Source organism: Candoia aspera, chromosome 2, assembly GCF_035149785.1.
Source record: "Candoia aspera isolate rCanAsp1 chromosome 2, rCanAsp1.hap2, whole genome shotgun sequence".
Taxonomy (NCBI): domain Eukaryota; kingdom Metazoa; phylum Chordata; class Lepidosauria; order Squamata; family Boidae; genus Candoia; species Candoia aspera.
In genome coordinates, this window is record NC_086154.1 from 146953947 (window position 1) to 147025844 (window position 71898).

Consider the following 71898-nt stretch of genomic DNA (forward strand, 5'->3'; position numbering starts at 1 on the left):
GATGGGACATTAAGACTCTGTACCGATTTCTGGGGGCTGAATGCAGTCTCAATTTCCAATAAATATCCTTTGCCTTTGATCAAAGACATGTTGTCTCATCTGGCCAAAGGAAAAATCTTCTCCAAACTGGACTTGAGAGAAGCCTATTACCGTGTAAGAATCAAGGCGGGTGATGAGTGGAAAACGGCATTCAATTGCCCATTGGGGGCATTTCAGTATAAGGTTTTGCCTTTTGGTCTGGCTGGGGCCCCTGGGGTATTTATGCAATTGATCCATGAGGTACTCCATGAACATCTGTTTAAAGGGGTATTGGTGTATTTGGATGATGTATTGATTTATACTGAAACTATGGAGGAACATGTATCCTTGGTTAAACAAGTGCTTTGCAAGCTCAGGAAAGCTGAATTGTATGCCAAACTGTCCAAGTGTGCCTTTCACCAGACACAAATTGATTATTTGGGGTATAGAATTTCAGATAAGGGCATTGAAATGGATCCTGCCAAGGTCCAGGCTGTCGTGGATTGGGAAAGGCCCCGCACCCGCAGGCAACTTCAAAGTTTCCTGGGGTTCAGTAATTACTACAGATTATTTATAAGGGGGTTCGCTGAAATTGCCCTACCATTAACGGAATTACTTCAAACCAAAGGACTGGGGAATACTCGACGAGTGAAAAATCCAGGGGTGCTGCTGCAATGGACGCCGGCTTGTCAGGTGGCGTTCGAGCAGTTAAAGGCATCTTTTACCAAAGAGCCAATATTACAACACCCTGACCCCTCCAAACCTTTTGTGGTTCAGGCTGACGCCTCGGATTATTCCATTGGGGCATTATTGATGCAAGCTGATGGGGCAGGGTGCCTCAAACCATGTGCTTACCTGTCCCGCAAGTTCTCAGAGACGGAGAGGCGTTGGCATGTGTGGGAGAAGGAGGCATTCGCAGTAAAAGCTGCTTTGGAATCTTGGCGGCATTTATTAGAGGGGGCGAATCACCCTTTTGAGGTGTGGACTGACCATAAGAACTTAGAAGCCCTCAGCACCCCCCGCAAATTGAGCCCGAAACAAGTCTGTTGGGCTCAGTTCTTCAATCGATTTAATTTTCAATTGAAGTTTATTCCGGGGAAAAAGAATTTCCTGGCTGATGCGTTGTCACGGCAACCCCAGGACTTGTGCGCAGTGCCCGAAGTGGTCAGCACTCTGTGGACAACGCCACAACTGGGTATGCAGGCTGTGACGCATAGCCAAACATGAGCGCAGCAGCCAGCTGCTGCGGACTCCGGACCACCGAGCGCTTTGTCAATCCCTTCCCAGTTGCAACAAAAGTTTCTAAAGGAGTTAAAAACTGATACTTGGTTGCTGGCAAACAAAGACACTGTTACAGTTGACCAGGGTTTTGCTTGGAAATCTAACCGTCTCTATGTCCCTGAGAAGTTGCGAAAAGACGTGTTGCTCCGTGCACATGATGACAAGGTGGCGGGACACTTTGGGTTCGTAAAAACTTTGCACCTTGTCCGACGGCAGTTCTGGTGGCCCACCTTGCGCAAGGATGTAAAGGAGTATATCACCTCCTGTTCTGTCTGCGCTATGTCAAAGCGCAAAGGAGGTAAACCTCAGGGACTCCTGCAACCCGTGGCTAGCCCAGCTTGCCCTTGGGATGAGATTTCCATGGACTTTATTGTAGAGTTACCACCCAGCCAGTGCAAAACAGTGATTTGGGTTGTCAAAGACTATTTCTCAAAACAAGCCCATTTCATCCCATGCGTGTCAGTTCCTTCCGCATGCCAGTTGGCCTGCCTTTTCTTAGTACACGTGTACCAGCTACACGGATGTCCGTCACGCTTGATTTCGGACAGGGGCACACAGTTCACTTCGCAATTCTGGCGGGCGTTCCTCAAACTTTTGGGAACTAAACAAGCCCTGTCCACAGCGTGGCATCCACAGACGGACAGGGCCACGGAGGCTTTAAACTCAACGCTGGAGCAATATCTTCGGGCTTTTGTGAACTATCAGCAGGACAACTGGGTGGACCTTCTCCCTTTTTCTGAAGTTGCCTACAACAATGCCGTTCATCAAAGCACCGGACAAACCCCATTCCGTATTGCACATGGCAAGGAGTTTGTACCCATCCCGGATCTACCGCAACCCTCTGTCGGACCGACCTTGCCTGGGGATTGGTCCACACAACTAGCGGAGTCCTGGCCGGTGATTCAACAGGTGTTGGTTGACGCACAATCGGATTACAAACACTATGCTGACCAGAAACGTGCCTCTCATCCTGCTTTTCAAGTCGGTGACCTGGTCTATTTATCAACAAGGTTCATTAAGTCCTCACAACCTTCTAAAAAGTTGGCACCTAAGTTTGTGGGTCCTTTCCCCATTACTGCTCAAATTAACCCTGTGACTTTTAAGCTTGATTTGCCTCATAGCCTTAAACGCTTACATCCTGTTTTTCATTGCAGCTTGCTCAAACCAAGTATTCGTTCTGACCAATGGCATGATCAGCCTCCACCTCCAACCCCCATCATGATTGACGGTCAACAACACTTTGAAGTTAAAGAAATTTTAGACTCTAGACGCCTTCGCAATACTCTACAGTATTTAGTTCGTTGGAAGCATTTCCCTCATCCCGAATGGGTCGCGGCTTATGACGTGGCTTCACCTACCCTGGTTGCCCGTTTCCATTCTGCCTACCCCTCTAAACCAGGTCCTTAAGGTTGTGTTTGGGGAGGCGGTATGTCATGTTCACTGTTTCAATGTGTTTGATACATCGTAACGTTTCGCATGTCATTAGCTGGATGTGTGTTTCATCTTTCACGGGAGGATGGTTCCTGTTGGAAGGGATTTATCTCTTGGCTGTGCTTTTGGAATGTATTTGGGTTATCTCCTGTGTTCAAGGTTACTTTCCCAGGCTAGAAGATCTGACAGTTGCCAGCACCTGGGACGGGCGGCTCTGCTGGTAGGGAGGCAGGGTTACGTGTGCAATGAAGGGTTTAAGTTTGTATTTGGCGCGCTTTCTGTCATTCTCAGCTTTCTCTGTATTTGTCCTAAGTTCCCTAATAAATCAGATTTCATTTAGCAACCTCTTGTGAGTCTGAGTATTTGGGCTGGGCAACCATTACAACCGCCGTCTCTCATTCGGGTGTGCCTCCAAGCTGCTGCCGCTGCGGGGTCCCTGCGCTGCCGTCAGCTGTTGTAGCATCAGCCATATCACCTGCACCCCCTCCTCCAGCGCGTCGAGCCTCGCCGCCATTTGCGGACTCCCGCTGGTGCGCTCGCCATTCTGCTCGCCCTCGCCGTTGGCCGTCGTGGAGGACGGACCTTCCCTTGGTCCCTCCGGGGTGCCAGGCATTCCCTCGGCTCCGTGCGCCCTGGGTGGCGGTTTGTCTCACGCTTCCTCCAGGGTTGCCTGCGAGCCTGGAGAGGGTCCCCTCATCTCGCCCCCGGTGGCCCGCGGGCTCCGGGGCGCCGGGGTAGTTCCCTCCCCCTCCGCTTCCCCCAAGCTGGGTCCCATACTTACCAGGGCGTTACACCGCCCGGACCTCAGCCACATCCCGCCCGAGGGGAGCGGGGCTTCGTCGCCAGGTGCCGAGGGGTTGCGCTGCCTCGCTTCGTGGGTTTCCATACCTAGCTGGGTCCCTCACAAGCTTGTTGGATAGGTGCTAGGTAAAAAATTTTTTGCGGTTCCCGTTTTTATGTCAGGGTCAGTCTCGCTTTGCAATAAGACACAGACTCACTTAATGGGTATTAAGGATTTCTGGTTTATTGGAATGGTGGCTGACAGAACGAAAAACGGGAACGGGGTGTGTGGTGTGGAGGTGCCCATTTTATACCCTCTTGTAGGGCCCCGGGCTCCTCCACCCTTTATTGTCCCAATCCCTCTTGATGGGATCCTTGATGGCTGCATGGGTGTTTTCCCGGTGTCTTCCCTTGTCCTCTCGATTCTGGTGTGTCCTCCAGGGCACCAGGTGCGGCTTATCTCTGCTCATCCGATGTCCTTCTTTTCAGCTGCATATGGGTCCATGGGTGTGGGTGCTTTGGGTGCTTGTTTTAATCCCTGGTTTAATTATCTTCTTCCTCTATTCCTTGATGATCATGATCTACGTTGTGAGGCTCTTTGTGCCTTGCAACGAGGTCATGACACTGAATTCCAGTTGCAAATTACAAGGCAGGTTCCTATCAACTGAAAAATCCCTGCTAAAAGTTGACGATAGGACTGGTACAGTGAGCAAAGCCTTTTCTGTGGTGACACACAATCATCTCAAGAATATGTCTGTGTGGGGGGGGGGGGTTTAAATGTTTTGTCTTGATGGTTTTTACAGAAAATAATACAAAATATTCAAATACAAAAAAGAAATGAAATACATAAAAACTACCAAAAGGGGGAAAAAACAGAAAAGAGGAAAACAATGTATGTCACTTATTAATCAAATGTTAAACACATTTCTAAATATACTGGGGGGGGATTAATTATTCTCTAACATTACAAAATATCATAAAATCTGTGCCACGAGAAATCATATTGAGTCATTTTTTTAGTACTGGATAAAAATGCCTTTTAAAAATAGATCACACATCTCTTGAATACAATCCTTAATATCAGGATATTACTACTTTTCCAATTTCTCAAAATAATTATTTTAGCAACACCCCAGGCCTGATACAACCATAACTCCTCAAGAATACTTGGATTCCAAAGTTTCATGACAAAATTTAACATAACATTAACAACTTCCAATCCCCATAAATCTATTTACTGTATGTACTTAAAAATATTATTTCCAAAATATATCAGTGATTCACAGGAGAAATCATATGAGTCAATGACCCCTCAAATTTTTTGCATTGCCAGTAGGGAGAATTTGATGTCCAACCTTTCAAATGTATCCTTTGGGGAATCCTGTAAACTTGAAATAAGATCTTTTGATGAGCCAGTTTTAATTTAAAATCTACTGAAGTAAATTTAATATTTTTAAAGATCTGTAACTATTGATGTTCCATTATTGGATGTTCCAGTTCTTCATTCCATGTGCCATTAATGTCCTTAATGTTGACTTTAAAAATGTTCTTTAGTTTTTGATACAAAAAGGATGTGGGTTTAGTTTCAAACATCGATTCCATCAGATGTATTAGCAGCTTAGGTTTCTCTAATGCAGCCAAAGCATCTGGTCCATACTACATTGAAACATGCTTGAGTTGTTGTGTATTAGGTAGGTATTTGTTGTTGTGTATTAGGTATGTATTAGTATTGCCACTCCTGTGTTATTAGAGACAATATTCTACTTGAAGGGGACAAAACTCTTTAAAATTGTTATGAAACAACTGACCTATAGTATGCATACCAGAATGAATCAGAGATGTGCAATCATAGCAATGTACAGCCTTCAGTTTTTTATTAAGTTAGTACAATGCAAAATGCATGTGCCCTGGACATAAGGACAGAAAGCAAGATAACAAAATCCCTGCCTGTTCAATCCAAACATCTGTCAAGGTCAGATTCCTGTTCCTGACAGCTGCCACTCAGATGCTTTTTGATAGCCCAAAAACAGATTGAGAAGGGAAAAGGGAATATCACTCCCCATTGTCCAGCGTGCAGTGTTCAACTTCCTCAAGGAGATGCTACTCAGAGACATATTTTAAAACAATGACATGCTATTCTCTCTATTTTGCAAGGAATGTTGCCATTGCTGCAGAAGATTAATCTATCATTCTAGAATTTGTCAATCTGTTTTCCACTGGACTGCAGTATCTTTTTAGCCTCACTACATACACCCCAGGATAAAAAGTTTTGTCTACATATTTTGATGCACTGTTGTATGTTCTTTGAATGTACACTTTTTGCTTATTTCCAAATATGTGCAGATTTTAGAACAATTTTCATTGGAAACACATTTTCTGTGCACACTTTTTCTAAGATAATAGTTCCATGGCTATTTTCTTCACATGTATGCATTTTTACACATGTGTGTGTGTGTCTGTGAAGTGCATCTCAACATTTGAAGGCAGAGCTTGTAGTGCATACAGTATGTATTCCAAGTCCACCTATGACTTCAGCATATCCATCCCAAATTGGCATATTCCATTAAAATGCCAACCATCTCTATTTGAAAATCCCTCAGGGCTTGTTGCCATCAATATATCTAGTAATGGTAAAACTCATAAATGAATTACCCCTTGGGTGGATAAGTTTTTTCTTTCATCTATCCGTAATGGATTGCATCTCAACTTTATTAAGTTAGACCAGCCTAATAAACTTGCAGTCTGTCAGAAAATTTCCCTTGTGACTCCGGTATGTCCAAGAATAATCATAATAGATCCCAAATTGTTCTATAAGTAAATACATTTTTAAAAAAATCAGTACATTTTAAAAAAAAACACTGGAAAGCTGTGTGGCTCTGCCTGTTTTTGATTTTGGAATCCAAGTAATCATCTCCATTCACAATAGCAATCAAATCTATTTGTATAATTCATTTTATTGCATTATTTGCATATTTTTTTTCAAGAAGACACCATTTGCAAAATTACTCTACTTGTAAAAATGGGGAGGTCCACATTCTCCAGTTAGCTCAGTGGGCATGGTTTACAGACAATCTTACTTTGCAAATAAAAGAACAGGAATATTGTTATCATTTTTTGTAAATGGAAAGATAGAATTCTTAGGAAACTAAATTCTATAGTCAATACCAATTTTTGCCAGTTTTGTAGAGTAAATGTGAAGGAATAGTTTTGGGCATGACCTTTCAACTTTTATTCAACAGAGAAGTTACTGGAAATTTTACCTACTAATAGCAAACTCATTTCTGAATGCTGAAACTTTAAATAGCAAACACTGCACCATCCATACATGTTAGGAAAGTATCAGCAGCCCAGGAGCACACCAAGGTTTGGAGAAGTACAAAAAGACCTTTATGGAATAGTTGCATGTTTAGTGGCCACAGGATGCTTGCCAACTGATGGATTGGGAGGATGGAAAACAGAAGGAGGGAGAATAGAATCAGGCTTGACTAGCTGGCTGGAATCCTGAACAGGATAGTTCCAGGTGATATCTGTGACAGATCCCATTTCCATCAGTCATCTAGGAAATATGTGAATACTGACAAAAGGAAAATCTTTGTTTAGACAATCTTTTTCTCACAACTGTTCAACTCACAAGCATATCTATAGACACTATCCACAGCCACTGCATCTTGAGCCCAGATTACACCAAAAAGGGGGTATGATTACAATTTTGATATATGCTTAGTTTCAAAATAATGCCATGTGATTGCAAACACTTATCTTCTACAGATGAGGAAACAGAGGATTCATTTATCAGAGATGACAGCCTTTCACACAGTGGTGGTTTCAATTCATGCCTTCAAGATTCAAATCTAGTTCTCTATATACTTTTTTTTTTAATCTGTTCAATCGTGTCTGATTCTCAGAGACTGCCTGGACAAGTCCCTGCAGTTTTCTTGGCAAGGTTTTTCAGAGGTGGTTTGCCACTGCCACCTTCCTAGGGCTGAGGGAGAATGACTGGCCCAAGGTCACCCAGCTGGCTTTGTGCCTAAGTCAGGACTGGAACTCCCGGTTTCTAGCCTGATGCCTTAACCACTAGACCACACTGGCTGTCTGTATACTAATCCACTTTAATTCTCAGGGACTGTTGTTTACCATGTACCATTAACTATAACCACCAAATGATCCCCCCTTTAGTTTTGTTCTCTTTATGGTTTCTATAGGTATTCAGCCAATAAGCATTTAACATTTTATGTGATTTCTGCAACAGGATATTCCATGTTTATGAATGAAATTATAATTCTTAGGGTAATATCCATGATACAAACTCAGACTGGGACTTATCCATGATTCAGGCTGCTGAGATTTCCATCCCCTCCTTCAGAAATACAGATTTTGAAAAACAGAGAAAGAATCAATTTAAGCCTGCAGTTTTCGTCCTTCCAATAATACTTTTCAAAGCAGCCTTTATCTCTGTATTTCTAAGAGTGTAAATGAATGGGTTGAGCATGGGAGTCACCATTGTGTACATGAAAGAAGAAATCATGTTCTGCTCTGAATTCCTGGAGTTTGGCTGCAAATAGACCCAACAGAGGGTGCCATAGAAGAGGGTCACCACACCCAGGTGAGAACCACATGTGGAAATCGCCTTATGCTTCCTCTTTGTGGATGGGACAGTAAGGATGGTGCAGAAAATGCATACATAAGAGATCACAATGAGGAAAAATGGGCCAAGTACATCCACATAGCTCTCAATTAGAGAAATGGTTTCTATAATGCTTGTGTCTGAGCATGCAAGTCGTAGCAAAGGGAAGAATTCACAGAAGAACTGGGGGATCTCCTGAGAGGAGCAGAAAGAGAGAGGGGACATCATCAATGTGTACAGCACAGAATTGAGAGATGCCAGGAGCCAACAGCTTGCCACAAGTAAGAGGCAGCGCTTCTGGCTCATTCGTGTGGCATAATGCAGGGGGTGGCAGATGGCCATATAGCGGTCATAGGCCATCACAGCCAAAAGATAGTTATCTGTGTTGGCAAACATCATGTAGAAAAACATTTGCATCAAGCACCCGCTATAGGAAATAGTCCTGACCTTGAAGAGAAGGTTTTGCAGCATCTTGGGGACAGTCACAGAGGCAAAGCCCACATCTGCCAAAGAAAGGTGGCTGAGGAAGAAATACATGGGGGTCTGGAGAAGGTGAGCATCTGAGCAAATCAGCAGAACAATCAGTAAATTTCCCAGGACTGTCAGGAGATACATGGATAGGAAGAGCAAGCCAAGAAGCTGCTGATTCTCTGGCTGGACAGAGAAATCCATAAGAATGAAGCCTGATGGGTCCGTTTGGTTCTGTTTTGCCATTATTCCACTGTGGAAGAGAATAAAAAAATTGTAGATATAAGCAGCTGTTCAGTTCACTTAGAAAGATGCCAGGCTGAATGTGACAAAAGGTAGGAAGCGAGGAAAGAAGGAAGGCATCTGACATGGAGCAAGAGAGGCCATAACATGGGCTGGACCCCCTCCTGCCTCCTTTCAATAGGTAGGGTAAAGGGATTTGAAATGAAGAGCAAACCCAGGCACAGCTGATGGCGCATGGTGCAGCCACCTTGCTGAAACAAGACAAATTTGGATTTGGCTGGCACTTGGAAACCTGCTTCAGACTTTTCTGAAGATTGCAGAAGGCTGCTTTTGAATCAGAAAAGGGTTTTTTTTACTCTAAAATAAAAATTAAAAACTACATTAAAGTCATCTTCACATGTTTCATTCTGCTTTGAGGTACATGATGAAGAAAGATGGGTCATAAAAGCCCTAAAGAAAACAATTCAGAGCTGAGTTTAAATGCCTGTTCCTGTAAATATTCAAAACTATATGACAGGAGTATACTTTAAGAACATTTGTTCTTGTTATTACGTATTGACACCTACTTAACACCGAAGAGTAATTTCATGTGATCTGGAAGTTCCATATGTGTGCAGCTGTACACATTTCAGTGGTGTCACACTTGAGTCTTCTAAACTACAAAATTCTTGCTTTGGGGAGGAATTTACTTCTGGTTTAACATTTACATTTAGGAATGAAACCATGGGAAGCTTTTAAGGCGAGAGGGAGGGAGAAAGGTGGGGGGACTTTAAAAAAAAAGCTGTGTTAAGCTCTGTGTGATTATCAAACAGAAGATGATCTTACCTCATTCATTCCTGCTCGATCTGAGGATATGTTTCTTTGAACCTTCTTTCCACAAATTACATCCACAATGTTAGGGCCCCCACCTATCCAAGATGTTTCTAAATGTAACTTTCAACGTTTATATGTCACCTGGAAGGGAGAGATATGAAAGTAAATACATTTAATAATAAATAAACTTGGGTATTTTCTACCTAATTGATTTCTTTCCCTCCTTTTGGAGACAGCTTGATTTCTGTGTTATAGTTGATCTGTGCTGAGCTAATCTATAGTTGCCCTCAGCAATGACACTTCCCCAAAAGTCATATTAGAACATCAAACTGGTTGAATAATTCAGTCTCTCTGATGGAATATATGAAAGGCAGGAGACCAAGAGAGCAGATCAAGCCTATAAACCAGTCGTTTGTGATAAAGTCAAGGCAGCCACATTAAAAAAGGTCATAAATCTCACATAATAATGTAGCTATTTATCATATCACAAAAAGCAAGAGAACCCAGAGACCTCAATTTAGAGAAGTCCAGGACAATTACAAACTTTTTCTCATGGAGAAAGTGTTCAGGCTCAGACAGTCCAAAGGCTATAGTGCAGATGCCCAACAGATTCCAGTAAGAGAAGTACAATTTAGTTGTTGAAAGGGAACTGCAATCATGGGGATAATCTATCTATACCAGCAATTGCTGTTTGCAACTATCCATGTACAGTTCCCTTAGATGTTCTTGGTGGATGCTATTGCCTCTTTGCTTTAGAAAATACTATAATCTATAACAAGGAGAGAGGTAGAGGAAGAGGGATGGCACACGATACTGTAACTGCTGCATTCTCTACATTACAAAGAGTTTTCTCTCCCTCTTTGGAGCAGCACATGGGGTCCAGGGTGGAAGAACACATGTCTAAATGCCAATGTATATTTCTGTGGATGTAACCTGTTTCACGTGGTTTAGGCCACTGGGATCTTGTTAATTCTGATATATTGCCTCTCTTAGGATTCCTCCACTTATTCAGGTCAAGAGTGCTCTATGAGAATATTTTCATCTGATACAAACAAAACTTGTAGTAGGTCTAACTCTGAGCAGACCTTGATTGGTTTTATGACTTTGGACTGATGAGGGGACTCCACATCACAAAATAAACTAGCATGCTAGGAAGGCAACTGAGCTAAAATCCTACACCTTGATTGAACATTTCTGTGTGAAATGGATGCTTTGTTATGAAGCAGAATTCTACCGTATAAACTTCCATTACAGTCTGAAGCCATATAGGACATATATGGATTTATGATCTCACTGAAAATTTGGTGAACAAGAGTTTTCTTTCTTCTCTCTCACCCTTGTCATACTTGAGCTGACTTTTTGGGGGGAAGAAACTTTGGAAGCAGTTCTAAATTAGGTAGATTACAATGAGACACACAGAATTGGGTAGCTTGGGCAACCCATTTTAGTATCATCAAAATAAATGTTCTGGCTTTGAGTAATATACACCTCAACTCTCATGGAGGTGGGATACTTACTGAAAATGGTAATTTTGTTTTCCTCCTTAGAACTTCCAAAATAGTTGCATTCATACTTAACCTTCCCAAACCTCTAAATCTATTGGACTACACCTCCTATCATTCCTAGCGTAAATAGAGGTTGTAATTAAATATCTTGCAGGGCACCCTGTAGAGGAAGGTGCACTGACTTGCTCGTACCTAAGCAACTTACAGAATGTAACACCATCCTTTTGCCTCAGATATTACTCTGTGTCTGTGTATCTGTGTGTGTTGTGGGGGGCGGGGGTGATATGCAATAAAATCAGACAAAATACAGTAGCATGAGCTAGTATACAAGTACAGTTGCTTGTAGCTACATTTTCTGGAACCTGCTGGCGAATGAGCAAGTATTAAATGAATGTATAATTGTTGTACTGATGAGAACATTTCCCATAATAAGGTATATCAGAAAGATATGTACAGTCCACCTTTCATTAAGTTCTCAGAGAGAGAAAGATAGACACATTTACATGATATCATGCCCTCACGTATGAGATTTTACAGGACTTCTACCACCCCTCTTGGAGTGGGTGGGGATTTCTCTGTTTTTACACAGTGTATATCCTGTGTGGTGTTTTTACTTAGATAAACCACCAGAAGGCAGCATGTGACCAGTTTCATTCTATATTGGGACTCTTCAGACATACAAGTAAGACATATGGCTGGTAAGTCCCAATCTAGGATGAAAGCGGTCACGTGCTGTCCCCTAATAAGGGAATTCCTATCTCCACTGTAGGAAAAGAATGCCTCTTAGTTGATCAGTGTGGAACTGCTATGAGGAATGCCGAATAGGAAAGTTCTAGGAGTTGGTATCATTCCTTGGTGATTGAAATAGCACCTTATACATACTCATGGAATATATTGAGGGAATGAGGATTGGAAGAAGAGTGTGGTTTTAAAATTGGAGGAAGAAATATCAATACCAATATCCTGTGGTGTGCTGATGACACTACTCTGATAGCTGAAAATGCAAATGATGTGCAAGCTCTAGTAATGAAATTAAAGGAATACAGTGAAAAAGTGGAACTTTTAAGAAGACCAAATGAACCACAACAGGTACAGCAACCAGCCTGAGAAGTGACAGTGAAGATATTGAAGTAGTGGATAACTTCAAAAAATAAAAAAATAATAAAGGCAGGATATAAAATAAAATAAATACAAAATAAAGTAAAATAAAAACTTCTGCCCTTTAGGATCAAATCTCCCATTCTGTCCATAAGAACCAGCAGTCAAAAAAATATGCCACAGACTAGCATTCGACAGAGTAGGAATGGAAGCCTTGGAAAAGATGTTTAGATGCTGCGCTATGTCTATACCTACAACGAACAGAATTGTGCAGGCAATGGTTTTCCCTGTGACACTTTATGGAAGTGAAAGTTGGACTTTGAAGAAGCAAGATAAAAAGGGTATTGATGCTTTTGAACTTTGGTGTTGGAGAAAAATCCTGAGAGTATCTAAATCCTAAGGGTAAACAAACAAATGGATCGTCAAACAAATCAACCCAGAGTTCTCACTTGAGGCACAAATGACCAGGCTCATATTATCCTACTTCAGACCTAGCTTTCTGGAGAAGGCTCTAATGGTGGGAAAGGTAGAAGGAAAGAGAAGTAGAGGAAAACCAGCAGCAAGGTTACAGTTACAGCAGCGATAAGTGCACTGTTGGAAGACCTGAAAGACCAAGTTAGGGATAGATTGTCATGGAGACAATTTATCTATGTAGCCACTAACAGTTGACAATGACTTGATGGCATATAATCAATCAATCAATCAATCAATCAATCAATCAATCAATCATGGATAGCCAAGAAAACACAAATGGATCATCAAACAAATCAACCCAGAGTTCTTACTCAAGACATAAATGACCAGGCTCAAGTTATCATATTTTGGACACATTATGCAAAGACCTAGCCTAGCTCTCTGGAGAAGTCTATAATCCTGGGAAACGTTGAAGGAAAGAGAAAAGGACAATCAGCAGCAAGGTGAATGGAATTACAATGGTGATGGGTGCATCACTGGAAGACCTGAAGGATAGAACATCCTGGAGAAAATCCATCTATGTGGTTGCTAAGAGTCAACACCAACTTGATGGCACATAATCAGTCAATCAATCAATGTATTCATGGGAACCATTGGTTACATTCATGATTTCCTGCACACTCAAATTGTCTCCATGTACAACCAGAAAGCCCTTCAGGATGCAGAAAGGGAAGAAGTGATGCTTCCTTTGCCATTCACTACTTGTGTTATATCCACAAACAGTGAGCAGTGAGCAATTAAGGTTCCTGCATCCCTGAAAGATACTTAACGTACAGAGAGAGATGAATCTGAGGGATCAGTGAAGCAGTGGAAAAGGAGGTGAGATGGATCGTAAAGTCTGCTAGGGAAAATCTCTGTGCTACTCAGAAAGTGAACACAGGCGTGATGAATGGAATGAAAGTAGATTTGATGAAAGACAAACAGCCCAGGATCCTGAAGCAACTGTCCTTGTGGCTACTTCCTTATACTTTTGCTGATGAGTTTGAGGTTGTTTTTTTTAATCTGTGTATAATTTTTGTTTCCTTTGCTTTTATAGGTTAGTTTAAATATATTTTATATGTTATTTTTTTTAGCTTTCTGTATAGTTTATTACAAATCAGCCTATTAACTTGATGGAAGAGCAGGGCAATTTTATGATTATATAAAATATAATTTTAATTACCATAATAAATTTTAATAAGATAACTATAATAAAGTATAATGGTGATATTAATATAATTAGTAACAACAATAAATTGAAATAAAATTATATAATTTATTATTATATAAAATCTAATACTTCTATTTATTCTACCCACAAAAGAGGAAAGGTTGGTGAAGATGACAGAATTTGCAGAGATGGCAAAATTGACTTGTTTGATTAGGAAGAAGACTATAAGTACATTTATTAGTGACTGGAAATTATGGACATTTTGCTGAAATCAGAAAAAAATGAACTGGTGATTTCTGGATTTGATGATTAGAAAATATGGGAAGAAGGTAATTATAATCTTAAAGAGGGAGGATAGATGATAAATTTATTTAGAACTGCTGTAAAGGAGAATGGTAGCTGGTTCTTTGAACTTCTTTCTTTTTTTTCTTTCTTTTTCCTTTATCTATTTACTATTTTTCTTTACTCTTTTTCTCTTTCTTAAATTCAGTATTGTATAAAGTTCTTCAATAAAAATATTTTTTTAAAATATAATAATTTAATTTATTCTAATAAATTTATTATTGTTGTTGTTATTGTTATTATTTCTTAAGGATATGTAAAAGCAATCTCCCCAGTAACTATTTGTAGAAATGCAAATGTAAATTGCTTTTTCAGGAAGGTTTTATAATGGAAATTTCCTCTTTAAAAAAAAGTGGGGGGATAAAAGTTCTGGAAAACTTCTGAACAGTTGCAGATCATTATGGATAGTACAGTTGGCTACAGTATATCAATCTGTACATTCCTTAGGTTACCAGCATCAACCCTTTGGCTTTAATAACCCAACAGCATGACCTCATGGCCGAACATAGCTGTTCATTGGTATGTATTTCGTTACATTGTGCTGCATTTTGTAGGACCAGTTTTGTGGTATTACTCCAATACTGTGGAGTTGAAGTACTTGCTACCATTTGATAGCACTATCATTTAGTAAAGTTAATTCTACTTATAAGCAGATTCCAGTTGCTGCTTTAATTTCAAGTGCACATCCCCCAGATGTGTCCATGTTAATGTGCCTCTGTCTGTGACTGTCCCTTGCACTTACAAGTCCACTCCTTCAGTGTTTCTCAAAGTGTGGTCCAAGGACCCCTGGAGGTCTCCCAAGACCCTCTCAGGGCTCCAGGAAATCAAAATTATTTGCCAGCCTATGTTGAAAAATATTAAAATCCCATGTCCTAACAGTCAGGAACCACGCTGAGACAAGGAATGGGCCTCTAGTGTTTTATTACTGCTACATTAGACAGAAAATCCTAACAAACTGAAGAAGCGTGGGAAAAACCCAGACAGATAAACCCCAAAAGTTAAGGCGGGTCTGATCTGTGTCTCTTTGAATGGCTACTTAATTCCTCAGTATTACGCATGCGTTTCCCCCCCTGGATAGCCCCCCCCCCCCTGCTCACCATCAGTGCTCATGACATCCCATCAAACAATCACGAGAAGTGGTAGTGGTAGCGAATGTATCAATTTTTAATTTTGAATATGGTAAATATCAATAAATATAACCCATACAAACCAAAGCCTTTTTGGAGTCCTCCATAATTTTTAAAAGTGGGAAGGGGTCTTGAGAGAAAAAAAAGTTTAAGAAACATTGCACTACTTCTTATACCTTTCCTAACCCATCCAAGCTTTATTTTTTTTCCCCTTCTCAGTTTTACAGAGCAATGCCTCCCTTGTGGGGCCCTCAGTCTGGATTTTCTTGCGGGCTGATGTTGTCTGCCCTGGGTTTGATCTCTACCCCTATTTACCTGAGCATATTCAATGTTCTGATTTCCTGTGCTTCTAACGTCTTCCAGGTATAAACAGTTTGCACCACACTTACTATATTTATTCCCCAAAACTACTTTTGGGATTACACAGGAATTTCTTGGAACCAATCCTCAGTCACCTTCATGGCACCATGTATTTCCTTGTAGGTTGGCACTTGTTGCATCTAAGAGCAAACTTCAATAGCCCTGTGTCTATCGACCCAGAACCAGAATAGACTGATCAAAATTAAAGTAGTAATTTCTACATATTTGAGAGATTCCCCAGCTCTGCAAAATTATTATCATCTTGGAAAAGAAAGCTTACCATCCCCTCCCTCCCCCATGGACACACCCAAAGGTCAGGGGGGGAAATCATTTCAGCTAAGGATTGTGGGAGTTGAAGTCCAGTTCATCTGCAGGGAAGCAAGTTGAGTGAATCTGCACCAGCAAAATGTAAACTGTTTGGGTGGGCAGTGCTGACAAAGGAATAGAAATATACACAGCAATAAAAGGGCAGGCAGAAAAGAAGGTCATCTTTTTTAATAAATGTTTTCAAACTGCATTAAGTATGACAAACAGGTATCGGTTATTTTTAAACTTATTTTGACTGTTTTGAAAAATGGATTTGAATTACCACTGGTACCTTTTCCAATGCTCTGCTTTTTAGACAGCATGTTGAAAGAAGTGAAAATATTAATTATTGAGAAAGCAGACTATCCTAAACAATTTTAAATAACAAATGGAATGTGTTACCACGTTCTGCAATTTTATGCACATGAAATAATGGAAGGATGAGAAGGATGAAATGTTAGAGAATATCAGACATCTTTCTACTGATCGCTGTCTTTACCCTTTTTTCAGGCTAATTCAGAGCTTCTTCTGCGGCAACCATATTTTTTCTTTGGCTCAGTTCTTCTGAAACCAACCCCTGAATAACCTCTTTATGGCCATATGTATCTCACTGTTCCTCAGGCTGTATATGAAAGGATTGAGTAATGGGGTGACCACTGTGTATACTATTGATGTCACTCTCAACTTGGACCCAGAATAGGTGGAGGATGGACGAAGGTAGGTGCCCATCAGAGATCCATAGAACAAGGTCACAGTAGTAAGATGGGCACTGCAAGTGGAGAAAGCCTTGTACTTCCCAGATCTAGATGGAACCTTCACCACCTTGAATATGATGAAGGTATAGGAGAGGAGAATCAACAAGAGGGGTCCAAGAAGAGCGGTTGAACCTTCACTGACAAGGAGCATTTCAACTAATGAGGTATCAGAGCAGGAGAGCTTCAATAATGGATGGAGGTCACAGAAAAAATGGGGAATTTCCTGGGAATTACAAAATGTAAAATCAGATACCAGTGAAACGTACAACAAAGAGTGGGCATGAGCCAGGAGCCAAGATGCAGCAGCCAAACATAAGCAGCATTTGTAGCTCATAATTCTGGTGTAATGCAAGGGGTGGCAGATGGCTACATAGCGGTCATATGCCATTAAGGCCAGGAGAAAGTTATCTGTTGTACCAAAGCTCACATAGAAATACATCTGTGTCAAACAACCACTGAAGGATATGGTATTTGACTGAGACACCAAGTTCTGCAGCATTTTAGGCACAATTGAAGAACTAAATCCAAGGTCAGCCAATGACAAGTGACAGAGGAAGAAATACATGGGAGCATGGAGGAGGCTGGTATTTGAGAAGATCAACAAGATTATTAGGAGATTTCCTAGCAGGCAAAGCAAGTACATACAGAGAAAGATAGGAAAGAGAAATCCTTGGAAGTCTGGCAAGGAGGAGAAACCCAGGAGGATGAATCCTGAAAAGTTGGTTTGGTTCTCCTGATCCTTTTCCATCTGTGAATCAGATAAAAATGCATTTCTGTTTATACCTCTGGCCTGTATTTCACCTAGACAGCAAGAAGGGGAAAAAAAACTTTAGGACATAGCAGAAATTGATACAGTAATTTCTCTTCTTTAAGACAATATCTGACTCATCAAATGGGCAAATATTCCAAAAATGGGGGGGGGGGAATGTATTTGTCTCATTATATGCCTGGGAATGGTCAAGACCTATATAAAGCTCTGCATAAAATTCACTTCATAAGGAAGAGGAACTTGTAATGCTGAAGATTCAAGCTGGGCATTTAGTATTCTGTTCTACTGTTCTACTCAAGTAAGTAGAATGACTTTAGGATTGAAGTCATTCAACCCTAAAATAATGTACTCTGGGGCAAAATAAGCCTAATTTCTTTTATTCACAGTTGAAGATTGCTGTAATGAGAGTTGGGCAGGAAAAGGGTCTTGGGTGGTGATGGCAAGCTGCTGTGAAAAAGAGCAAATTCCAGGTTGAGGCTTATTAGGAGAGGAATAAAAAAATGTAATGGTCAGTATCATAATACCTTTACACTGCAGCTCTGTTTACAGTACTGTGTACAGTTGTGAACACTGCATTTGAGAAACATATTGTAAAACTGGAAAGGAAGATGAAACAAATTCCTCTTGAGAAAGGTTACAGCTTTTGATCTTAGAAAAATGGGGATGTGAGTGGGGACAAGATCTTGGATACAAAGCTGTGCAACATAAGGAAAAATGGGTTGAAAAAATCTTTTCCTTTTTAAACTAGACAACCCAGGATCACCTAGTAAAGTGGAATGAAGTATTTTGTCACACAGTGCAAAAGAATGTGATTGCAACTTTATGGAAGAGAAGGCTATGAATAGCTGCTTCACATGACGATGATACTTAACTCTCCTGTTCATGGCAGTATATTCTCAGTTCCCCTTATTGGGGAACATGACTGTAAGGTTGCCATGCTATTCATTTCTTGCTTGTAGACTTCCCATAAGCATGTGGTTGACTAATGCTGACCTAGAATGCTGGCTTCAATAGTTAAATAGCCACACACAACTCTCCCTGAATTCCTGATTCATGCTGAAGGCTATTTGGCAAATCTCCCAAACTTGGGAATCGAGAAAGCTCAGGAGACCAAGGTGGAAAACAAAAATTACCTCTGTGCCAACTGACAATTTCTGCCTCTGCCACCAGCCATTCTGAACACACAGTGATGCTCTCCACTTCAACTCTAGAAATGTTTCAGTGGCATGAGAGTGTGAAACAAGAATCCAGGGAATTTGGAAATGCTGAGAAACAATGTCCAAAATGATAACTAGAATGAGATGCAATTGTTAATGATTACCAAGAGGCTACTGAAGTAGAACTTAAAGGTGCTGAGGCCTACCTGGCTAAGGAGTCTCACTGGTTTCATACTATCACTCCACATGCATATGCAGTCATATGTAAAAAAAACCTTACTAATTGTGATGTCACAGGATACTACAGAGTTGACTTCAGAATTGCTTTGCCAATAACACATTTAAAGCAACCTGCCTTCTGCTAACACAAACCATTTATCCATTTTGTATACACCTGGTGGCGGCAGTACCAGGGTTTCAGACGTATGTATTTCCAAGCCTCTTTGTTGATGGCCAAGGATTATGTCTGGAGCATTCTGTATGCAAAATGATTCTTTTTCACTAAGCAGCAGACCTTCCCCAGACCATCGCAGAATGTGTATCTGTGTATCTCCCCCATGCTATTTAGCCACTGAGTCTACACTACAGACAGAACTCATTTCCTTAATGATTCTCAGCTCAGAGTTTCCTTCTTCAGGCTGCATTCTTACCAACCACTGCATATACATCCCTGTGTATATCTCCCAGCTTGCAAAAAGGCAGTTTGGTGAGGATAATCTGAACAAGAATGGCAGATAGAGGAACCACACAACATCATTGTCCTATGTCTCATTCAGATACAATATACCGAGTTCTCATTGTGTAGAAAGTACTTTGTAAGGGTTTAGAGTTTGGTGTAAATGATCGTACCAAGTGCCTTCTACTGAGGCAGGCCATTCATCCATCTCACCCAGTCTTCAGTACCCTGACCAGCCACGGAGGGGCTCCTTCTGACAAGCATTTTTCCCAGCCCCATCTGAAGACGGCCAAGGAGTTCCTTGTGACATTGTGACATTCGGCATCTACAGCCTCTTCTCCCTGACCGAGGATCAGCCCTTCCCTCCTGTGCTATTTAGCCAAGGAGCCCAAATGGAAGAACTTAACCCCTTCCATGACAATAAGTTTTCATTGCTAAATCACCTTCTCCCATAACACCTACATATACCACCCCTGTGTGGCTCTCCCACCTTGCAAAAAGACAGTTTGGATGGAGGTAATTGGAGGGGGGAGAAAGGCTGGACAAGGAATTACTTTCATCCTACATTTCACTCAAATACAGCATGCTGAGGATGCCCTGGGGTAGAAGACTGAGAGTTCTAGTCCCGCCTGGCCGGCTGGGTGACCTTGGGCCAGTCACTCTCCCTCAGCCCAACTCACCTCACAGGGTGGTTGTTGTGGGGAAAACAGGAGGAGGAAGGAGTAAGAGGAATGTTCCCCCCTGTGAGTTATTTATAAAAAATAATAAAGGTGGGATATAAAATATATAAAATGAATTAACAAATAAATTCTGTGGAAGAAAGCAGCGCAGAGTTCCATGCAATTGTAGGTAAAGATAGATAAGGAGAGTATCCTGAATAAAATGCTCAGTGAGATACTATCTTTTATCCATAAAACATCACAGAAGGCTATACTGCACCTCTGATTGATCTCCACTGAGAACCGATTCCATTTTAGGGGAGAGATTCTTTATCTGCAAAAAAAGACAGCCAGTTTGGTCTAGTGGTGAAGGCACCAGGCTAGAAACCAGGAGACTGAGAGTTCTAGTCCCGCCTCAGGCATGAAAGCCAGCTGAGTGGCCTTGGGCCAGTCACTCTCCCTCAGCCCAACCCACCTCACAGGGTTGTTTTTCTGGGGAAAACAGGAGGAGGAAGGAGTAAGAGGAATGTTCCCCACCTTGAGTTATTTGTAAAAAATAATAAAGGTGGGATAGAAGATAGATAAATAAAGAAATAAATTGAGAACAAGATCCCAGGCTTTGTGGTGGAATATTTTCTTTCCCAAAGCAAATATATGTATGCAGTGAAAGAAACCAAGATGCTTGCTGTAAGGAGATGGAGTTGGCTCCCAAAGGAAGAGTAACTAAAGAAAGACTCATTAGGGAATTGGTAGTATATTCCACAAAAACAAGTGATATGCGATTGGAAAATTAACGCAAAGCATAGATCTGGGATAAATAGTATTTAATTTCTCCCAAAGAATAACACAAACAATATCTCTGGCAACTGGGGGGACCTCCAAAATCTATTTCATAGTGGCACATGATATTAGTTCATGGGTACTATATTAGCAACTCCTTATCACTCATCTGTTAGAGATATTAACAGGAGTGGAACCCATTTTTTCCACGTTTGATGGACCTGATAGACATCTTCTCATGTGCAAGCTCTTTAGCACTCAGTTTTCCATGTAAAACCATGAATCAGTAAAAGCACCGAGATCAAATTTTAGAACTTCAATTCAGTTTTTGTGGTCACTGCTACACAAGTTCCTTGTTTTCTTGCTAATAAAGTGAGCATGGCTGAAAATTGCTAGATACTATGTAAATACCATGAATTGTAGAGTCCCTTTTGGGAGATGGACGGTGATAAATTTGATTAATAAATAAAATAAAATAAAATTAATAAATTGTAATATCAATAATGGCTTTCTAGAGTATGGCAGACATTCATTTAGTTGAAGACCAGAACTTCTGGTCAAGATAGTGCCTTAATCAGATGGGCATAGGCGTAGTCAGGTACTCCCTGAAGTTTTCTTATCCGTGTAATTGTTTAATTACTACTGCTGGAACTAGAAAGAGGTGATTATCTTTTGTTATTGGAGAGTATCGGTTGGTTGATTGCTTGGGTGGCACCCAAGAAAGTTCTACCACCATTTTTCTGAGACTGACATTATGTCTATCCTTATACAAATGAGAGTGAATATGAAATATAGTAAAATAATGTTAACTCTCTTATAGATCAGATTATATGTGTTTGAGAACAGAATAATTCAAAAGAAAGATTGTAGAAAGCCTGCTGACACATCTGTAACTGAATTAATAAAGTCTAATAAAAGTCTTCAAGACTAAGTCCTGTAGTCACAATCTCAGTTTCCTCAGTCCAATCTGTTGCAGAGTGCTGGAAAGCATTTGGCCCAGAGAGATCAGAAAAATCACACACCAGGCATTTCTATAAAAATAAATTTATTTACGGAAAGCACAAAAACATATTTACAGGCTTGTGCATTCACACACGCTCTCGGAGAAGAGGAGCGAGCTGCTTACTCGGCTGCAAGGCTAAAAACTAAACAAAAGTCCTGCAAGCTGCCTTCCCCTCAGGCAATGCAACTATTAACACCTAAACTGAGGACAATTAAATTCGACCTCTTCACCCAGCCAATGCTTAAGGAAGTACTTAATTACCATAGTAGCCAAGAGCAGAAAAAAATGTCAACACAATCTACAGTATGTGTGATCAGAATTCCAGAACAAGAGGAAGAATGTTAGTCTCTTCTTTATGAAAAAGCAAATACATGAAGTATTAGTTGTGCCAGAGGTTTATCAGCTAGATGTCAAAGAGTTCATCAGTTTTAGTTTTTTATTTTCATTCAGCGGATAAACCTTGGCTGTGTGTGTCTGTGTGTGTGTGTGTGAAATATCTTAGCTTTTCCATAACTCAGAAGGAGTCTGATAGCGTCTTTTGGACTAACATTTAATTAAAAAGAATAAGCTTTTGTGAGCTACAGTTCACTTCATCAGATGCATGGAGTGACTAAACCAGTGTTTCTCAACCTTGGCAACTTTAAGATGTGTGGACTTCAACTCCCAGAATTCCCCATGCTGGCTGGGGATTTCTGGGAGTTGAAGTCCACACAGCTTAAAGTTGCAGACGTTGAGAAACACTGGACTAAACTGATGTGGGATTTAAACTGGGATGGGGTAGGGGGAAGAGGGGAGAAGAGAAGTTGGTTACATGGATATAGGTTAGATGTGAATGTTGGTGTCAATGTGGGAGCAAAGTAGACATCTGGGATTGTTGCAAGGTCTAGTTTTCATGTTAGCATGTTTGTCCTGTTGTTTCCTGTTGCTTGTGAAAATCTGCTTCAGGTTGGGTAGTTGTCTGTATGCCTTGCTACCCTGTGCCTGAGAAGGTGCAGTATTTTTGTCCAGTATGGGCTACAGCTTACTAATAATGTGTTTGAGTGGTTTGAACCATGAGCCATAGGTGACAACCAGTGGTCTTCTATTGTTTGTGGGGGGGGGTTGCCTGTCTTTTAATACAGTAGGTCCTCCCTGGAAGCTGTTCTGGTTTTATTAAATTTGTCTATTGACCTCATTGGATGGGTAGCCAGTCTTCTGAATGTCTGGTTTAAATATCTCTTTCCTCTTTGCCATGGAGTGTGAAATCTTAAAGAAAGTCCAGTCTGTGTAAAGGAGAATCCTACGTTCTTTGTTTTATGAACTTCCTAGATTTTGTTAAGAAGGTCCCACAAGATGGAAAGGCATTAGGTACAAGAAACCTGACCGACAGCAAGCTGGTGATCTGCTAAGCCACTGTTATTTCTTTCTCCCTCTGTGAGATGTGAAACTAGTATTTGGACTGCTTGTGATGATGAGAATTGTTAACAAGAAAATTCTCGGCCACTCTGCAAATGTTTTGTGAGATAAAATGCCTTAGAGGTACGAGAGGCCTTCCACCACCACCCCACTAGGCAGCTAGTTACTCTTGAACAGCCTGCCTTATGGCTTCAGGGTATGCCATTGCAGTGCTGGGAAGTGTGTGTTCCCATTAGGGCAAATTAATAATCCTCTCTTGTGAGGTAAGGACATGGGCTGGAACTCCAGCTGAAATGGGAGATACACAGAACGCCATTCCAACTCCAGAGGTGAAAAGTTCCTTCCAATGTAGTGATAGAAGTTTTTACATATATAGAACTTAAATACAAATGTATTTCATTTTCATATATTTTATATGTAGTATTCATATGTTAGGAACATTTGCACTTCTATTATGGCTTGAAACCAAGTTGTATTTCCTAGAAGAGTTCGGTTTACTTTCTTCCTGTTCCTTTCTTTCTGGACTACAGGCCTTGATAGATAGCTGTGTGCATAGAAACAAGATAAGGTGTACATTCCAAGGACAGCTTCTCCAGAGGAAAGGTGTCCTAACAGCCAGGAACCACGCTGAGACGAGGAGTAGGTCTCTAGTGCTTTATTACTGCTACAGTAGACAGAAAATCCTACCAAACTGGAGAAGCATGGGAAAACCCAGACAGATAAACCCCAAAAGTCAAGGTGGGTCTGTTCTGTGTCTCTTTGAATGGCTGCTCAATTCCTCGCTACTACGCATGCGTTTTCCCCCCTGGATAGGGGCCCCCTCCTGCTTGCCATCAGTGCTCATGACAAAAGGCATTGTTTAACAACGGTCAAGGCGCCCTAGCAATGATGAACGGAAGTCCCTTATATGGATTGATGTTAAGATAGAGTAAAGGAAGGAAATTCCTAATATGGAATGAGGTTAAGGTAAAGTATGGGTAACTGAGTAAAGGGTGGTCTTCTAAAGGAGGAGTTGAATGGAATGTATATAATGTATATAATGTATATGTAAGAAGGGGGTCCTGCGCAGCCACCCACCTAACAGCTTTTGCTTTTGGGTGAAAAATAAAGAACTTAATTTCATGCAACTGCCTATTTCTTTGGTCCCAGCTCAGAAATGAACCTGGTAAGGAAATATTAAAAAATTCTAACAGTAGCAGTCCAAAATGTAATGTATTTCAACAGAATGGTTGTGATGCAGGCTGTTAATAGATCTCTCTTGGAATATGCTGCAAAAATAGATATATGGATAGATCTAGATCTAGATCTAGATTGGGATATATATCCCTCTCATTAGGTCTGTGAGGGAGGGATGGGGGAGGATAGAGGAACTAGAGAGGATGTGGAAAGTGAAGGCCAAAGTAGTCCAAGTGGTGGTAGGGGCACTTGGGGCTGTGACCCCCAAGCTGGGAGAGTGGCTCCAACAGATCCCAGGAACATCAGAGCTAGAAGAGTGCAGCGCTAGGAACAGCCAACATGCTGCACAGAACCCTCAGACTCCCAGGCTTCTGGTAGAGGACCCGAGGTTGAGGAAAGAGACGTACCACCACCTAACACCATCAGTATTATGGAACTGGGAAAAGACCTTATGAACTGTGTAAGCTATCACTAATATTTTTGTTAAATGTTATTCCCAAGATTTCAAGAGCCACTTTATCACAAAGTTTACAGAAGGTAAAAGTCATCGAAGTCAGATTTTATGAAAGGATGCCATGCCTCTGGTAATATTAGATTACAGGTGGGCATTTTAGCATTGTAAGCTAATAAAGATGAAATATCTGTTGTGGCTTTATTAGATTCATAAAAAGCCATTGATATGGTGCAAATAACATTTTTGGAATGAGTTATGACAAAAAAAAAGAATTTCCAGATGAATGCATTTCTTGGATTACAATTTCTTATTCCAGTCCTTTTGCTCAGGTAGTCACTAATACACTAATGGGATTAGGTCATCAGCAATCAAAATGAGTTGTGGAACATGATGAGGATATCCCCTATCTCCTTTAATGTTCAATTTAACATTGGAAAAGTTGACAAACTGTAGTAAACTGTACTGGTCCCTTTTGCAAAGAAATTAGCCCCTGCTTCTTCTTCTGCTTCCTCCTCCTCCTCCTCCTCCTCCTCCTCCTCCTCCTCCTCCTCCTCCTCCTCCCCATCTTTTTCTCTCTATTCAGATCTGGGCTCATTGAAGATACATGAATGTTAGCAGGCCATTCAGCAGAGATAGGTTTTCCCCCCAGTTGCTTCCCCAGGGAGAGAGGGAAAGTGCTGGGGACAGCAGGCAGCACATGGGAGGGGTGGCAATGGTGGCTGAGTCAAGGGAGGGAGTCTGGAGAGGCGCTGGGATGATGATGGAGGCCTGATGGGGAGGAAGGTAAGATGCTGGGGAACTCAAGTGAATGGGTGAGCATGATAATAAAAGTGAAAAAGCTGTTCTGGCTTCATTTAACTCATAAAAGCCTTTGATAGGATGCATATAAGTGTAAGCAGTGGTGAAGCATATCAGTGATGATTCCTTTCTCCCATTCCAACTTCTATTCTTTGCTGACTGCACAGTAGGATAAAAACAGCTCTTCAACAGTACCTAGGCCTTGCATCAAGAAAGACATACTATAGGTTTTATATTTAATGGACATTTGGGTTTAATGGACCACCCTTCCCCCCAAATTGTTAAATCAAGGTGCTTGAAATAAGAAAGCTGCTGAGAGAAATTTGATGTTGATTAGGTACACAGCTACTTTTCTTCTTGGTTTGTTGTCTAGAAACCAGACTTCTAGAAAAATTGAAAAAATTCTTGCTAAGTCATGTTCCTGATGAGATCTCTTTGGAGGATGTCAAAAGTTTCATACGTGCTATTGTGCCTTCAGTCAACTTCAGACTGCCAAGCTGTTTATTTTCATCTCCTCAGTAGGCACATATTCATTTTCTGTATTCAACTTTGGCAAACAGGAAAAGATGATAACTGCAATTGTCCATTACTGCCTAACCTCCTCCTCCTCCACCTCTTCCTCTTCCTCTCCCTCCTCTCCTCCTCCTCTCTTCCTCTCCTCCTCTTCCTCTCTTCCCCTCCTCCTCTTCCTCCTCCTCTCCTCCTTTTCCTCCTCCTCCTCCTCTCCTCCTCCCCTCCTCCCCCTCCTCCCCCTCCTCTTTTCTTTCCTTTTTCATGCTGTCTTACTGAAGTCACTTATATCTTAGCAGGCTAGAATCAGGGGACCACGTCTTCTAGTTTCACTTTAGGCACAAAGCCAGGTGGGTGATTTTCGGCCAGTTACGCTCTCTCAGCCCTCAGAAGCAAACTGCTGTTTTAAAAATGTTGCAAAGAAAATGCATCAACTTGTCCGGGCAATTGCCAGGAGTCAAGACTGACTCAAAGGAGGGGAAAAAAACCTATAGTATGGATGGGTATGGTGACTACTTTTTTGCATACTCTGTTACTAATATTAATTATTTTAATTGCAGTTTACTTTATATCATAGCATGGGAAGTGTTTGCTCTCTTCTAAGCACAGAGAGGTATTATTTAAGATTTTTTAAAAAGGAAGCTGAAATTGATTTCTTCCAGGAGCTTCAGAGTCTTTCAACATAGAAAATTAACAAAACCAAGGGTTTTTAAACCATGGGTCACAATGTCTGTGGAGGATATGAGCCATTTGCTAGGGAGGGGGCACAATTTTATTTTTAAGCCGATCAGCCTTGCATGGGCAAAGTAGGTGTGTTGTCAAAGCCCCTCCAGGCTTTGATCCCTACTTTTCTTGCACAGTGAACCCCAAAGAAATCAGCAATTTTATTCATGAGAAACCACACAAATTCCTTTATCATTGTAAGGGTCACAGTACCACAACTTTTAAGAAGCTCTGAACTAGGTGGCAGAGATTTATGTTGGTGGTAATACCAAATACATAAGAGGTGCTGTGATTTTCATCAGTAGATTTTCCAACCTGGTGGTTGAAGAAGGACTGTTAGATGAAGATGGTCATTTACAGGGTCACTGGGGGTCATCCTCGCTGTAACACTTCTTTTAGGCTATAGAATCTTTAGGGCCCTCATATCTACCAGTTGGGAAGCCAAACAGGGCAATCTAACTTGAAGTCTGTAATAGTGTATGTGCACAAGCACACATGGGTTGTGGTGCATAGGGCCCCACAACCAAGTCTCTGAACTCACTATCCACAACACTAATATAGTTCTCCACAACTCCAGGGAAGCGTGAACTTGGTAATGTTCAGCCATTTTACTCAAGAGAAATCCTCCTCTGCCTTGGTTTACTCCAGAATAGACAAATAGCGATTCTTCTCCCTTCATTAGCCTGACCAGAAGGAAAACATATACTAAAGGCTAGTTACTTTTCATCAAGTCCTTATTATGGATATCAAGGTCAAAGAACTCGAAGGAAGCTGGCACACACAAAAGAAGAAAGATTAAATAAAAGAGAAAAAATTACTTCTGAAGAGATTGATTTCAGAAAGTTACACTTCTTGCTACACAGACACACACACACATGTACAACAGAACGTTCCACAGCTCAGATCACTGTCTGAGAAAGGCAACAGACAGGGGATTGTCACGGTTAACAAATGCCTGTGACACTTTAGCATTTACTACAGAAGTGAAAAGCTGAACTGCTGTTCTATAGTATGCTGACTCTTGACACATTTCAACAATTATTATGAATTAAGAGTGCATTCTGTCCCCCTCCCATGTTTGGAACACCTATACTATTAAGGGGGCTTTTGAGGTGCTTGCAGAAACACAACAAGACAACTACTACCAGCCTTCAAAAAGTGCTACTTGTTATTGTTTGAATTTTTAAATTTGTATGAGGCTATTCAAAACTATGAGGGTTACTATACTTTCTTTGGGAAGATGCAAACTACAAAATCTGCTCTGCCTTCTGCAGAATCACAAATTCTGAAGAAACCACCAGCTATTAAAAGTCAGAATGCTTACACAGAGACATTTGGTTACTAATTGTCCAAATGAGAAAAAAAACGCATTTAGTTACAGCTTAATTTTAGATAGTGGAATTGATTGACTGACTGACTGACTGCCATCAAATCATTTTCAACTCCTAGTGACTACATAGATAGATTTTCTCCATGATGATCTATCCCTAACCTGGTAGATAGTGGAATAATATACCTCATAACAATATTGAGAGCATAAAGATTTTATCTTTCAGGAACACAGTTAGAATTCGCTTTTTCTTATCGCAATGAAATACATAATATATGGTGTTCATTAGCAACTGCTGGCCTTCTTACAGAGTCTTGCACTTATGTGATTGTCAGCAAAACAGGTGGAAAATAGAAACATTGTCCAGAATAGGACAAAGACTTCATGAAATTTCTCATCTTTCTATTGAAAGCTATGTGTGCTGGTTATTCACACTTCCTTTTGAAGCAACCTCAGTTCCTCAACAGCTCACCTCTTCTGAAACCAGCCCCTTGCTGCCCTTTTCATAGCCTCATGCATCTCACTGTTCCTCAGGCTGTATATGAAAGGATTGAGCATGGGGGTCACCACTGTGTATAATAATGATGCAATTTTCAACTTAGACCCAGAATAGGTGGAGGATGGCCGGATGTAGGTTCCTATCAGAGTCCCATAGAACAAAGCAACAGTAGTGAGATGGGAGCTGCAGGTGGAAAAGGCCTTGTATTTCCTGAAACCTGATGGTATTTTGGAAACTTTGAATACAATAAAAAGGTAGGAAAAGAGAATCAACAAAAGGGGCCCAAGAAGTATAGCAGTGCCTTCACTGACAAGCAGCACTTGAGCAGATAAGGTGTCAGAGCAGGAGAGCTTCAGTAAAGGGTGAAAGTCACAGAAGAAATGTGGGATCTCTCGGGAAGCACAGAAAGCAAAATCAGATACTGAAAGAACATACAAGAGGGAGTGGACATGAGCCAGGAGCCAAGATGCAGCAGCCAGTTGTATGCAGCATCTGTAGCTCATGACTGTTGTATAATGCAATGGACGGCAGATGGCTACATAGCGGTCATATGCCATGGAGGCCAGGAGAAGGTTATCTGTTGCAGCGAAGCTCACAAAGAAATACAACTGTGTCAAGCAGCCACTGAACGATATGGAGTTTGTGTGGGACAGCAGGTTCTGCAGCATTTTAGGCACAATGGTGGAACTCAACCCAAGATCAACCAGTGACAAGTGACAGAGGAAGAAATACATGGGAGCATGGAGGAGGCTGGCATTGGAGAAGATCAGCAAGGTTATCAAGAGGTTTCCTAGCAGACAAAGCAGGTACATACAAAGGAAAACAGGAAAAAGAAGTCCTTGAAACTCTGGAGAGGAAGAAAAACCCAGGAGAATGAATCCAGCAAAGTTGGTTTGGTTTTCTTGGTCCTTTTCCATGAGTCATCTGAAAATGTAAATCAGTAGATAAGATGCATTATTATTCATGTATTTGGCCTGCATTTCACCTAGACACACACAAAAAGGATATACATGGAACATGAAGTAGTTGAAAAAAATAATTCATGGCATGACAGGAATTACTACAGGTGATTTCTCTTCTTTAAGCCATCTACCCCCTCCTTTTTTTTTGTATTCCAAAAATGAGATCAAAACAAAACCAAAAAGCAGCCCACATCCATCTGCCTCATATGTCTGGGAATGGTCCAGGCCTAAATATTTCCAAATTCACTTCAAAGCAAGAGGGAATAGTAAGGCAGAAGATTGATACTGGGCACTTAGTATTCTATTCCACTTGCTGTAAGAGTTACTTTGTATGATGTTATGGTGGTAAAATGCTCTATTTATGGCTGAGCATTGCTCTCATTTAGGTGGCTAATGATGCCATTCAATTATTGAGATGATTAAACAAAAAAAAAGGCTGCAAAGGGGTTCACTGAAGGGATGGGTATTCACATTTCAAAAGGTATTCAACAGAATCAGTTCTAAATAATATACACCCAGGGGAAAAACATTTCTAATTTTTCTATTCACTGCTGTGGTCTGTGTTAGAGGGAAAGTATTTGTGGGTGTGAATGGGTGTTCTTGAAAGTAGGAATCTAATCTGAGCAATGATTAGTGAGGCTGCAGGTTTTATAGCTATAAGAGAGAAAGGAAATTTATTTAAAGAAATCCATGATAGCAACAGAGAAATAAAACCTGTCGCCTTCAGCAATTGTGAGCAAGCACTCTGTGCACTCCTGCCTGGAAACTAAGGCAGAAGGAAGTAAATTCAGATTAGCAAACTCTTAAACACAATGCAGAGAGCCAGTTTGGTGTAGTGGTTAAGGCATCAGGCTAGAAACCAGGAGACTGGGAGTTCTAGTCCCACCTTAGGCACAAAGCCAACTGGATGACCTTGGGCCAGTCACTTTCTCTCAGTCCTAGGAAGCAGGCAAGGGCAAACCACTTCTGAAAAACCTTGCCAAGAAAACTGCAGAGACTTGTCTAGGCAGTCTCCAAGAATCAGACATGATTGAACGGATTAAAAAGAAAAAGGAAAGAGCAAGCTGAATAATAAAGTTGATAAAGTACATTCTTAACTTTCTTTCTACACCCCACTTTTCACTCCACAACCTACTGACCACAAGGAAAAGTGCCACTGAAGTCACATTTCTCAGAGTCTACTCTAGTGGTGATGAACCACAAAAGGAATATTGGGTGGTGTCAGTAGGTGTGGAGGACAGAGGGAATGGCCTACCAAGGCAATGGTCAGATAAGGGGACTTGAGCCCAGGTGAAGAGAGTAACTTGAGGAAACATCTCAGAGAAGCCCCTCCCTCCTTCACACAAAGATAAAGTGAGGAGGGGGAAGCCCATTCAGATCTGCAAGATCCTGTTACTATAGCAGTTACAATAAACGAAGTCCTGACTTCTACAGCATTGATGTCTTAGTCTGGTCTAGCTTGTTGGGCTGACAGTAGGGCATTTTTCTCTTAAAGAAGATCTGCCTCACTGAGCAAACTGACCAGTTTCAAAGCCCCCATGGATATGATTCCATATGTTAAAAAAAAAAAAGATACCTTTTAATTGGGGTGATGAGTTAAGACACAGGATGATTTCAGAGTTCCTCTACCAATAATTGTTTTCATTCCTCCTGCAAAGTGGTAAGTAATCTGACTGAAATGGCCTATTCTGCAGCATTGGGAACATAGCAGACTGCCTTCATTCATCCCACTGTTGATACAAACTGGCAACAGCATGGGATGTTTCAGACACATGTTTTTTGGAGGGCCAAGGATCATGGTTGGGGCGTTCTGTATGCAAAGCAATTCTCTTCCGCTAAGCAATGGCCTTTCTCTGGATTCCGGGATTGTCTCCCAGGCTACTTTTACCCACAGTGTCTACACTGGTGTTTCTCAACCCTGGCAACTTTAAGAGGGGTGGACTGCAACTCCCAGAATTCCCCAGCCAGCCATGTTTGGCAGGGGAATGCTGGCTGGGGAATTCTGGGAGTTGAAGTCCACCCCTCTTAAAGTTGCCAAGGCTGAGCAACCCTGGTCTACAGTATGAACAAAGAGATAACAATCCCTTTCCAATTCAAAATCTCCTTCTCCAGGCTGCTTTCTCACCAACACCTGCACATACCCCTCCTGTATAATTCACCAGTATGCAAACAGGCAGTTTGGATGAGATAATTTTGAGAGGGGGGAGCCTGAATAAAGAATATCTTTGTCCTATGCCCTGGAACAGAAGCAGTGTGGAACAGAGAAAAGCAGAGTTCCCTTTAAGTGCAGATACAATCAAGGAAGAGACTGTGTTGAATAAAATGCTCAGGCTATACTATACCTCTGCTGGATCTCCACAGAGAACTGATTCCTTTGTTGAGGGAGAGGTTCTCATACACCTGCCCAACTGAGAACAAAAACTCAGGTTTCGTAGTGGAGCATCTTCCTTCCCAGGCAGATGTTCCCCTGCAGTGGAAGAAGCCAGGAGGCACGCAGTAAAGAGCTGGAGGTGATTTCCAGACTCGCTCCCAAAGGAAAAGACAATAGTGCATGAAGAGACTCTTTAGGGTACTTGTTAACCAAAGTTAGAAGGAATTCGTTTTGATGATGTAAGGTTGGAATTGGACTGGAATTGGTGATGTAAGATTGAGTAGGGAAGTTGATACCAAGCACAGATTTCTGAGACAGATTTGGCCAAAAGAATAACACAAACAATATCTCCAGCAGTTTGGTGGAAATCTACTTCACAGTACTTCATTATTGGGGGGGAGGGTTAATTTAGTAAGCTGCCCAGAGTTACTTGTGTGAGATGGGCAGCTATATAAATAATATAAACAAACAAACAAACAAGCACATGACGTTAGTATCCTTAGTGCAAATAATGGTACCAGAAGTGAAAACTGATAAATCCTGGGTAAACATCATGAATTATAACATCAGTGGTGGCTTTCCACAGTATGGCAGAGCATTTAGGAGAAGATCACCCCTTCCAGTCAAGATAATGCAACCATCAGATGGGCATTGACATACTCAGGCACAGCTTTAGTTTTCTTATCCTTGAAGCTGTTTAATTGCTACTACCAGAACCAGAGATGATTTTTTTTTTAATGGAGAGTTGGTTGCTTCAATGGCATCCAAGAAAGTCTTTTACTTAAGCAACAGCCACAGAGATTGAGTCAGATGTAACATCTGTCCATATACAAATGAGGGGGGAATATAAAATATAGTAAATGTAATATTAACTCCATAAGTACCAGAAGAGATGTGACTGAGAACGGAATATTTCAGAGGAAGATCATAGGAAGCCTGTATAACTATATGCATGTATAACTGTAATGGTTGCCTAATCCCAAATACTCAGTCTCACAAGCTTGGGCTTAAAGATAACTGATTTATTAAAGGAATAGTATGCAAATACAGAGAAAGCTGAGAATGAGCAAAAGCGCGCCAAATACAAACTTAAAAGCCTTGCCTTCAATCCAGTCCCGCCCCAAGCACCCGTCAGCACACACCCCCTCCCAGGCGCTAGCAACCGTTACACGCGCCTGGGAAAGTAACCTTGAATAGGAGTGCAAACCCAAACATACATTCCAAAGTCCCAAAACAAAGAAGAGAGCAGGAATGGAAAATACCAGCATAGAGCAAACTGAATATACACGGAGAAAGGGTTTGACATGTGAAACGTTACGATGTGAACAAAACATTGAAACGTGGAACATGACATATCGCCCCCCCCCCCAGAAAAATGCTAAGGAGCCGGCTTGTTAGGGTAGGCAGAGTGAAAACGGCCGACAAGGAGAGGCGAGCGAACATCAGTGGCAGAAACCCATTCGGGATGAGGGAAATGTTTCCAGCGAACGAGGTATTGCAAAGTAGAGCGCTGGCAACGGGAGTCGAGGATGTCGGCCACTTCGAAGTGTTGCTGGTTGTCAATCATGATTGGAGGAGGTGGGGCTGGTTGGGGGTGCCAGCGGTAGGACTGTAGATACGGCTTGAGCAAGCTACAATGGAAAACAGGATGTAAACGTTTGAGGTTATGGGGCAAATCAAGTTTAAAAGTAACAGGGTTAATTTGTGCAACAATGGGAAAAGGACCAACAAACTTAGGACCAAGTTTTTTGGAGGGTTGTGGCGACTTGAGGAATTTCGTGGACAAGTAGACTTTATCACCTACAGCAAAAGTAGGTTCAGGGGAGCGCTTGGCATCTGCGTGTTTTTTATAGGTAGTCCATGAGTGGGTTAGAGCTCGTTGAATATTGTGCCATGAGTCTTTGAGAGTTTCAGCCCAGTCAGTGAGAGAAGCAGGGAGCGGTTGCGAGTGCGGGAGTTTGGGTATTGGGATGAACTCACGCCCGAAAACAGCCTTAAAGGGAACTTGACCAGTACTTTGATGAACGGCGTTGTTGTAGGCAACCTCAGCAAAAGGGAGTAAGTCCACCCAGTTGTCCTGCTGATAATTGACAAAAGCCCGGAGATATTGTTCCAGGGTAGAATTAACGGCTTCAGTAGATCCATCCGTCTCTGGATGCCAAGCAGTTGAAAGGGCTTGTTTGGTGCCAAGGAGTTTCAAAAATGCCCGCCAAAAGTGTGACGTAAATTGTGTGCCCCTGTCACTCACCAAACAGGAGGGGATTCCGTGAAGGTGGTACACGTGAACGAGGAATAGGCGTGCCAGCTGTTGTGCGGTAGGGATGGAGGCACATGGTATGAAATGGGCTTGTTTTGAAAAAAAATCTTTGACCACCCAAATGACGGTTTTTCGTTGGCTGGGTGGGAGGTCTACAATAAAGTCCATTGATATGTCCTGCCATGGGAAGGATGAGGTTGCAACGGGTTGCAGGAGCCCCTGTGGCTTGCCAGTTTTGCGCTTAGTTGTGGCACATATAGGGCAAGCAGTGACATATGCTTTAAGGTCCTTTAGTAAAGATGGCCACCAGAATTGGCGTCTAAGCAAGTGAAGGGTTTTGAGGTACCCAAAATGTCCAGCTAACTTGTCATCGTGGCATCGTTGGAGGATCGTTTTTCGTAACACCTCAGGGACATAGAGACGATCGTTTCGCCAGGCAAAGCTGTCAGTGAAAGTTACAGTGTGTAGGTTTGCTTGCAACCAAGTATCAGTTTTCAGGTGGAAAAGCAACTGTTGTTTCAAGTCTGAGGGAATTGGCAAGCGTACTGGACGGGAGGGAGGCGGAGCGGATTGGGGCTGAGTCTGTTGCGCTCGCGCCCGGCTGCATGTGACCGCTGCCAAACCCAATTGCTTTTCTGTCCACACTGTACCTTGTATCGTTGGCCCTGGGCCAGCGTCTTGGGGTCTGCGTGAGAGAGCATCAGCTAAAAAGTTTTTCTTGCCTGGTATGAATTTAAGGGCAAAATCAAAGCGACTGAAAAATTCAGCCCAGCGAAGTTGTTTAGGGCTGAGTTTGCGACTGGTGCTTAATGCTTCCAAGTTCTTATGGTCAGTCCACACCTCAAAGGGGTTGGAAGCCCCTTCCAATAAGTGTCGCCAGGTTTCCAAAGCTGTTTTTACGGCAAAAGCCTCCTTTTCCCAAACATGCCAGCGTCTCTCCGTTTCAGTGAATTTGCGAGAGAGATAGGCACAGGGCTTTAAAGTGTTAGAGTCATCAGACTGGAGCAGTAGTGCCCCAACGGAGAAATCAGAGGCATCCACTTGCACTATGAAAGGCTTAGTGGGGTCAGGATGCTGCAAAATTGGTTCGGTGGTGAAGATTTGTTTGAGAGCATCAAATGCCTGTTGGCAAGTGGGAGTCCATTTAAGGAGCGCTCCTGGGTTTTTTGAATGGCGCGTATCGCCCTGCGCTTTGGTTTTTAGCAGTTCAGTGAGGGGGAGGGCAATTTCTGCGAAATTTTGGGCAAATACCCTGTAAAAATTTGCGAATCCCAGGAAACTTTGTAATTGCCTCCTGGTGCGGGGAGGCTCCCATGCCACAATTGCTTCAACCTTGGTAGGGTCCATTTCAATACCCCTTGCAGAAATTCTATATCCCAGATAGTCTATTTGTGATTGATGGAAAGCACACTTGGATAATTTGGCATACAACTCAGCTTTTCTCAATTTAGTAAGCGCTTGACGCACCAAGTGAACATGTTCTGACATGGTTTCAGTATAAATCAATACATCATCCAAATACACCAATACTCCTTTAAACAGGTGGTCATGCAAGACCTCATTGATAAGTTGCATAAAAACCCCAGGGGCCCCAGACAGACCAAAAGGCAAGACTTTGTATTGGAAGGCTCCTAGAGGACAGTTAAAAGCCGTTTTCCACTCGTCCCCTTCCCTTATGCGAATGAGAAAATAGGCTTCCCTTAGATCCAATTTTGAGAAGATTTTGCCTTTGGCCAGATGTGATAACATGTCTTTGATAAGGGGCAAAGGATATTTATTTAATATTGATACTGCATTGAGCCCGCGGAAATCTGTACATAATCTCAAAGAACCATCCTTTTTTGGTCTAAAGAGAACAGGTGCCTCCACCGGGGAGTTTGCAGGCTCAATGAAACCCCTAGCTAGGTTTTTGTCAATGAATTCTCTCTAGTTCTTTAGGAGACACGGGGTAGATTTTGGGGGGAGGTAATTTCACATTGGGGAGGAACTCAATGGCACAGTCTGTCTTTCGGTGAGGTGGCAGTCTATCTGCCTCCTTCTCCCCAAACACATCAGCCAGATCCTGGTATTGGTTAGGCAGTCCTTCCAGAGGCTGAAGTGTTTGTACAGTAGTGTTAGCTACCCGTCCCCCCTCCATGTCCTCTAAGAGATCCTTTTCTGGTACTTTATAAAATCCATCCTCAAATGTTACAGTTCTATGCAGCCAGTTGATAAAAGGGTTTTGTTGTACGAACCAAGGCATACCTAAAATAACCAAAGGCCCCCCCACTGGAGCTATGACAAAAGGTAGTTTCTCCCAATGGGAGCCCATCTGTAAAGCAACCAGTCCCGTGGAGTGAGTGACTGCCTTCCCCCCCGCCATAGTTCCATCCAGTTGTGTGAAGATCATGGGTCGTGGCAAAGGGAACGTGGGCAGTTCCAGGGCAGCTACAACGTCAGGGTGCATAAGTGAACTGGAACACCCCGAGTCTAGCATGGCCCAGACTTCCACAGTTTTGGTTCTAGAGCCCAATTTTACTTTGACAGTCAGTGTAGGAAAATTCCCACTCACCGAATTGTGGTCGCGCCCGGTTTCTTCCACCTGCCCAACGGCGCCGTTCAGGGCAGGTGGTAGCCTTTTCCCGCCGGCTGGTCGAACTGTAATTCCTCTTCCTCTTCCCCAAATGGAAGTTCTGGAGGGTCGAGTTCAGCGATGACAGCCTTCATTTTGCGCGGCAGAGCGGGCAACTTCCCTGACGTTTTCGCTGGCCGTTCCTCTGGTCGGCGTCTTGGGCACAAAGTGGCACGATGTCCTTCCTTTCCGCATCTCAGGCACTGACCCTTCGCAAAACGTCGTTCTCTTTCTTCCTCCCAAGTTTTTGGTTTAGGGCGGCTCAGAAATCCAGTCGCGCGAGCTCTCTTGGAGACTCAGGTTTGTCTCAGTTCTTTGCTAAGGGCATACATTTGTAGAGCGTTTTCTGTGCTGCCCGCCAACTGAATCCATCCGTATAACGTTTTAGGATCGTCTCTTCCCAGAGCCCAACGGAGGATTTCCGGCTCCAGCCCTTGTTTAAACATTTCTACTAAAGTTGACTGGGACCAATCTTCCACTTTTCCCGACAAGGCTTTAAATTCCAGAGCGTAGTTGGCAACAGAGAGGGTTCCTTGATAAAGTTTTCTCAGTGCATTTTTTGCTGTCTCTTGAGCCAAAGGGTCCTCAAAGTGTTGTTTGAGCGACCACAGAAACTCATCAAAGTCCTCCAACTCCGTTGCCTCTGCTTGGCATAGCTGTACATACCAATCAGCTGCTCTCCCTTTCAGCTTGTTGGCAATAAAATTGATTTTGCCCTGTTCCGAATGAAAACTTCGCCCCCAATCTTCCATATAATGTCTGGCATTTGTAATAAAGAAGGAGAGCGTGGCAGGGTCCCCATCAAACTTCACCCCAAATGGTGGGAAGGTTCTTACCGGTTCCACTGGCTGTGGTGGCTCCGTAAACGTCAACGCACGTCAAGCCCCCAGTGGTGGCCGATCTCTGGGTAGTCTCAACTCTCTTCCCCCCAATTGTCGGGAAGCTCGAGTCTTGCTCCTTCCCCTGGGTGGCAGGGACCTGTCTCTTGGGTAAGCCAGCTGGGAAGGCTCTTCTTCCCAATCTTCTTGAAGTGACCCCGGGCCCTTGGGGATATCCTTTAAGATGGTCACTATCATATCCATTTTGTCCTCGATTGCTTTAATACGAGCAGGAGTGACAGGCTCTTCTACGGGTCTGTTGGTCACCACCACCCTTGGTGATAAGGGGATTTCGTGCTCCCAGGATGGTTGTGGAGATCCCCTCCCCGGTGCTACTTCCCCTACGGATTGAGGTTCACTCCTGATGGTGTCCTGCATTGCCAACAATAACTCATCCAATTGAGCTTCCCGCTTTTCTCGACGTGCAGCCCTTTGCGCTCTCGAAGTTAGAGCGGCCAGAGTCCTCGTCGAATCCGGCTCTTCCTCGCTCCCTTCACTCACGCGAAGTTGCTGTTCGATCATCGCTAGCGCTCCTCTTCACCCAAAGTTTGGATGGGGCTAGCGGAAGATGAATTAAATGATTCTCAGCTTTATGTAATGGTTGCCTAATCCCAAATACTCAGTCTCACAAGCTTGGGCTTAAAGATAACTGATTTATTAAAGGAATAGTATGCAAATACAGAGAAAGCTGAGAATGAGCAAAAGCGCGCCAAATACAAACTTAAAAGCCTTGCCTTCAATCCAGTCCCGCCCTAAGCACCCGTCAGCACGCACCCCCTCCCAGGTGCTAGCAACCGTTACACGCGCCTGGGAAAGTAACCTTGAATAGGATTGCAAACCCAAACATACATTCCAAAGTCCCAAAACAAAGAAGAGAGCAGGAATGGAAAATACCAGCATAGAGCAAACTGAATATACACGGAGAAAGGGTTTGACATGTGAAACGTTACGATGTGAACAAAACATTGAAACGTGGAACATGACAATAACTGATTTAATGAAGTCTAACAAGATTCTTCAGGACAAAGCTCTGTGGTCAGAATCTCAGTTTCATTAGTCTCTGTGTCATTTGAATTCCAGAACAAGAGGAAGAATCTTCATCTCTTCTTTATGGAAGTGGAAACATTAGTCCTACCAGAAGATGATCAGCTAGATGTTGAAGAGCTCATCTTGTTTCATCTTTTGCTTTTCATTCAACCAATAAGCCCTATCCATTTTTTGTGAAGTTTCTTAGATTTACCATAAAGTACGGATTTTTAAAAATGCAATTTACTGATATCATTAAATGGGCAAAACTCTCTCCATGTTGTGGCCTTCCTGGAATATATTAAGGAGGTCAGTTTAACAGATGTTGGTTTAGCAGGCTGGATATAATGGACAAAAGTTTCATCTAGACAGCACCCCAAAATAACAGATTTGTCCATTATTTGGGAAACAGTCTGGATAGTGATTGCTCCTTCCCCTAAATAATGTATTTGCTTCTCTACCTCCTTCATGTTTGAGTTCTGGGGAAAGGAGGGAAGGCAGTGGGTAGACTGGACAGTTCCAGTCAGTGGCAATGGCAGCTGTGTTGAAGGAGGGAGGCTGGTAGGCACTGGGAAGATCAAGCAGACAGCATGCTGTGGTTAGCAGCTGATGGGGAAGAGAGAAAGTGCTGGGAAAATCAAGTTGGGTATGTGTTGGGAAATTAGCAGCAGCAGTGATTCCCTTCTCCCACCCTCCCTCCTATCCCAGTTAATGCTTCTTTTCTGGCAGAGCACTTGGATAAGAAAGGGCCCTTCGACAGTCCCAAAAGCTGGCATCAAGAATAACATTCCTACAAGGGTTTGGATTTAATGGATGTTCAGATTACTGGACCACCCTTTCCTGCCAAACTCTATTAAATCAAGATAATTAAAATAAGAAACCTGGCAGGTAAGAAAATTTTTCCACATTTCATTAGACATCCAATTTCTTCTCAGATATTTGTCTAAGACTGAGACATCCAGAAAAGCTGAAAATATTCTTGCTATCTCATGTTCCCCTTAAAATCTCTTTGGGGGAAAGAAAATGTTTATGTTTTGCTTTTGTGCACACCTGCCATCAGCCTCAAGCTGCTAAGCTTCGGTTCCTGACAGGCATATCTTGACTTTCTGCACTCTCCTGATTAGTTTGAGTATGAGTTGGATTTTCCCAGGCTTCCAATATCTCTGCCCATTTACCTAGATTGACAGGCCTGGATTCCTTTTAACCCTTACTGTGCCTGGACCTCCTGGAATGGAATTTTCCCCCATCCGTGAGAAAGGGAGCCAGGCTGATGCAGTGGTAAAGGTGCTGGCCTAGAAATGGGGAGATGGTGAGTTCCAGTCCTGCCTTAGGCACGAAGGCCAGCTGGGTGACTTTGGACCAGTCCCTCTCTCAAGCCACCCCCCCCCCCACCAGGCTGTTGTGGAGAAAATAGGAGGCAAGAGTATTGTGTAGAGTGCCTTGAGATGTACAAAATAAAGGCAGGATACAATCTAATAATAGAAGTGACAAATATACAGTCTTTTACGCAAAGAGCAAGTAGAGTGATAGACAAAGATGGAGACAGAGAGTAAATCCGTAACTCTCTATCTTTGGCCTCCTGCCTGCTGCGGTCAGTATGCCATGAGGTGTGGAGGGGTCCATGGCATTGGCTTTGTCCTCCCACATCTCTCTCCCCACCCACCTCAGCACAGCTATATTTATGCATTGTGGCGGGAAGGAACGAAAGCATTCATTAGACACAAAGCAGAAAACCTCAGCATATGTCATAAAACGTAGCAAGGCCTCCTTTCGAAGTTGATAAATCTTTGATGAGAATTTGCCACAGGCAGACAGATCTGAAAGACGGTGAGGGAGTTTAGAAGGCTTCATTTGGGAGGCAAGAAATCTGGCAGGGAAGCATTTTGGGACTTGGTGATGTGGAAATCAGCCTTCATAAGACCCGAATCTTCATGATAGGCCTAGCATTTCTCATCCACATGCAAGAGAAAATTTGCTTGTTGGCAGGGTAGAAATATACTTTTTTTTCCAATTCAAGTTTATTGAAGCCCTAAGGCCAGATGCAATAAAAAAATATAATAACAGCAGTAATACATCCATCTATATATGTATAAAACAGGAAAACAGTAAGTATGAAAAAATCTAAAAATAATTAAAATAGAAATACTAAAATAAATCAAAATAAAATATTATTTTAAGAAATTTTAAACTTAAGTAATGGTGCGGTGTATCGTACAAATGGTAGCACAGGACCGGGCAACTTGGGAGGATATTTTTGACTCCTTGTCCGAAAGAAGTAGCGTTGAATAGAAATCACACTCCCTGCCTGGAAATTTCTTCAGAATTGGCCATTTAAGGGTTTGTCTAGAGTCCTTATATAAGGAGTAGTATAATAACATATGGCTTAGAGAGTCTATTCCGCCATCACCACATGGACATAACCAAAGGTGCATAGGGGTACCCTTGAAACGTCCAGAAAGGACTGATGAGGGCAGAACACCCAACTTGGCCAAGGTGAAGGCCTTTCAAAATTTCAAAATTATAATGGATGATAAATAGGAGGCTGGAACAAACCTTTTTGGAAGCAAATGATAAGTATTGGGTTATAGCACCTGACTTTAAAAAACAGCCTTCATAAGACCCATATCTTTGCTATACATCTAGCATTTCTCATCCGCACGCAAGAGAAAATTTGCTTTATGGCAGGGTAGAAACGTCCAAGTTAATAAAATAGATTCATACTGGCAAACGTGTAAAGACCCTAATCCCAAACTATTACGTAACTCATGCTTATTATTTCACTCGGTCGCGGACATTGAAAGCTGAACTGTAAAATGTGAACATTCTGGAAAGTTGGGCAATTTAGAGGATATACAGGAGACACTGAGATTACCAACATAAGTCTGACGTCTAATGGAATAGACTAATGTTAAACTTTAGACAGTGGGATAGTATACCTCATAGTAATATTAATAGCATTCAGAGTCACAGTCAGAATTCACTTTTCCAGTTCAGAATGAAAGACATAATATAGGGTGTTTATAACCATATATAACAGTTGGCCTTCTTAGAGAATCTGGCCCTTTTGTGATTTTAAGCAAAAGTAATAGGGCTTCTATTTTCAGTCTGGGAGGCTACATAAAAGCTATATAAAACTTCTCATCTTTTTTCTGAATGGTATGCTTACTGGTTTGCCAACTGATTTGCAGTTTCTCTTGTAGCAAGCTCAGATTCATTACAGCTCACCTCTTCTGAAACCAGCCCCTTGCTGCCCTTTTCATAGCCTCATGCATCTCACTGTTCCTCAGGCTGTATATGAAAGGATTGAGCATGGGGGTCACCACTGTGTATAATAACGATGCAATTTTCAACTTAGACCCAGAATAGGTGGAGGATGGCCGGATGTAGGTTCCTATCAGAGTCCCATAGAACAAAGCAACAGTAGTGAGATGGGAGCTGCAGGTGGAAAAGGCCTTGTATTTCCTGAAACCTGATGGTATTTTCAAAATTTTGAACAGAATAAAGAAGTAGGAAAAAATAATCAGCAAAAGGGGTCCAAGAAGAATTGCAGTGCCTTCACTGACAAGCAGCATTTCAACAGATGAGGTGTCAGAGCAGGAAAGCTTCAATAAAGGATGGAGGTCACAGAAGAAATGTGGGATCTCTCGGGAAGCACAAAAAGTAAAATTATACATTGAAAGAACATACAGTAGGGAGTGGACATAAGCCAGGAGCCAAGAAACAGCAGCCAAACATAAGCAGCATTTGTAGCTCATAATTCTGGTGTAATGCAATGGACGGCAGATGGCTACATAGCGGTCATATGCCATGGAGGCCAGGAGAAAGTTATCTGTTGCACAGAAGCTCACAAAGAAATACACCTGTGTCAGGCAACCACTGAAGGATATGGAGTTTGTGTGGGACAGCAGGTTCTGCAGCATTTTAGGCACAATGGTGGAACTCAACCCAAGATCAGCCAATGACAAGTGACAGAGGAAGAAATACATGGGAGCATGGAGGAGGCTGGCATTGGAGAAGATCAGCAAGGTTATCAAGAGGTTTCCTAGCAGACAAAGCAGGTACATACAAAGGAAAACAGGAAAAAGAAGTCCTTGAAACTCTGGAGAGGAAGAAAAACCCAGGAGAATGAATCCAGCAAAGTTGGTTTGGTTTTCTTGGTCTTTTTCCATAAGTCAGCTGAAAATATGTACCAATTGGATAAAAATGCATTTTTACTTACATATCTGGTTTGTATTTCACCTAGACATAAAGGAAAAGAAATACTTCAGGACATGGCGAAAATTGCTAGTCTAGATTTCTAGTCTTTAAGACATCTGAATTATTTTGATTTGTATTCTAAAAACGGGGTGGGGGGTAAGTGGGGAACATTTACTTCCGTGTGTGTCTGGCAATGCTCAAGACCTGCATACATTTCTTCAGATTCACTTCACAGAACAGAAACATGTAATGAAGACGATTGATATTGGGCATTTAGTGTTCTACTGCAATTACTGTTAGACTCACTGGATATGGGTTGGTGTTATGAGGCTTTATTTATGGCTGAGCATGTGTTGTTGTGATTAGGTGGCTAAATAGCAAATGCCACTTAATTATTTAGGACAGTTAAAACAAAAACAAAACGAGGCAGCAAAAAGTTTCATGTGGCTTCTCCAATTTGGAGGAATGACATTTCAAATTGGAGATGATATTCAAGGTAATCCATTCTAAAGTCATGTATAAAAGGTAAAGGTAAAGGTTTCCCTTGACATTAAGTCCAGTCGTGTCCGACTCTAGGGGGCGGTGCTCATCTCCGTTTCAAAGCCAAAGAGCCAGCGTTTGTCTGTAGACACTTCCGTGGTCATGTGGCCGGCATGACTACATGGAACGCCGTTACCTGCCTGCCGAAGCGGTACCTACTGATCTACTCACATTTGCATGTTTTCGAACTGCTAGGTTGGCAGGAGCTGGGATGAGCAACGGGAGCTCACCCCGTCACGTGGATTCGAACCGCCAACCTTCCCATCAGCAAGCTCAGCAGCTCAGCGGTTTAACCCGCAGCACCACCACGTCCCTAAAGTCATGTATACTCAGGCAAAAAAACCTCCTAATTCCTTCTATTCACTCGTGCAGCCTGATTTAGAGATGGCTGGCCATGAAATGAATGATGAGTGGCCGTGGATAGTGGCTTTCCTGAACCAGGACTTGCCTGGCTGAGGAAGCTGATCAATTTCAGAGTGTCTTTTTATAAATATATTTAAAAATCTCCTAATTGTGGTGATGCAGAGAAAATGACTTCATTGTTCCTTGCCAGTAAGATAGTTCCTTCTTCCTGTGAAGTGTTAGCTTCAGACCAAATAGGCTGAAATGGCCCATTTGGTAGCATTGGGAACAAAGCAAGCTGTCTTCTACTACCACAGATCATTCATCCATCCTTGTGTGCCCTGACTGGCAGCAGCACCAGGGTTCTTCGTTGATTACCAAGGATTGTGTTTGGGGACTTCTGTATGCAAAGCAGTTCTCCTCCACTAAGCAACAGCCTTTCTCCGGCTTCTGTGATTGTGTCCCACGCAATTTAGCTACTGTCGTACAAACTGAGCTCTATCCAGAACTCTATCCAGTGGCCCTTTTCCACTTCCTTCTCTAGACTGCTTTCTCAACCACTGCATATACATCCCTGTGTATATCTCCCAGCTTGCAAAAAGGCAGTTTGGTGAGGATAATCTGAACAAGAATGGCAGATAGAGGAACCACACAACATCATTGTCCTATGTCTCATTCAGATACAATATACCGAGTTCTCATTGTGTAGAAAGTACTTTGTAAGGGTTTAGAGTTTGGTGTAAATGATCGTACCAAGTGCCTTCTACTGAGGCAGGCCATTCATCCATCTCACCCAGTCTTCAGTACCCTGACCAGCCACGGAGGGGCTCCTTCTGACAAGCATTTTTCCCAGCCCCATCTGAAGACGGCCAAGGAGTTCCTTGTGACATTGTGACATTCGGCATCTACAGCCTCTTCTCCCTGACCGAGGATCAGCCCTTCCCTCCTGTGCTATTTAGCCAAGGAGCCCAAATGGAAGAACTTAACCCCTTCCATGACAATAAGTTTTCATTGCTAAATCACCTTCTCCCATAACACCTACATATACCACCCCTGTGTGGCTCTCCCACCTTGCAAAAAGACAGTTTGGATGGAGGTAATTGGAGGGGGGAGAAAGGCTGGACAAGGAATTACTTTCATCCTACATTTCACTCAAATACAGCATGCTGAGGATGCCCTGGGGTAGAAATAATATGGGAGGATGAAGTGCAGTTCTATGCATTTTCAATGTAAAGCGAGAAAGAGAAAACTCCTGAATAAAAAAAAAATCACTGTCTTGTGTCCATTAGAAAATCACTGAATGTTATACCTTTGCTATCACTGCATGTCGTACCTTTGGCAGAAAGTTTTGATTTCTCCACTGAGGTCCAGTTCCTTTGGTGGAGAAGAGCATCTTTATAATTTCTTCAATTTCAAACAAGGATTCAGGCTTCATGGGGGAGCATTTTCTTTCCCAAAGCAGATGTACAAAGGCAATGTTGGGAACCAGCATGCCTGTGGTAAGGATGTAGGGAAGATTTCCAGATTGTGGCACCCCAAGGAAGAGACATTGGTGCAAAAACAAGAGTCTTTGGGGAACTTGTTAACCAAAGTTAGAACATTCAAGAGCAATAACAGGTGATGTAAGATTGGGTTGGAAAGTTGATGTCAAGCACAGATTTCTGAGAAAAATTGTAGTCAGTTTGGCCAAAAAAGAAATATAAAACAGTATCTCTATTAGGCAGACCTCCAAAAATCTACTTCATAGAGGCATCTGAGACTGGTTCAAGAACATTATATTAATAGCTCTTTACCACTCCTTTATTGAAGATATTGTCAGGAGTGGGATTCATCTTTTTCCATCTCTGATGGTCCTCATGAACATCTTCTCACATACAAGCTTTTTAGAGCTCAGTCTTCAGATTGTGAAAATGCAATCACATCCATGCCTGCGACTTCTTCTTCTTCTTCTTTTTTTGGCCATTGCTATGCCATTATGTTGCTTCTAATTATTAGATAGCTAACAAGTTCCTGTTGAGAGCAGGTCCTTCCTAGAAAAAAAGAGAAAGAAATAAAATTAAATCTTTTATTGCATTAAATCTATTAAACAGACTCCTCTGTGACTTTCATCACTGCTTACCATTTAATCCTAGCTTCTTTTGATTTTCTTTTCTCATGTCTGAATCATGACTCTAGGCTCTTGGTTGCAGAGGCAAGGTTTCTGTACTCCATTTTTTTCAATACAGGGAGGGCCAAACTAGTTGTTTTATCTTTAAGCAGGAATGTTCCATGGCAACTGCTCGACTGGCAAACCGTCTTTTCTTTTTCCTGGAAAAAAAAATGTTTATCCAGGCACTTAAAGCACATGGACAGAAGGTAATCGAGGGCTGGACCAGCCCATCAGATACTTCTCCAGATACAACTTCTTTGTGATTGGTCAACTTTCTACTATGAATGCTAAGCCATGCAGACAGAGACTAGTTGAAATACTGGGAAGAAGAAGCAATTCTAAGCAGGAGGGTCTGGCTCAGGTAAATGGAATTAAATTTCCACAGAGTTCTCTTTAGCAAGATTTATTGAGATGAATGGGATACAGTTACAAGAATTCCAGCAACTGAAATGTTTCCAGTTTAGAATCAATATATCACCACAAACATTAAGGTGGAGACTTGCTGATTTTCTTTCTAATTGCCTTTCTCTAAGCCAGCAAAGAGGCAGGCTTCTTCACTGATAAGAGGGAAACTTTACATAATCATCAGCTGAATCTCCATCAGGCTGGAACCAGCTCTTACAACCTGCTGAGCCCCTATAACACAAAGCCCAATCAAAGCCTCTTAGCATACTTACCTCCAAAGTAATGTTTTTTATTATCAAGCTAGGAAGTGATTGGCCAAGACAGACTTAATGCTTTGGCAATGTTGTTGTTGGAAAAATAAACGATACAACACCGGGTCAGTTTTAATAAAAAGGCAACAGAAAAGTTTGCCCATCAGAAAGAATGCCAGGCAAAATTGCTATAGAAATGAAGATGAAGCTGTTGTGAAGTTTAGAAGCAGCTGGAAGGGGGGGTCAGAGGCTGCTGCATAGTCATATCTTCAAAGAATGACTGTAGAAAGGTAAAATTATAGCTTGTGTCATGAGTATACTTTTATAATTGTATGGGCCATACGAGAGACTTTATCTTTGAGAGACATGGGAGCTGGTTTCAGTATGGTGAAAATTAATATTTATTTGCATTTCTGGTGACAGAAGTACAATTGTACAGTAGGGACAATTTCACGAGCCACGATGAAAGGAGCAATGAGGCAATGAAGTTAAGCAATATCAGGATCTACATTCTATGGTCATGCAGACGCTTCACTACCACCCTTTGAATGTTTAAGGACTTCTCACTGGCATACACCAATTCTTCAAAAGTACATATCCTCCCCCTCCCTGACACACACAAAGGGTATGTGTGGTAAATGCATGACAAAAGCACCTAATTGGCCCCACCGACCTCACCAGTTATCATTGATGGTAGAATGAATGGGCATTACTAAATGATTGGCACGTGCCATGGATTATAGTATCAGTGGTGGATTTCTGGAGTATGATAGTACCTTAGACAAAAACCAGGTCAATTTAGTGCCTTAGTCAGATGGGCATTGGATAGTAAGGCACTCGCTGCAGTTTTCTTCTCCTGATAACTGTTTAATTGCTACTGCTAGAACTAGGTGGTTGTCCTCCAATTTGTTACTGGAGAGTAGCTGATGAATGTTTTGATGGCACCTAAGAAACCTCTACCATAATCCTCCCCCCTCCTCCATGCCTAGCAAACTATAATGACATCAAGAGCTCATTGCACAAATGGCAGGATGTCACAACATTTGATGCCTTGCAATGATGATGTCATGATGCATGTGCCTTCATTGGCCCTCCTTGATCCCCTGGCTATGCCTGTGCCAAGGTGACAGTCACAGTGATTGATACAGGTACGATTTTATTTATTTATTTATTTATTTATTTATTTATTATTCAAATTTCTAGCACTGCTCATCTCCCCCCAAAAAGGGGGACTATCTTCCCTATCACATATATCAAAAGATGTCAGGCCATCTCAGGAAGTCTTAACAAATATGATGTTTTGACACATTGCAATTGTTAACTGATAAGGTACTTGTAATCTGTCTTACATGTATCATGTATCTGCATAATCACTTGGCCTTCCCTTCCCTCCCCCCACCCTACCGCGTCATCCCACTTTAAATCCCACATCACTTTTGCCACTCCATGCAACTGATGAAATAAGCTGTAGTTCACAAACACTTATGTCTTTTAATACAGCATGTGGATCTGAAAAGGTGCTACCAGACTCTTCATGATTTTTGGAGGATTGAAATTTTTCCATGTTGTATTATTCTGACTACAATCAACTTCACACTTCCAAGTTGTTCAACTTCTCCTAATTAGACACACCCACACACAAACACATATGCATACATACATACATACATTTGTTCTATGTAGTCAATCTTGATGAGCTGTAGTTGTCCATTTTGTAAAGGGATTAGCCCTTTCTTCTCTTTATCCTTCTCCTCTTTGTTTCCTGCTCCTGTTTTTGAATATATTTTCTTGAAAGATAATGATTTTATTAAGCCGATGAAACAGCAGATGGTAGATTTTTCTTTTCCCTATCAACGTGATTTTGGCTTGATCACTGTCTTTGATATGGGATACAAGCAAAAGTATTTATTAGAGCTCATATGGGGTTTTGTTTATATGTTTGTCTTTGGGTTGCTTATGACTTCCTTTGTTGTATTGCTTTTACTTTTTAAATTTGTAAGCTACCCAAAGTCATTAGGAACTGGGCAACCTAAACTGTTAAACAAACAATATTGCCCCTGCATCTCCTAAAAAGAAAGCAAGATTAGTTAAAATTAAACCCCTAGAAAACTGAAGAACTGTTAACTTTTTGTGGGTTGTATCCCTCTCCTGAGGGATACAGATCTTGTATCTTTGCTAAATAGGAACTTATCAAGTTGTATTCCACCAAATTAGAATTTTTATTACATTGTACAACAATACTGGAAAACAGGAATAAGTGCGGTAATATACTAGATACTGGATGTAAAAAATTAAGCAATATGTTACTGCCTCTTCTACTCATGATATATGTACATGGAAAAATATATACTGATTCTAAAACAAACAGTCCAGTTACTTTATCTTACAGGCAATTTGTTTTATTTATTTATTTATTTTATTTATCATATTTTTATCACCGCCCATCTCCCTCATATGGGGGACTCTGGGCAGTTTTGTTTCAATATCTTATCAAGTGAGTATGAGATAGCTTTGGGGTCCTCCTCCACTCTTTAGGCTGGGAATTAAGGTTGGGCCTAAATATGGAACTGTCCAGGGTCCTGCAAGTCTACCTATCCATCTGCCTTCCATAGCTTCCATAACTTTCAGGTGCTTCCTTGTAGTCACAACAGGACAGTAAGAGCTATCAACCAGAGAACATCTAGAAATGTTTAGCATGAAAAAAGGAGAAAAGTGAGAACCGCCCTTAGAAATCAATGGAGAAATTCGAATGGGATTATTACTCTCTCCTTTTGCAGAGGAGCCCAGTGAGTACCATGCTCAGTGGACATAAATACTGATTAACTTTTCCAGAAAAACTTGAAAGACTTGAAGAGAGGATGGAAAGGAATAGAAGAATGAAACTCTGAGCAGAAGTGTTCAGTGTAACATTTTATTGTAATTTCATTATTTTCCATCTAGTACAAACTATCAGTCTGGAAGCCAAATAAGATATTCAAAACTAGCAATGTTTCTGCATATTTGGAAGATTTCCCAGATCTGTAAAATTATTATTATCTCTTTTGGAGAAGGGATGATGGGGCACCATTTCTCTTACCTACCCAGAAACATGCTGTAAAATCCAGGCTGGCATGACATTTGAACCAAGCTTTATGCTTGCTGAGGATGATGGAACTTGAAGTCCAATCCATTCAGACGACACAAGATTGGGGAAAACTGCAATAAGCAATAATAAACTGCTTGTGCAGACACAGATATCATAGGATTTTAAATCTATACAGGTAAATAAAGGAAGACAGAGAGGAGCTGGTCAGATTTTATGAATACCTTCACTCTTTTATTAATTATGACAGAAACAGTAAGGTCAATTGATGTTACACTTGAATGATATGATTTACTGCTTCTGCTGTTTTTGGAACAGCTGTACTGATGTATTGTAGGAATCAAGAAAGGAAATATATTATTTCTTTGAATTATATCATATATTTCATGCAGGAACTCAAGACAACATGGATAATGCTCCACCCTCCTGTTTTTCCCCACAACAACCCTGTGAGGTAGGTTGGGCTGAGAGAGAAGGATTGGCCCAAAAATATGAGTTAGAAAAAGACAGACAATTGATCCAGGGACTAAATTCCCAATACATGGCAAGCACATCAAAGATATCCTTCAGAAGTTCCTGTGGTTTCACCAGCAAATCTTTGGCACTGGGAGATGGATCTGAGACAGCAAGGAAAGCAAGTGCTATGATTCAGGAAGACAGAAATCCGGCAGAAGAGGAGTTGATGATTCACTCTGATGAATTTCAGACTCCTGTAACCTAGAACTGAAGCTGATTATCTAGTATTTCAAACTTATGAATAACAGCCATGCTTAAAAAAAACTTGTTTAAGAGCAGGATAAAAGCAAACAAATTAATCGGCAAAATAAAGCCAACTTGGTAAAGTTGTGGAGATACCAACTGCAGGATAGTTAATGATTCATGCTGTCTAATTTCCCCAGTAATAAGAATAGACATTTCCAGCCAATTTTTGTAAGGGGAGGGTAATGGAGATTTGGGGACTTCAGAAGTACTTTGAGAGTCATTTTGGTGTAGTGGTTGAAGGCACCAGGCTAGAAACCAGGAGCCTGTGAGCTCTAGTCCTGCCTTATGCACAAAGGCAGCCAGGTGACCTTGGGCTGGTCCCTCTCTCTAGAAGGAAGGCAATAGCAAAACACTTCCAAAAACATTGCCAAGAAAACTGCAATCATCAGGAGTCAATAATCACTTGAACACAAACACACACACACATACACACACACAAGCACTTTAAGTACACTGAGATCCCCAGCTCTAGCCTTTCAAAAGAATCAATTCCTTAAAAGCAACAATAAACGTCAGTTACTTCATACCCTTCAGACATAATATTCCCAGTTACAGTCTCTTTCTTTGAGTAAACACAGCTTACAAAACTCTGTCTTGTGATGAAAGCAACAGCTCTGGTAGCCTGGAGAGGACCATCAGTGTGAAAAGCTATTACAGAAGCTCTTTCAGACAATGAGCTATTCAAAACCCAGAGATTTACTAAGAGTTTAATTTTACACCATGGAATAGTGTGGCTTGAAATGTTATTGACAGATCTTCAGGCATCTTTTTATTCTGAGAAACAGCTAATATAAAAAGTGAGGTTGATTGCACTTGGCTATGATTTTATTGACATGAGAATGACAGAAGAGCTGGAATGCTCTAAATGCTAGGGAACGTTGGGCAATTTTCCATTAACAGCCATGCTGATTTGTTTGTCTGTAGCTCAGGATGCTGATACTACTAAAACCAATTCCTTATCAATCTCTTTATGGCTGCATGTATCTCACTGTTCCTCAGGCTGTATATGAAAGGATTGAGTGTAGGGGTGACTATCGTGTAAAATATCGATGCCACTCTCAATCTTGAGACAGAATAGGAAGATGATGGGCGGAGGTAGGTGCCTATCACAGTGCCATAGAACAAAGCCACAGTAGTGAGGTGGGCACTGCAAGTAGAGAAAGCTTTGTACTTTTTGGACCTAGATGGAAGCTTCACCACCTTCAGGACAATGAAGATGTAAGAGAAGATAATGAGTAGGAGAGGCCCAAGGACAATTGCTGTACCTTCACTGACAAGAAGCTTATCAACAATGGAGGTGTCAGAACAAGATATTTTCAATAAAGGGTGGAGGTCACAGAAAAAATGGGGGATTTCTCGAGAAGCACAGAAAGTAAAATCAGATACCAACAGAATGTATAACAAAGAGTGGGAATGAGCCAGGAGCCAAGATCCAGCAGCCAACAGAAGGCAGCGCTTGAAGCTCATGACTCTGGCATAATGCAATGGGCGGCAGATGGCTACATAGCGGTCATATGCCATGGAAGCCAGGAGAAAGTTATCGGTAGCAGCAAAACTCACAAAGAAATACATCTGTGTCAGACAACCACTATAGGATATTGTTTTTGTCTGGGTCACTAAGTTGTGCAGCATTTTAGGCACTGCGGCAGAACTAAATCCAAGGTCAGCCAGCGACAAGTGAGAAAGGAAGAAATACATGGGAGCATGGAGGAGGCTGGCATTGGAGAAGATCAGCAAGATTATCAAGAGGTTTCCCAGCAGACAAAGCAGGTACATACAGAGGAAGATGGGAAAGAGAAATCCTTGGAAGTCTGGTGAGGAGGAGAAACCCAGGAGGATGAATCCTGAAAAGTTGGTTTGGTTCTTCTGCTCCTTCAGGTTCATTGTTCAACTCAGGCATTTAGGACCAAGTTCTTGTCTACTTCTCTGCCCTGTATTTCAACTAGACCCAAAGGTAATAGACTAGCTTGAGAGGAAGAAATATATTTACAGCTGTTAAATACCTTCCTTCGAAGTAATTTCTCTTGTAGAAGACATACAGCTTATTTTAATTTGTGTTCCAGCGATGGAAAAAAAAAACCACTCACCCCAAATATGGCCAAGGTCTGCATAAATCTCTCCTCTTTCACTTTTTCTGAGTGACTGAGAACCTCGTTGACATGTGAGGACTAGTTTTATTTGTTTTCAGATGGATGGGAAAATGTACAACGATAAATTATTTATGAGGGTTAACTCATAAAAAGAGAGTCCTCTCCAAATAGGGGAACAGTCATTACATGAAAAATCCCTGGCGATTGGACTGAGCGGTTAAGGATGTTACAGAAAAAATGACAAAGGAACTTCAGAATCCCTTTGCCAATAACACAGTTCCTTCTTCCTATGAAGTGGTAACTATTTATTTGGGGGGAATAGAGCAAGCTGCCTTCTTCTGTGCAGAACATTTATCCACCTCACCCCTTACTATGTACACTGACTGGCAGCAGCCAAGCACAGCCTTTTCAGGCACATGTTTTTCCACGTGTTGAAGGTCAAGGACTGCTTTGGGGACCCACTATATGCAAAGTGGGTTCTTTTCCACTAAGCCATAGCCCTTCTAATTCTGTGATTCTCTCCCAGGCTATTTCTCCACTATGTCTACACTATGAACAAAGGGATAACAGTCTCTTTCCAGTTCAAAATCTCCTTCTCCAGCTGTATGTCCTCTACAAGAGAAATTACTTTCTCACCAACATCTCCATATACCACTCCTGCATATATCTCCCAGCTTGCATAAAGGCAGTTTGTAGGGGGATAATAGAACCACAACAACGACAGACAGAAGAACCATGCAACAACATTGTCCTATGTTTCACAACATGCTGAGTGCACTGAGTGCACAGGAGTGTGAAAGCAAGATGTGCAAAATTATATGTTGTTACAGATGCAGACACAAAGGAAAAGGGGGAAATGCTGAATAGAGCGCTAAAGAGATTTTGTCCTTTGCCCATAAAATATAATGGGATACTATACCATATCTCTACCGGAACTAGAAGTCTTGACGTCTTCACTAAAAATGGATCTCTTTGGTTGGGATGATACTCATTATGGAATCATTCACCTAAGAACAAAGTCTTTGCAATGTAGCCTTTTCCTTCCTGAAGCAGAGGTGACCAGGCAATGGCATAAATAAGGCCCATGTTGTAATGAGATGAAGATAATTCATCTTCACTGTGGTTCCCCAAGGAAAGAAAGAACAAGCTATGAAGACATTCTTCAGGGAACTTGCTAATTAATGATAGAATATTCAACAGGAATACTGAGCAATCTCAGATTGGCTAGGTTGGCTGATACCAAGTATAACTGCTTTTTTAAAACAAATAATACTTTATTGGGGCAAACAATAGTTCCCTTGGATCTCCAGGAATCTACTTCCCAGTGGCACATGTCACCAGTCGTAGTGCGCAGTCTCATATTAGCAAACCCTTATCACCAGTACATTAGCATTATGGACCAGAATAGGCCTTGCTTTTTCCCATCTGATAGACACGGGTTATCAATATCTATGGCTAGGATTACAAAAAGTCACTCTGGCGAAATTAAATTAATACAATTAAATAAAGAAGTAACAACAACACCCAATGGGCCAATCTGTATGACAGTTTCGCCTGGCTGCAAACACTGAGAACAGACATAGCACTGCAGTGTTCCACTCAGCTAGTTTGCATTTCAGAATAGTTTAATTTGCAGGGATAAAGGTACCATTTTATCCTCTTACCGTAAAAAGCTTTGGTTGATTATTTCTGCATTTAAACTATTGTGAGACATACAGTTTTAAGGACCATTTTTAAAATTGATACACATGTAACTTATCTTTCCACCATTAGCCTTTCTCAATTATTTTATTCCTCCCATGGAAAAAGTATTTTCTCTTGCATACTTTAGGATGGATCTCTTCCATAACTTCCTTTTTCAAATGAAGGTAAGCATTTAACTGTTGCGAGGCTAGTTTCCTGCAGTACAGCAAGGTTTCTCCTCTGCACAAACAGTAGTCATCAAGCTTGCTGTTATCTGCATAACTTTGCACTTCCTTGGCTAAAGTGTGATGGTATGTTCATAACATAACCCATATTCTGGATTACTTGTGATAAGAACAGTGAAATGACAATATTTCTCCACCTTTATTGTGTCTGCTGATAGACATCCAGCAGCCCTGTTTAGGTGACCTGGTCCCTGTTGGGGAAGGATGGGCCACAGGATCATTTGCAGGGCTGCTGTGAGGAATATTCTGCCTGGCAGATAAAGTCATGCAGATCCCCTTGGAGTTGGACTCCAACTGGGCAGGTCTGGCTGAGGGGCCTGGGGCTCAGTCTTGTGGTGTGATCTGGGATGACTTTGAGTTGGTGACTCTTGAGAAGGTGAACAGGATTCTCCAAACTGTTTACATCCAGGTTCCTCCCAGGTTGTTCAGACCACCCAGGAGGTGGCCTACAGTTGGGTTCATGCTGTGGAATTGGTCTGTTTCAGGGAAGGGGTAGTGTCTTTGGCCTTGAAGGAGGTGGTGGTGTGCCCCCTCTTCAAGAGGCTATACCTGGATCCAACACTTTTTGATCATTATTGTCATATCTCCAACCTTCTATTTTTAGGGAAGGTTGTTGAGAAGTTGGTCAGACTCCAGCTACAAAGAACCCTGGAGGAAGCAAATTATCTGGACCTGTTGCAGTCAGGGTTCAGGGTGGGATTTAGTATGGAGACAGCATTGGTTATGCTTGTTGATGACTTTTGGTGGAGCTGGGGGTGGTGGGGGTGGTGCATCCATTCTGGTGTTCCTTGACCTCTCAGCAGCTTTGGAGACCATCAGTCATGATATCCTTCTGGACTGGCTGTGAGGTTTGGGAAAGGGGGCTGTCATGAGTGAGGATGGCGAGCAGGGGGCTCCCATCCAGGCTGTAAAGCCCATGCATTGTACTGAGGAATTAGGTGGCCATTCAAAGAGACACAGATTGGGCCCGCCTTAGTCTTTGGGGTTTATATGTCTGGGTTTTCCCACGCTTCTTCAGTTTGTTAGGATTCTTTGTTATGTAGCAGTAATAAAACACTAGAGACCTACTCCTTGTCTCAGTGTGGTTCCTGGCTGTTAGGACAGGGGCACCATGTTAGGGTGGTTCTCCTCTTTCCTTAATGGCTGCTTCCAGTTAGTGTTGATAGTGTGGTAGAGATCATACCCTCAGCCCCTTCTGTGTGGTGTGCCACCAGGCTCAATGTTCTCTCCCCTCTTGTTTAACATCTAGATTAAACCACCAGATGAGATCATCTGTCGGTTTGGGGCATGGTATTCTCAATATGCTGTTGATATCCAATTACATCTCAACCTAGAGCTGGCCAAGTGATACTGTTGATGTCCTATCTTAATCCTACCAAAAATTAGTGGCTGTGGATATTAAGGCCCTCTAGATCCTGGGATTCTCTTCCTTTAGTCTCTGTCTTTGGAGGGAGTTGCACTTCCTCATTCAAGACTGGTGTGCAATCTGGGTTGAGGCATGGCAAGCTAAACACAGGATTTATGGATTTGCTTATATAAGGAATGGGTTATGGGAAGAAGAGATATCTGTCTGTAACCTTATAGGGGGTGAAGAGCTATCAGATGTGCAATTCAAGCTGCTGGTTATCACCTATAAAGTCCAAAATGGCATAGGGCCAGGTTATTTAAGGGAGCAGGTAAAACTGAAGGTAAAACTATCTGAACCACCCTTGATTTTGTGAAACATAAAACAATTATGTTAAAACCATTAGCTGATTCTGAGATCATGAAGAATGCTCTAAAATTGCCCTGAAATCTGTAGAAAGAATGGTATCACAGGAGACAGTTGGATAATCTTATTTGAATGCTATAATCTATTTTTCTATTAGATTAACTCAGTGTCTGGGACTTTCTTGAAAGTCTTGTTCTTTGCTCTATCACTACTACCAGGTCAAATGATACTTGGACATCAAGTATAGGCTGAAAGTTACTTCTGGAATCTGGTAAGATGAAAACTCTACATTTTGAAGCCTCCTCCCATTACTGAGATGGATGAAGGCATTCTTAAAAACATTTGTATTTCTTCTTGAAACACTTTGTTAAGCAAAGATCACTCTCTTTGAAATGTTCCTTTATAGTCATTTTTTTTACTTTGCTTTTTCAAAGATATAGCTGTTTTAGTTTGCTTTGATTGTTGTATACAGCCCTTGATAACTTTTAGCAGAAAAATAGTATGGGAAAAATAATAAAAATAATTCCAGATCTACGGGCAGGAAATTTGTCCCCAGTTTAGCCAAAGTATGGAGCTGTCCAAGGTCCTGCAATGCTAGCCTTTTGCTCAAAGACTGAGTTACTTTCCTGACACTCCGTGGTCTCCCTCATGGTCATGTCAGGACATTACTACTTAGAAATATTTTAATATAGAGAAAACGTTTAGAAAATATTCAGCATCCCAAAATGTTTGGGTGGATTTTGAGAAACATTTTTTAATCAACTGGAACAGAGACAATCCAAAGCATCAAACTCCTAAAACTTTAGTTAGAGTGGTATCTTCCTCCCCTAGAAATATAGCAATAGAAGCATGCTCATTTTGAGTTACAGTCAGAGCTATCTATTGGACAGCACATGTTCCATAATTCAAAATGTCTCTTAAAATATTAACACTTGCTAATGTTCAATATTCCATTATGGAACATTTTACTTTAGATTAATACAATATTGACCTCAGGAAGGAAATGCAAGTGGCTCTTAAAAATCAGTGAAGAAACTCAAATCTGGATCTTGTTGCAAAGCATCCCAAGATGGAGGACTTAGCTTGCTTAATGAATATAAACACTGAGTCAATGCTCAAGAAGAAAAACATGAAGGAACTGAAAGATAAAAAGGAATAGAAGTATTCCTCCATGTAACATTTCTTATATGTTATTAGTTGTTCCACTGAACAGAATTTTCAGGGGCCCCATATCAGTCTCAAAGACCTATCAAGCTGAGGTAATAATCTCTACATAGCTGAAACATTCTCAAAACCCATGCAACTATTACTATTTGGAGGGCGGGGTTGGTCAAGATGGCGACAAGGTTGCAGCCTCTGTAATGGGCTCTTCCAAGAGAATTTAATTTTTCAACAAATACTTTTCACTATCATACTTTTTAAATTACAACTATTACAACAGTCGACATGGGAAAAAGAAAGAAGCAACAGAGAATGCCATCTGCAACACAACTACCAGCCAAGCCATTAAAACAGCTGAAGGTTGATAGATTTATTGCAAGCAAGCAAGTCTCCCCTGTAAGTAACGTTCCCCCACTTGATCTAAGGGATAGATATGACCCACTTGAGTGGGATTTGCAGGCTGAGATCGAAAGCCAGCAACTTTTAGACCTTTCCTTGTCACTGATAGAGAATGCTTCCTCTCCACAGGCAGTTGCTGTTAGCTCAGCCGCTGAATGATTTATACAGGAGGGAGACATGAATTCTAACTCTAAATCCCTGAAAGAACAAAAGGCACTGGACTTTATAACCAGGCATAGCCGACTGACTGCACAGACTGTTCTTTCAATTTTTGACTTGCTAACTACGATTAAGGACAGAGTTGACTCAGTAAAAGAACCCTTCACAAAATTTACTGAAAGTCAGCCTAATCATATTATTCACCCTACCAAATTAAATGACTGTGCTTTACATGCAGCTGACAGAGGGAAGGAAGATTTTACCTCTAAATCTAAACCCTTGACAGGAAGTGCTAGCAGGGAAAAGAAAAAGGTAAGCAGTTCCACAGAGAAAAGAGTGAAGGATGAAGAGTATTCATTAAGAAAATGTCTTCTACAAACTAATAAGATAACTTTGCAAATCTTAAACAACAGAATAAACAGAGGCAGATGGGGATCAAGAAAAGCCATTATTCGGTCCTTAGGTCAGCTTTTACCCTGCGAGAGAAAGTCTTACAGACTGGTAGAATGGCTTCCAGCCAGAGGCAATTATAGTTGAGTCCTGCTAACATTTGGACAGTCTGTGGTACCCAGCATGCTCTTCAAAATGAAAGCTTTTTGGAGCACATTCTCAATCTTTACAGTTTGTGTTTTTCACTTTGAAGAAGTTAGATCACTTGTGGCTCAGTGCAGCCAAGAGCGTACCGGCACTTTAAAATATGTCAGTAAAACTCCCTCAGACAATCTCAAGGACTTCTCATCAGCAGAGCCTCTGCCAAAGAAACGTTCAAGCAAACAACCAGCTGGCCCTGCAACTACACAGCTGGCAAACGATTCACTTGAAGAAAGCCTGATTAACTCCTTCCGTGCTCCGTCGGACTCGAGGCAGGCCGATATCCTTCAGAGATTAGATGATCTAAGAGAAGCCCTAACGACAACTTGTCAAACAGCCAGGCCATTAATAAATTTTGCCCTACGAAATATTCAGGATGATTATCCCTATTTTAAGCAACAACGTGAGGGTAATCCTGAAAAAGAGCAATCTCTTGGCACTCCCATAGCTGCTATAAAAATCAAGAGCTACAGCGTCTGACTTGGTGGACTTCTCTGCTTTCAACTCATGTCTTAATAGTCCTCTGAAATTACTAGAAGCTTCAAAGCCAAAAATTCTTGTAGTTGTGCAGGTTCATGCAGACTGGGCATCCCCATCGCCACCTCTTCAAGAGTAGTACCTAAATCTGTACCCTCGTTGAGGCAAATGGCCTTGGCTTTTTTGCTCGAATTGGGTTCTGCCGCTCTGCTAATTATCAACGTCTATCTTCCACCGCTACAAAGGAGAAACGAGATCACCGCATCTTGGGCAGAGTTAGAGCAGAGCTGAATTAATACGGGCCAACTTAGACCGAAGGTGGAGACCTATCACAAAATGTTCAGTATCCACAATCCGCAGCATTAGCACACCAGCAAGTCTAGTAGCAGTGCAATTCAGATATTACAAAGGAAATATTTTCCCCCTATCTTTCTGAAATCTTATTCACCCACAAACAGCTTAGGACTAGATTTATTGTATTGCTATATAGTTTCATTTTGGGAGTGAAGAGCGTAAAGCATACGGAGATAATGTTGTCTAGTACATTTAATGCCTACCTTCCTTGTAAACTATTTTCTCTTCAATTATCAAACTAGGAATTAAGGAAGTGTTGTATACCCTATCTGTGTGTCATAATGACTCCCACCCACCTGTCCACACCCTTTGTGACATGCAGGATGTATCATCTCACATAGTGTATATCTGGTACCCTAATGCTATTGTGTGCCTGGAAGTAGATGACAATAGATGTAGATTTTGAGTTAGGGCCAACAGAGGCAATAAGATTTTTAACACCATTGGATCCAAAATGCCCACAAAGATTGGTGAAATCACTATACTTTCTTTATGGAATGTCATTCTGTCACCCAAGTATACAGAGAAACGACTGTAATCTGGTTGCGAAGGGGATTGTTAGCATCTGCCCTGGACTTGGAATCTGTGATATCACCTTTTTGCAGATATTAGGTCAACGTTCTTATTCTTTAACATTGCACACAGAGAATACATTTTATAGAATACATTGGGGTTGTATGCAAAGGTGATGAATTCATCTAAACCTATGCCTTTGAGTCCAATATTCATCTTATTATATCTCTATTTCATCTTATACTATTTTACCTTTTATCCTTATTTTACCTTACCCTACTATATTTTATCTATTTTATCTCACTGTAGCCTATTTATCTCATTATATTGTATCTTGCCTTATTTTGTCTTATTGTATTATACTGCGGCTGATGCCTACGCTTTGATATGGTCAACTGACTAATCAATAAAGTATATTATTATTATTATTATTATTATTATTATTATTATTTGAAAAACAACACCAAAAAAATGTCCCTGTAACATGCACACGTGGTCAGTGAATGAACCTGAGCCAAAAAAACATGCTAAGGGAAACAAAAATCTCAACTGCTGTTCTACACTGACTGACTATGAATTAACAATGGCAGTTCCATCATCTGCCCATGTTTCAAACAGCTATATCCCTGTACTGCTCTGGGAAGAAATGAACATATTAACTCACAATACTTCTGAAAACATGACAAGCATCATCAGAGACATCCTTCACAAGTTCACCTGCTTCTGTTTATGTGAAAGAAATCCAACAGGGAATCACTGGCAACAATGGCCATCACAGACACATCTTGAATGAGAATTTGGTACTGGGACATGGATTTGAAAGACTGCAGGGAAATGATTCAGGAAAAGAGAAACCTGTAACAGGACAACTTGAGATTACCTCAGAAGAAGCACTTCTGGTCCTCCATGACCTGGGCTCATCCTACATGGGAACTGCACCTTCTCATGAGCTGCTTACCTAGTATTTCATACTTCTACATAATAGAAATATAATTGCTTAAGGCCAGGGAGAAATGAAACAAAGTAAATACAGTAATAAATTCATACTGGCAAATGTGTAGATCTACCACTCCTGGGTTGTATTTTTTTAAATTATTCATGCTCAACATCTCACTCAACCACAGGACATTTAAGGTGCTTTTTGTGTTTGAGGAAATTGTGGAGATCTTGGGGCTTTTGAGATACTGCAGAAACACATTGAGATCATCAACATCAACCTTGAAAAAGTGTTGTTAGTTTATTCATTGAGTTTTAAAATGTTTATGCTGCTGTTCAATACCACGCACTCAGTTATTCTTTCTTTGGGCAGAGACTCCAAACTCAGATTCTGATGGCCTAAAGAAGCTATCAAACATTATAAGACAGAAGAATTTGACAGAAATACTTTCTGCTTCAAATTGTCCAAATGAGAGAAAAGACATTTAGTTACAGCTTAAATTTAGACAATCAAATAATATGCTTTATATCTGAAAGCTTCATCTTTCAGAATCACAGTCAGCATTCACTTTCCCTTTTCAACAGGAAACAAATATTTATAACCCAAATTGCCTCTGTTCCATTGGACTGGAATCCTGGGATCTTAGGCAAAAGCCTAAGCACTGCACAGAAGCACTGGAATAGGACAAATGCTAAATAAAACTTATCTTTCTACTGAATGCTATGCTTACTGGTTTTGCAAGTGATTCAGAGCTGAGCTTGTAGTGCTGATATGCAATGGCAATTTGCTACCTAATGGTGCCACTCTTTTCTCTGGGTTGTTGTTGTGTTGCTTGAAATAAATAAAATAGGGGCATGTTTCTCTGCCCTTATTGTATATGCATGTATAATGGTGAAACAATTATTCAGTGAATTAAGAAGAAAGTAAATTGCTTAGCATGTTTATTTATTTAATAAATTTATATGGCTGCCCAATTCACACATGGTGACTCCAATAATAAATAATGTTTGCCAATGTTACATAGGTCCTTAGTAAAATAAAAACAACCAGCACTTTGCATGTTGCCCAGACACAAAATGGCAGCCAGACCATTGCTTTCAGCAGAGGGTCCTCTTATAGTTCTTCCAAAACAAAACAGGCTCTGAATCACAAAAGACTCAGGGACCACATTGTAAAGAGATTGCTAACCTGCATAGAACACAGTTAATTTGGTTTCTGAATTAATACACATTCTGTATTCACATCCTAAATGGAATTGAACAGTTGCGTCCACCATCTTGATTTTTTTCAACCTCCCTTGTGAATGTCCCTGGGACAATACAAAGTCTTTGAAGATGTTTTGGAATCCCATTAGTTCCCAATAATCTTTTTATGCAATATCCTAATAAATCCATCCCCCAAAGTGGAATGCAACTGCAAATCCAGTCTTGATTAGTTGATTATCTGGTTGTGACAGTTGGGAGATCTGAAACGTACTTACCCATGGGATGCCTCCAAAATAAAATAAAATAAATATCAAGTTTGTAACTTGCATCATATGTTGACCTTGTTGCCCAATTGGGATAGGCTCTCTGTTGTAAGTGGTGCTACGAATTTCTGAATTGCTCCTCCAAACTAACCTCAAAGTGACTCTTCAAGTCACCTAGCACCATAACTCTAAGGGACTCCACTGACATCTCTAAGTTTAGTTCCATCAAATTAATATGGGTTGCCATTAGAAAGTGTCAGTCAGTATACCAAGAGAACTCTTTAACAGAGTTAGGTACCCACACTCAGTGCGAACCTGTTCACAGAAACCCTGAAATGGAGATATTTCTCTTATAAACTGCAGCCATACCACTTCCTGCCCACCTCCTCTAGCTGGGAAGTGCACTGGCCAACCAATATATAGCAGATGACATTGTTATTACTCCAAGTATGCACCTGAATGCCACTTGCTGAGGAATGTATTAAGGGTAATGCTACTATGGTCATAAACTGCTTGTGGGATTCCTCTAGGCATCTGGTTGACCATTACTAGAACAGAACATCTAGAGAGGATGTTGGTCTGATCAGGCATGTCTGTTTTTAAGTTCCTAGAATATGTTATTGTCGTTGTTATTGTTCAATTCTTCAATTGCTTTTGAGTCTTTGTGATCCAATGGGTCATTTCACCAAAATTTTCTGTCAGTAACTGTTTCTTGTCTTGTAAACCTATGCCTGGGCCATCAGTAATAATATCTATGCACCTTATCTGTTGCTGTCTTTTTCAGTTGCCTGCAATTTTTCTGAGAAACAGAGTCTTCTCCAGGGTTTTCTCTTGCCTTCACATTATGTGTCCAAAATCTTCAAGCTTTTGTTATTAATGCTTCCAGTGAGTAGCCTGGTTTTACTTCATCTAGACTGAATTATTTGTTATTCTTGAAGTCCAAAGTATTCTCAACAGTTTTCTCCAGACTACAGTTCAATGTTCTTATTTAATCTTTACAGACCAGGAAAACATGAAAGCCTAATAGTCAAACATTATATCAAAAGATATGCAGAGGGCTGTGGGAACAAATCTGAAAGCATGGATTATAGAAACTATTCTCAAGTAATCTGCATAACACACAGGCTTTAGAAGGCTATGATGGAGTTAGTATGAGGATCTCCAGACCTTTTTGAAGAGTAGCAGTTACATTAAATTTACTAATCTCAAAAAACAGGATTCTCAATTGGAACACTTCTCTAGAATGTCATATGACATTACTTTAGAGATTAGACTCTTGCCAGTTTCACACTGTCGATCCAAGCAATGTGACGAAATTTAAAAGAAGGCTACAAAACAGTTTGAGCCAGCATCAATGAAAGAGAGCTCAAGGTGTTATTATCTGAAGGTGAGAGAGGTACGTCCACATCTTATTAAATACTTGGCATATCAAACTTCTGAGATTAGAAAAACAGATCCTGGAAGAGTGAGGAAGCTGGATGGAGAAATAATCATTTAAAGTGACAGCAAATGACTCAATGTTGTATTAGGCAATTTCTCCCAGCAAGCGGCAGGACTATAACAAACCTGAAACAAACAATTCCAGCAGAATTTCTCTATCCAGACAGAGGACCTCCATGCCCTTGGGCTAGATGTTTGGCCAACCTTGGTTTCAAGAGCCAGGTGAGTGGTAGGAGGAATAAGTGTGTAAGTGAAAGTGGGGGCAAAGAACTTTCCACTCATTAAAGCTATGGACATTCTGTGAACAGTTGACCAAAACCAGTGGTCAAAGAAGAGAAAGGACAGTGCTTGATTGTAAGTAAGACTCATGATGCCATAAGGCTAGCCAGAATTTCAAAGGGAAATTGTATCACAGCATGCTTACTTTTTTCACATAAAAATCTTTCTCCTAATTGGCAAATCAATGAGAAACTGATTCAGCAAGTTAAGGACTTTAAATATCCAGGTATTCACTTTCAATATTCACCTTTTGGAATCACCAGGTAAGTGAGGTCTCATCAAGAGCACATAGATTTGCAAGTCCAAAGCAATTAAATTATTCAAAGCATACAACAATCACCTTAAAATAACAGTACATTATTATTTATTTGATATTTTTCAATGCATGTATATTGCCTCTTCTCATCATTATAGCCAGTTTATAATAAATACTGTATATTTATTTTATGGATATCTATTATTTTTGAAAGTTCTTAAAAATTACTCTGTGATGTTTTTGACTGTAGGCCACTAAGAGCCTTTGGGAATGGGTGGCATATAAATGAAGTACATAAATAAATAAAAAATAAAAAAAACATGTATAAAACATTCACAAATACAAACCATGACTACTACTAAGAAACCTCTTAATTTAAAACTGTTAATAAAAACTTAAGCTATTTTCAAGTAGATCCACATGCCACCCCAAAGAGGATTGTTTTCACTGTTTTGCAAAATGCCATCAGGGTTGGGGAACATCTGGTGTCAGGGGCAAGCAGTTCGGGAGGGCTACTGCTGAAAAGGTCATTCTCCACACCACCTTTACCTCCAATCACCCAATCTCTTTCAGTATGGGGATCAGGGGCATTTGCTCCTATTGAGATCATGTAGAGACAGTCCCAGACATACTAGAATATGTACCAGAATGTGTAAATATAAAATGCTTTATAAATTTTATTCCATTTCCAAATACAATGACAAAATTCTCATTTCTGGAAATGCAACAGTTAATCTCAGTTGTGATGGAGAACATGCCAAGGACCAACTTGACTATGGATCAGTACCTTAAAAATTAATCTCAAGTATGATGACTAACAAGCCAAACAAACTGTTTGCTATGACGAAGTATCTTTAGGAATTTATTTATTTATTTATTTATTTATTTATTTATTTATATTTTTATTTTTATTTCTCAGGTTGTGCTTCATTTTCCAAACCCATCTCTCAGAAGAATGAAGAGAATTGTTTCCTATTTGTTATTTTGCAGCTCTCCCTGTTTATGGAGCTATGAATATGTGGACTTCTGATCCTCTGGCAGGAATAAAGGTGGCTCCATATAGCTTCAAACCCTCACAGATCTATCAACAGCACCTTGCAATCATCTCACTACCATCATTCTCCAGCTGGCCCCTGGGGACATGCAAAAATCAGCAGCCAGAAAGCACCCACACACACACCCCATTATCATTTCCACTTCAGGAGATGAGGGTTTTCATGGCAAATACAAATAGAAAAACGGGCAGCTGTACAGAGGGGCTGCAAAGCCACCTTCTGCTCATTATAAGCAGGGAAGTGAACAGGTATGAGGTGCCATGGCACCTTAGCCTCAGAGGGGAGAAGGGAGAACAGAGTAGGTGGGAGCCACTTCCAAGTGCTGCAAAGCCCCACTATTGCTGATTTCTCTAATGTTGTAGTTGAGTCAAAAATAAATTGGCTAAGCTGCCTGGCACAGACATCAGTGTGGGTACAATACCAAAGATCTTGGTGGAAGTACAGCAAGGTTAAGTTTCCTTTAAAAAAAGAAAAATTATACTAACATGACAGTATACTCTTAATTAAAATCTTATTTTAAATATTGCCCAAAGCTTCCTCCTGGCATTTCAGAATATAAAGGTAGCTTATTTCTAAACTCATGCTGAGTTACATGACTAACCCATTTAAATCTAAAAAGGCAACACTGGGGAAATGCTTAGAAGTACAAACAGCTTGAAGTAACACATACTGTACATAAATTGTATTAAGGCCATAGCTGAACTTTCAGAGTTTCAACATTCACATTTCAGAATGGCACATATCCTTGGAAGATATTCAGAGATTATAACCATCCTGCTGTAACTTTATGCAGATGACATAATAAATGGTCTGGAACTTTATGAAGGTTAAAGAACATTATATATCATTCTACTGGCAGCCATGCTTATTGTTTTCCAAACTGGCTCCAGACTTATTATGTGGTAATCTCAGTTCTGCTTTGATTTCCCTCTTCTGCATCCAAACCCTTAGTAATTTCCTCATGGCCACATGAATCTCACTGTTCCTCAGGCTGTATATGAAAGGATTGAGCATGGGGGTCACCACTGTGTAGAATATTGAAGCCACTCTCAATCTGGAACCAGAATAGGTGGAGGATGGACGGATGTAGGTGCCAATCAGAGTCCCATAGAACAAGGCCACAGTAGTGATGTGTGCACTGCAAGTGGAGAAGGCTTTGTACTTCCCAGAAGCTGAAGGAACTTTCAACACCTTGAACATAATCAATAGGTAAGACAGAAGGATGAGTATAAGGGGCCCAAGCATGGTTGCGGTACCTTCAAACATGAGCAGTGTTTCAGCAAAAGAGGTATCTGAGCAGGAAAGTCTGAGTAAAGGATGGAGGTCACAGAAGAAATGAGGGATCTCCCGGGAGCCACAGAAAGAAAAATTAGCTATTGTAAATACATACAATAGGCCTTGGGAAAAAGAGAGGAGCCAAGACCCAGCAGCCAAAACCAGGCAATGCTTGTAGCTCATGATTGTAGTATAATGAAGTGGACGGCAAATAGCCACATAGCGGTCATATGCCATGGAGGCAAGGAGAAAGTTATCAGTGGTACAAAAGACCACAAAGAAATACATTTGACTGAGGCATCCACTGTAGGATATGGTGTTTTTCTGGGATACCAAGATTTGTAACATCTTGGGTACAGCATTGGAACTGAATCCCAGGTCAGCCAATGATAAATGACTGAGGAAGAAATACATGGGGATGTGGAAAAGGTTGCTGTTGAAGAAGATCAACAACATGATCAAGAGGTTTCCCAGTAAGCTAAGCAGGTACATGCAGAGGAAGAAGGGGAAGAGAAGTCCTTTGAACTCTGGTGAGGAGGAAAAACCCAGGAGGATGAATCCAGCAAAGTTGGTGTTGTTCTCCTGTTCCATTTCCATGGCTCAGCTGAAAATGAGAGTAAAAGAAATGGGATTATATCATTGTTCCTTTAGTTTCACATTATAACCAATGTAATAATGAATAATCTCATTTCAGAACTGATCAACTGATCAGAAGTGGATTGCAGAGAAGTAAAGTTGGATGGGAAACTGTGATCATGGCTTTGCATATCTTCTCTCTGAATTGGGCACTACAGAAGTAATGAGAACGCTACCATCCCTCACTGGATACTGCTGGAAATGTGGATTCAGTGGCAGCACCTCACAACCTACTGACTCCAAGGGGCAGTAAATTAAGGATTTACTCTGTGTCCCTTCTTTATCTATCATTCTGCCTACTCTTTGTCTAGGAGGTCACTAATCTCAGATTACTTCCTTCTGCCTTTGTTTCCAGGCATGCATGCACAGAGCACTTGCTCTCTGATTCTCCTCCTGGTATGGCATTTTGCCTACCCCTATCACTGACTTCCTTAAATCTTAGTTCTATTATAGATATCAAACCTGCTTCACTAATCATCACTCAGGTTAGATTCCTGCTGCCCTGCACAAATACTGGTGCCCTACTTCAGGTCCTGCAACACTTCTTCTATGTAAAACAATGAGCTGATATCCTTTTAATTCAGTCTTTCTATAGGTACAACGTAACTCAGCCTGAGCCAATATGATCCTGTGAGTATGACTGGGGATGAAAAGAGTTAGTAGAACACGTATGGAGAGGGGCTAAGCATGGTATTTTAATCCTATCACATTTTTGTGAGATGACCTTTCATAGATCTCAATGGATGCATGATATGAAATGGAAGAAGCTGTACATAGGTAGGTCCCGTAAGAATCAACCCACTAAAATAAAAAACATTCCATCAATGGGTTACTAAAATCAAAGGCACGATTGGAGCTCAGTATATGAAATTAAATAAGGTGATAATGTTTCAGTCCTGATGAAATGCTTCAAATTTGCAAATGACCTCTGTTTCCCTGTATGAAATCTGATGGTTCTAACACCATGTAACATTCTTCACACTGTTAAATGGGGCATTTTCATTTTTACGGAAAAGCAGTTGCAGATTTTGCTGAAAGGTGCTTCTATTCCATACCAGAGGAGAAAGGCACACCAGGTTACTTCTTCACAGTTGCTATAAAGTGCTTTTTTCACCTACTTGTTTCAAACACCATCTTCACAGATACAGTGCAGTGTGGATTTTTAAGGAAATCAGTGTGGAGTTCCTATCTAAATAAGGAGCACATTCCAAATATGAACAGCTATTTTATTTCTTCAAAACTAAGATCTCTTGTTTAAGAGAATACTATAGTATGTGCAGAGATTTGACATAGAGACAATGCCAAATTAACTCAACATGACATCCCTGTAATACAGAAGGGACTTAAGCATCCTGAGAAGGAGAAAAATTAAGGCATTTATTGAAAAAACTTGGGGAATGTAAACTTCAGGGGCAATCTTGACTAAAGATAACACTCTCTGGGTCTCAGTTAATGAAAATTAATCACTGGATTCTGAAACATAATACCTGGCTGGGTATTCTGTTCATTTGCTATAAAGCTTTCATTTTGTATCGCTAAACAGTCAACATGAACACATCTGAGAAAATCACTTGAAAGATTTAGTTTCACTCCGTTGAATCTCAGCCATCTGACAAAGCCAGGCCAGGATGCTTGCTGGATGATCAAATGAAATGAAGTGCAGGAAAAACAAAATCATGAGTGCTCTCCAACATGGAGGCAAAGCACAAAGAGATGGTTCAAGTGGTCAGGGAAGAGGATTTTGATTTCAATCTGGAGTAAATGGTCAAATAGAAATTAGAGTTTCCTGCTGTCTGGGAAAGAGGGTGGAGAAGAGAGGAGAAAAGCATGCCAGGTCAGAAGGTCTAAGGTTGGAAAACCATCTTCCTTAGCACTGAAAGTCATGCAAAACAGACATAAAGACCTCACCAACAGTGGAAGTGTTCAGTGGATAGGAACATCTTGCACAAGCGAGTTTCATTGCACTGCCCAGAAAAGGAAACAGAAGAGAATATAAAGGTGGTGTGAAGCTGGATGAGAATGTCGTGGTGTGAGCTTTGGTTTCCATGGAAGAAAACAGCAAAAGGACATAGCTCCACAGGGATCATGTTAAAGAAACATCTGCAGGGTTGTGGAGGTTCTCTAACATGAAATCCCCAGGTCACTGTGCAACCACTAGCTGAATTTTCCACCTATGTCTTAGCAGATGAAAGCATATACTGTGCAGTAGCTGGGATGGGAGGGTAACTCTGAACCAAAAATGGGAGAATACAACAGAGAGGTTGTTTCAGAGAAGGTTTCTCCAATGTAAGATTTCAAACAGCAGAATTTTCCAGGCACACATGACCAGTAAGGTTAGTCTAATTCAGTGTTTCTCAACCTTGGCAACATTAAGATGTGTGGACTTCAACTCCCAGAATTCCCCAGCCAGCCATGTTGCCAAGGTTGAGAAACACTGGTCTAATTAGACATAAGCATGGCTGTGCTCATCCTTCAGATAATGCTGTCAATCAACCACATGTTTGGAAGGCTAGCCATTTGGGTCATTCCCACTTCCTCTCCTCAAGCTTTCCCTTCCATTTATTGAATGATGCATGGAAATCTCAGCCCTGTGGTCCTATGGAACCTTCATTTCCACCAGAAAAGATCCACGTATATCAGAAATGTATTTTCAGCTGATGGAATATCCAGTTCTGGAGTATAAATCAGTGCCCTGCTCATGTAAAAGGGGATTAGAAAAGGAGTAGGGTGCTAACTGCTACCCATTCTCCCAAAAGAACATACCTTTTCTCCCAGCACTCCCCAGATAGGCTACAAGACCAGAATCCTGATTATTTCTCTATGCGTCTGAGAAGAAACATTATCTCTATTCATTTGTACACAACAATATGGAATGCTCTCTCCCCCTGAAGGCCAGGTAGACATCTTATTTGCTTGTTATTTGTTTTTATCCATGATTTATTATTTTCCTTTTAGTGCTATCATTCCCTGATCCTCAGGGTAATTTACACAAATATTGAAACGGTCAGAATATTTACATATATATTTACCCGTAAGGAAGATGACCATGAATTTAAGAGTATGGTTCCCAAAAAGAGAAGATTAGACAGAAAAAAAATAATCTGCCACCATTATCATCTTCTCAGCATATCTAAGCTGACCTTCCCATATTAATGGTGAATTATTTGCAGCAAAATCTAGTCATCTTTATAGGTGAATATCATTAAAATATTTCAAAAGCAGGTTGCCCCCATATTATGTATGCTGGGAAGGCAGGACTGTGCATGAAAATTAGCTTTGGGGGCCCTTTTGATTTGCTACAGTGCTTTAATTACAATGCATCATAGATGGAGCGCACTGAATTTCAGACATACGATGGGGGAGTAGAGGTTACTTGGGCATTCCCAGACAGAACTGATTCCAACAGTCCAATTAGGAGATAAGCGCAGCACGGATAACCAAATCAGAGTTTCCTAAGTCTCTTCTATTTGGAAAGAAGGTAGACATACAGCGGCTTTGAGATTTAAATGAATTAAGCAACATAATACTGAATCTATTTCTGATATATATGAGAGAGCGTAAATAGCTTCTATGCCAATTAATCAACAGGATTTTTTAAAATCTTCTTCTAAAAAGTTTCAATTTCTTACCAACATGTGGTGATACAGATCCTTTTTTTTATAGCATGCAAGACTACCACAGCTATCCCAAGACCCAACTACTTCATTCTCCCTGTGAAGTTCTGACTCAGTTGACTCAATAAAATTCTGACTCATGCATCCAGATGAAATGCAGATTTCAGATTTATTGATGATGTGTACAGATGTTAAGCAAAAAGCCACAACTAAAAAAGTTCTCACACAGCTGCCTGATAAAAGACACATAGGCACATCAAAACCTCCTCCACACTCCCTCCCTTTTCCCTTAACAGTCCAGCATTCCACTCCTGGCTGGCTGGTACAACCTTGGATTTCTTCTCACTCTCAACAACCCCCCCCATCCAAAACTTGAGATTTGTTGCTTCAATGGCAGAGAACACAATCAACAGATCGAACAACTCTTTGATTGTGGGTTCTGACATACTGCGTCTCCTGAAAAAGAAAGATATCTAATATGATTAATACAGAGAAATTATCAAGCAAAACAATTAAGGTTTAGACTTGCTAGGATACTTTGCATGAAACTTGTTTACAAGATCTGGAGCCCTCACATGACAGCTATCTACCCACTCATGGTCCCAAAAATGTTTCCACTGGATTAGATATTGAAGTTTGCCCCGATGTTTTCTGGAGTCTAAAATTACTTTCACTTTGAAATGCTGTTCTCCATTGCTCATGAGGGGAGCTGGTGCTGGGGTTTCAGGATGCCATTGAGGAGCTTCATGCAGAAGTTTCAGAAGGCTGCAATGAAAGACAGGATGGATCCTTTTCAGATTTTTTGGGAGTTTTAGCCTCACAGTTACTGGGTTGATGATTTGTTCAATTTCAAAGGGTCCCACAAACTTTGGGCCTAGTTTTTTAGACTGCTGCAATGATCTTAAATTTTTTGTAGACAAATGTACTTTCTCTCCCACCTTAAATTTCCATTCTGGAGACTTTTTGTTGTCAGTGTATTTTCTATAACTTTCCTTGGCCTTTTCAAGGGTTGTTTGAA

The 71898-nt window shown here is 41.2% G+C and overlaps 6 protein-coding genes across 6 annotated transcripts; all 6 read right to left on the bottom strand.

Moving 5' to 3' along the window:
- Window positions 1–342: 342 nt before the first annotated feature.
- LOC134490796 (olfactory receptor 1F1-like) lies at window positions 343–8848 on the bottom strand (the record flags this gene model as incomplete). Its single annotated transcript, XM_063294078.1, has 2 exons — window positions 7942–8848; window positions 343–365 (listed from the first exon to the last, which is right to left on the bottom strand). Coding segments are annotated over exons 1-2 (930 nt in total), but the record flags the coding sequence as incomplete, so codon positions are not given.
- A 7727-nt stretch (window positions 8849–16575) lies between these two features.
- Window positions 16576–17418, bottom strand: LOC134490113 (olfactory receptor 1E16-like). Its single transcript, XM_063292993.1, has 2 exons — window positions 17068–17418; window positions 16576–16782 (listed from the first exon to the last, which is right to left on the bottom strand). The coding sequence occupies exons 1-2, from the start codon at window positions 17416–17418 to the stop codon at window positions 16576–16578; spliced, it is 558 nt and encodes a 185-aa protein (XP_063149063.1).
- An 11255-nt stretch (window positions 17419–28673) lies between these two features.
- On the bottom strand, window positions 28674–29621 carry LOC134490793 (olfactory receptor 1L4-like). Its single transcript, XM_063294074.1, has one exon. The coding sequence runs from the start codon at window positions 29619–29621 to the stop codon at window positions 28674–28676; it is 948 nt and encodes a 315-aa protein (XP_063150144.1).
- Window positions 29622–42030: 12409 nt separating this feature from the next.
- On the bottom strand, window positions 42031–42978 carry LOC134490790 (olfactory receptor 1L4-like). The gene has a single exon (XM_063294072.1). It carries the CDS (start codon window positions 42976–42978, stop codon window positions 42031–42033), a length of 948 nt encoding a protein of 315 aa, XP_063150142.1.
- An 8501-nt stretch (window positions 42979–51479) lies between these two features.
- LOC134490115 (olfactory receptor 1L6-like) lies at window positions 51480–52421 on the bottom strand. The gene has a single exon (XM_063292994.1). The coding sequence runs from the start codon at window positions 52419–52421 to the stop codon at window positions 51480–51482; it is 942 nt and encodes a 313-aa protein (XP_063149064.1).
- Window positions 52422–66204: 13783 nt separating this feature from the next.
- Window positions 66205–67122, bottom strand: LOC134490116 (olfactory receptor 1J4-like). The gene is made up of 2 exons (XM_063292995.1): window positions 66779–67122; window positions 66205–66493 (listed from the first exon to the last, which is right to left on the bottom strand). Exons 1-2 carry the CDS (start codon window positions 67120–67122, stop codon window positions 66205–66207), a joined length of 633 nt encoding a protein of 210 aa, XP_063149065.1.
- Between the last annotated feature and the right edge of the window lie 4776 nt (window positions 67123–71898).

Excerpts from the sequence above, each read along its gene's own strand:
- LOC134490113 (XM_063292993.1), bottom strand. The coding sequence starts at position 17,418 with ATGTACTTGCTTTGCCTGCTAGGAAATCTCCTAATAATCTTGTTGATC. Across the intron at positions 16,783-17,067 it reads GTTTGGCTGCTGCATCTTGG|CTTACTACTGTGACCTTGTT; the intron begins CTCCTGGCTCAT and ends TGCAGTGCCCAT.
- LOC134490116 (XM_063292995.1), bottom strand. The coding sequence starts at position 67,122 with ATGTACCTGCTTAGCTTACTGGGAAACCTCTTGATCATGTTGTTGATC. Across the intron at positions 66,494-66,778 it reads TGCCTGGTTTTGGCTGCTGG|TGCACACATCACTACTGTGG; the intron begins GTCTTGGCTCCT and ends CTCCACTTGCAG.
- LOC134490790 (XM_063294072.1), bottom strand. The coding sequence starts at position 42,978 with ATGGAAAAAGACCAAGAAAACCAAACCAACTTTGCTGGATTCATTCTC.
- LOC134490793 (XM_063294074.1), bottom strand. The coding sequence starts at position 29,621 with ATGGAAAAGGACCAAGAAAACCAAACCAACTTTGCTGGATTCATTCTC.
- LOC134490115 (XM_063292994.1), bottom strand. The coding sequence starts at position 52,421 with ATGAACCTGAAGGAGCAGAAGAACCAAACCAACTTTTCAGGATTCATC.